The sequence below is a fragment of the Papaver somniferum genome, chromosome 7, assembly GCF_003573695.1.
Source record: "Papaver somniferum cultivar HN1 chromosome 7, ASM357369v1, whole genome shotgun sequence".
Classification (NCBI taxonomy): Eukaryota; Viridiplantae; Streptophyta; class Magnoliopsida; order Ranunculales; family Papaveraceae; genus Papaver; species Papaver somniferum.
The window spans coordinates 255,750,072-255,822,160 of NC_039364.1; the positions used below are offsets into that span (position 1 = coordinate 255,750,072).

The 72,089-nt window shown below is 34.8% G+C and overlaps 2 protein-coding genes and 1 non-coding gene across 3 annotated transcripts; all 3 read left to right on the forward strand.

Moving 5' to 3' along the window:
• The first annotated feature begins 21,795 nt into the window (after positions 1-21,795).
• LOC113296405 lies at positions 21,796-28,953 on the forward strand. Its single transcript, XM_026544717.1, has 12 exons — positions 21,796-21,864; positions 21,968-22,070; positions 22,539-22,721; positions 22,797-23,406; positions 23,700-24,476; positions 24,570-25,058; positions 25,104-25,238; positions 25,322-26,763; positions 26,868-26,916; positions 27,016-27,263; positions 27,691-27,804; positions 28,705-28,953. Exons 1-12 carry the CDS (start codon positions 21,855-21,857, stop codon positions 28,910-28,912), a joined length of 4,368 nt encoding a protein of 1,455 aa, XP_026400502.1. The 5' UTR covers positions 21,796-21,854; the 3' UTR covers positions 28,913-28,953.
• Positions 28,954-29,404: 451 nt separating this feature from the next.
• Positions 29,405-29,478, forward strand: TRNAK-CUU. Its single transcript has one exon. It is a non-coding gene; the product is annotated as a tRNA-Lys (tRNA).
• A 1,601-nt stretch (positions 29,479-31,079) lies between these two features.
• Positions 31,080-34,519, forward strand: LOC113296406 (disease resistance protein RGA2-like). The gene is made up of 3 exons (XM_026544718.1): positions 31,080-31,571; positions 31,633-33,697; positions 34,395-34,519. Exons 1-3 carry the CDS (start codon positions 31,080-31,082, stop codon positions 34,517-34,519), a joined length of 2,682 nt encoding a protein of 893 aa, XP_026400503.1.
• Positions 34,520-72,089: the final 37,570 nt, after the last annotated feature.

Sequence of the window (72,089 nt, forward strand, 5' to 3'; positions counted from 1 at the left end):
CTATAGAAACCTTATCAATCATAGAAAAATTTATAATGTGAAAATCAACAAATTATTTCAGGTCATTTTTACAAAAACAAAGCGTGAACCGTTGCTTATGTTTTTCGTCAAAAAATAGTTTTTTGCTCTTTAAACCTTAAATTCCAATAGGAACTAGACAAATAACGGCTCAATAGAAACCTTACAGATCTTAGAACAATTTCATGTGTGAAAATAACCAAAATATTTCATGCCATTTTGACCAAAACAAAGCGTGAACCGCTGCCTACGCTTTTCGTCAAAAATTCGTTTTGCTCTTTAAACCTTCAATTCAAATCTAAATAGACAACTAACGGCTCTATAGAAACCTTACCGATCATAGAAAAATTTTATATGTGAAAATCAACAAATATTTCAGGCCATTTTTACCAAAACAAAGCGTGAACCGCTGCCTACGCTTTTCGTCAAAAAATCGTTTTTTCCTTTAAACCTTCAATCTAATCAGAAATAGACAAGTAACGGCTCAATAGAAACCTTACAGATCATATAACAATATCATTGTGAAAATCAATAAAATATTTCAGAACATTTTTACAAAAACAAAGTGCGTACTGCTGCCTACGCTTTTAGTCAAAATTCTTTTTTGCTCTTTAAACCTTCAATTCCAATAACTAGAAAAATCACAGCACAATAGAAACCTTATATCTCATAAAACATATCATGTGTGAAAATGAATAAAATATTTCAGGCCATTTTTACAAAAACAAAGCGTGTACCGCTGCCTACGCTTTACGTTTAAATTCGTTTTTCCTCTTTAAACCTTCAATTTCAATCATAACTAGAAAAATAACGGCTCTATAGAAACCTTATCAATCATAGAAAAAATTTATATGTGAAAAAACAAATTATTTCAGGTCATTTTTACAAAAACAAAGCGTGAACCGTTGCTTATGTTTTTCGTCAAAAAATAGTTTTTGCTCTTTAAACCTTAAATTCCAATAGGAACTAGACAAATAACGGCTCAATAGAAACCTTAAAGATCTTAGAACAATTTCATGTGTGAAAATAACCAAAATATTTCATGCCATTTTGACAAAACAAAGCGTGAACCGTGCCTACGCTTTTCGTCAAAAATTCGTTTTTGCTCTTTAAACCTTCAATTCCAATCATAACTAGACAAATAACGGCTCTATTGAAACCTTACCGATCATAAAAAATTTTATATGTGAAAATCAACAAATATTTCAGGCCATTTTTACCAAAACAAAGCGTGAACCGCTGCCTACGCTTTTCGTCAAAAATCGTTTTTCCCTTTAAACCTTCAATTCTAATCAGAAATAGACAAGTAACGGCTCAATAGAAACCTTACAGATCATATAACAATATCATGTGTGAAAATCATAAAATATTTCAGAACATTTTTACAAAAACAAAGTGCTTACTGCTGCCTACGCTTTTAGCCAAAAATTCTTTTTTGCTCTTTAAACCTTCAATTCCAATAACTAGAAAATCACAGCACAATAGAAACCTTATATCTCATAAAACAATATCATGTGTGAAAATGAATAAAATATTTCAGGCCATTTTTACAAAAACAAAGCGTGTACCGCTGCCTACGCTTTACGTTTAAATTCGTTTTTCCTCTTTAAACCTTCAATTCCAATCAGAACAGAACTAGAAAAAGAACGGCTCAATAGAAACCTTACTTATCATAAAACAATATCATGTTTGAAATAAATAAAATATTTCAGGCCATTTTTACGAAAACAAAGCGTGTACTGACTACGCTTTTCGTCAAAAATTCATTTCTCTTTAGACCGTCAGTTTCAATCATAACTAGAAAAATAACGGCTCTATAGAAACCTTACCGATCATAGAACAATATCTTGTTTGAAATCAATAAAATATTTCAGGTCATTTTTACAAAAACAAAGCGTGAACCGATGCCTATGCTTTTCGTCAAAAATTCGTTTTTGCTCTTTAAACCTTTAATTCCAATCAGAAATAGACAAATAACGGCTCAATACAAACCTTACTCATCCTAGAACAATATCATGTGTGAGAATAACAAAATATCTCAGGCCATTTTGACAAAAACAAAGTGTGAACCGCTGCCTACGCTTTTCGTCAAAAATTCGTTTTTGCTCTTTAAACCGTCAATTCAATTCAGAACTAGAAAATAACGGCTCAATTGAAACCTTACAGATCCTAGAACAATATCATGTATGAAAATCAACAAAATTTTCAGGCCATTTTGACAAAAACAAAGCGTGAACCGCTGCCTACACTTTTCGTCAAAAATTCCTTTTTGCACTTTAAACCGTCAATTCCAATCAGAACTAGAAAAATAACGGCTCAATAGAAACCTTACAGATCCTAGAACAATATCATGTGTGAAAATAATAAAATATTTCAGGCCATTTTGACAAAAACAAAGCGTGTCCCGCTGCCTACGCTTTTCGTTAAAAAATTGTTTTTGCTCTTTAAACCTTCAATTCTAATCAGAAATAGACAAATAACGGCTCAATAGAAACCTTACAGATCCTATAACAATATCATATGTGAAAATCAATAAAATATTTCAGGCCATTTTTACAAAAACAAAGTGTGTACTGCTGCGTACGCTTTTCGTTTAAAATTCGTTTTTTCCTCTTTAAACCTTCAATTCCAATCAGAAATAGAAAATAACGGCTCAATAGAAACCTTAAAGATCTTAGAACAATTTCATGTGTGAAAATAACCAAAATATTTCATGCCATTTTGACCAAAACAAAGCGTGAACCGCTGCCTACGCTTTTCGTCAAAAATTCGTTTTTGCTCTTTAAACCTTCAATTCCAATCATAACTAGACAACTAACGGCTCTATAGAAACCTTACCGATCATAGAAAAATTTTATATGTGAAAATCAACAAAATATTCAGGCCATTTTTACCAAAACAAAGCGTGAACCGCTGCCTACGCTTTTCGTCAAAAAATCGTTTTTTCCCTTTAAACCTTCAATTCTAATCAGAAATAGACAAGTAACGGCTCAATAGAAACCTTACAAATCATATAACAATATCATGTGTGAAAATCAATAAAATATTTCAGAACATTTTTACAAAAACAAAGTGCGTACTGCTGCCTACGCTTTTAGTCAAAAATTCTTTTTTGCTCTTTAAACCTTCAATTCCAATAACTAGAAAAATCACAGCACAATAGAAACCTTATATCTCATAAAACAATATCATGTGTGAAAATGAATAAAATATTTCAGGCCATTTTTACAAAAACAAAGCGTGTACCGCTGCCTACGCTTTACGTTTAAATTCGTTTTTCCTCTTTAAACCTTCAATTCCAATCAGAACTAGAAAAAGAACGGCTCAATAGAAACCTTACTTATCATAAAACAATATCATGTTTGAAATAAATAAAATATTTCAGGCCATTTTTACGAAAACAAAGCGTGTACTGACTACGCTTTTCGTCAAAAATTCATTTCTCTTTAGACCGTCAGTTTCAATCATAACTAGAAAAATAACGGCTCTATAGAAACCTTACCGATCATAGAACAATATCTTGTTTGAAAATCAATAAAATATTTCAGGTCATTTTTACAAAAACAAAGCGTGAACCGATGCCTATGCTTTTCGTCAAAAATTCGTTTTTGCTCTTTAAACCTTTAATTCCAATCAGAAATAGACAAATAACGGCTCAATACAAACCTTACTCATCCTAGAACAATATCATGTGTGAGAATCAACAAAATATCTCAGGCCATTTTGACAAAAACAAAGTGTGAACCGCTGCCTACGCTTTTCGTCAAAAATTCGTTTTTGCTCTTTAAACCGTCAATTCAATTCAGAACTAGAAAAATAACGGCTCAATTGAAACCTTACAGATCCTAGAACAATATCATGTATGAAAATCAACAAAATATTTCAGGCCATTTTGACAAAAACAAAGCGTGAACCGCTGCCTACACTTTTCGTCAAAAATTCCTTTTTGCACTTTAAACCGTCAATTCCAATCAGAACTAGAAAAATAACGGCTCAATAGAAACCTTACAGATCCTAGAACAATATCATGTGTGAAAATAATAAAATATTTCAGGCCATTTTGACAAAAACAAAGCGTGTCCCGCTGCCTACGCTTTTCGTTAAAAAATTGTTTTTGCTCTTTAAACCTTCAATTCTAATCAGAAATAGACAAATAACGGCTCAATAGAAACCTTACAGATCCTATAACAATATCATATGTGAAAATCAATAAAATATTTCAGGCCATTTTTACAAAAACAAAGTGTGTACTGCTGCGTACGCTTTTCGTTTAAAATTCGTTTTTCCTCTTTAAACCTTCAATTCCAATCAGAAATAGAAAAATAACGGCTCAATAGAAACCTTAAAGATCTTAGAACAATTTCATGTGTGAAAATAACCAAAATATTTCATGCCATTTTGACCAAAACAAAGCGTGAACCGCTGCCTACGCTTTTCGTCAAAAATTCGTTTTTGCTCTTTAAACCTTCAATTCCAATCATAACTAGACAACTATCGGCTCTATAGAAACCTTACCGATCATAGAAAAATTTTATATGTGAAAATCAACAAAATATTTCAGGCCATTTTTACCAAAACAAAGCGTGAACCGCTGCCTACGCTTTTCGTCAAAAAATCGTTTTTTCCCTTTAAACCTTCAATTCTAATCAGAAATAGACAAGTAACGGCTCAATAGAAACCTTACAAATCATATAACAATATCATGTGTGAAAATCAATAAAATATTTCAGAACATTTTTACAAAAACAAAGTGCGTACTGCTGCCTACGCTTTTAGTCAAAAATTCTTTTTTGCTCTTTAAACCTTCAATTCCAATAACTAGAAAAATCACAGCACAATAGAAACCTTATATCTCATAAAACAATATCATGTGTGAAAATGAATAAAATATTTCAGGCCATTTTTACAAAAACAAAGCGTGTACCGCTGCCTACGCTTTACGTTTAAATTCGTTTTTCCTCTTTAAACCTTCAATTCCAATCAGAACTAGAAAAAGAACGGCTCAATAGAAACCTTACTTATCATAGAACAATATCATGTTTGAAATAAATAAAATATTTCAGGCCATTTTTACGAAAACAAAGCGTGTACTGACTACGCTTTTCGTCAAAAATTCATTTCTCTTTAGACCGTCAGTTTCAATCATAACTAGAAAAATAACGGCTCTATAGAAACCTTACCGATCATAGAACAATATCTTGTTTGAAAATCAATAAAATATTTCAGGTCATTTTTACAAAAACAAAGCGTGAACCGATGCCTATGCTTTTCGTCAAAAATTCGTTTTTGCTCTTTAAACCTTTAATTCCAATCAGAAATAGACAAATAACGGCTCAATACAAACCTTACTCATCCTAGAACAATATCATGTGTGAGAATCAACAAAATATCTCAGGCCATTTTGACAAAAACAAAGCGTGAACCGCTGCCTACGCTTTTCGTCAAAAATTCGTTTTTGCTCTTTAAACCGTCAATTCAATTCAGAACTAGAAAAATAACGGCTCAATTGAAACCTTACAGATCCTAGAACAATATCATGTATGAAAATCAACAAAATATTTCAGGCAATTTTGACAAAAACAAAGCGTGAACCGCTGCCTACACTTTTCGTCAAAAATTCCTTTTTGCACTTTAAACCGTCAAATCCAATCAGAACTAGAAAAATAACGGCTCAATAGAAACCTTACAGATCCTAGAACAATATCATGTGTGAAAATAATAAAATATTTCAGGCCATTTTGACAAAAACAAAGCGTGTCCCGCTGCCTACGCTATTCGTCAAAAAATTGTTTTTGCTCTTTAAACCTTCAATTCTAATCAGAAATAGACAAATAACGGCTCAATAGAAACCTTACAGATCCTATAACAATATCATATGTGAAAATCAATAAAATATTTCAGGCCATTTTTACAAAAACAAAGTGTGTACTGCTGCGTATGCTTTTCGTTTAAAATTCGTTTTTCCTCTTTAAACCTTCAATTCCAATCAGAAATAGAAAAATAACGGCTCAATAGAAACCTTACATATCATAGAACAATATCATGTTTGAAAATCAATAAAATATTTCAGGCCATTATTACGAAAACAAAGCGTGTACCGCTGCCTACGCTTTTCGTTAAAAATTCGTTTTTTCTCTTTAGACCGTCAATTCCAATCAGAACTAGATAAATAACGGCTCAATAGAAACCTTACAGATCATAGAACAATATCATGTGTGAAAATCAACAAAATATTTCAGGCCAAATTTACGAAAACAAAACGTGTACCGCTGCCTACGCTTTTCGTTATAAATTCGCTTTGCTCTTTAAACCGTCAATTCCAATCAGAACTAGACAAATAACGGCTCAATAGAAAACCATAAAGATCATAGAATAATGTCATGTGTGAAAATCAATAAAATATTTCATGCCATTTTTACGAAAACAAAGCGTGTATTGCCTAGGCTTTTCGTCAAAAATTCGTTTTTGCTCTTTAAACCTTCAATTCCAATCAGAACTAGACAAATAACGGCTCAATAGTAACCTTACAGATCCTAGAACAATATCATGTTTGAAAATCAAAAAAAATATTTCATGCCATTTTTACAAAAAAAAAGCGTGTGCGGTCCTACGCTTTTCGTCAAAAATTCGTTTTTGCTCTTTAAACCTTCAAATCCAATCTGAACTAGACAAATATCGGCTCAATAAAAACCTTACAGATCCTAGAACAATATCATGTGTGAAAATCAACAAAATATTTCATGCCATTTTTAGAAAAACAAAGCGTGAACCGTTGCTTATGTTTTTCGTCAAAAAATAGTTTTTGCTCTTTAAACCTTAAATTCCAATAGGAACTAGACAAATAAAGGCTCAATAGAAACCTTAAAGATCTTAGAACAATTTCATGTGTGAAAATAACCAAAATATTTCATGCCATTTTGACCAAAACAAAGCGTGAACCGCTGCCTACGCTTTTCGTCAAAAATTCGTTTTTGCTCTTTAAACCTTCAATTCCAATCATAACTAGACAACTAACGGCTCTATAGAAACCTTACCGATCATAGAAAAATTTTATATGTGAAAATCAACAAAATATTTCAGGCCATTTTTACCAAAACAAAGCGTGAACCGCTGCCTACGCTTTTCGTCAAAAAATCGTTTTTTCCCTTTAAACCTTCAATTCTAATCAGAAATAGACAAGTAACGGCTCAATAGAAACCTTACAGATCATATAACAATATCATTTGTGAAAATCAATAAAATATTTTAGAACATTTTTACAAAAACAAAGTGCGTACTGCTGCCTACGCTTTTAGTCAAAAATTCTTTTTTGCTCTTTAAACCTTCAATTCCAATAACTAGAAAAATCACAGCACAATAGAAACCTTATATCTCATAAAACAATATCATGTGTGAAAATGAATAAAATATTTCAGGCCATTTTTACAAAAACAAAGAGTGTACCGCTGCCTACGCTTTACTCTTTAAACCTTCAATTTCAATCATAACTAGAAAAATAACGGCTCTATAGAAACCTTATCAATCATAGAAAAAATTTATATGTGAAAATCAACAAATTATTTCAGGTCATTTTTACAAAAACAAAGCGTGAACCGTTGCTTATGTTTTTCGTCAAAAAATAGTTTTTGCTCTTTAAACCTTAAATTCCAATAGGAACTAGACAAATAAAGGCTCAATAGAAACCTTAAAGATCTTAGAACAATTTCATGTGTGAAAATAACCAAAATATTTCATGCCATTTTGACCAAAACAAAGCGTGAACCGCTGCCTACGCTTTTCGTCAAAAATTCGTTTTTGCTCTTTAAACCTTCAATTCCAATCATAACTAGACAACTAACGGCTCTATAGAAACCTTACCGATCATAGAAAAATTTTATATGTGAAAATCAACAAAATATTTCAGGCCATTTTTACCAAAACAAAGCGTGAACCGCTGCCTACGCTTTTCGTCAAAAAATCGTTTTTTCCCTTTAAACCTTCAATTCTAATCAGAAATAGACAAGTAACGGCTCAATAGAAACCTTACAGATCATATAACAATATCATGTGTGAAAATCAATAAAATATTTCAGAACATTTTTACAAAAACAAAGTGCGTACTGCCTGCCTACGCTTTTAGTCAAAAATTCTTTTTTGCTCTTTAAACCTTCAATTCCAATAACTAGAAAAATCACAGCACAATAGAAACCTTATATCTCATAAAACAATATCATGTGTGAAAATGAATAAAATATTTCAGGCCATTTTTACAAAAACAAAGCGTGTACCGCTGCCTACGCTTTACGTTTAAATTCGTTTTTCCTCTTTAAACCTTCAATTCCAATCAGAACTAGAAAAATAACGGCTCAATAGAAACCTTACTTATCATAGAACAATATCATGTTTGAAATAAATAAAATATTTCAGGCCATTTTTACGAAAACAAAGCGTGTACTGACTACGCTTTTCGTCAAAAATTCATTTCTCTTTAGACCGTCAGTTTCAATCATAACTAGAAAAATAACGGCTCTATAGAAACCTTACCGATCATAGAACAATATCTTGTTTGAAAATCAATAAAGTATTTCAGGTCATTTTTACAAAAACAAAGCGTGAACCGATGTTTATGCTTTTCGTCAAAAATTCGTTTTTGCTCTTTAAACCTTTAATTCCAATCAGAAATAGACAAATAACGGCTCAATACAAACCTTACTCATCCTAAAACAATATCATGTGTGAGAATCAACAAAATATCTCAGGCCATTTTGACAAAAACAAAGCGTGAACCGCTGCCTACGCTTTTCGTCAAAAATTCGTTTTTGCTCTTTAAACCGTCAATTCAATTCAGAACTAGAAAAATAACGGCTCAATTGAAACCTTACAGATCCTAGAAAAATATCATGTATGAAAATCAACAAAATATTTCAGGCCATTTTGACAAAAACAAAGCGTGAACCGCTGCCTACACTTTTCGTCAAAAATTCCTTTTTGCACTTTAAACCGTCAATTCCAATCAGAACTAGAAAAATGACGGCTCAATAGAAACCTTACAGATCCTAGAACAATATCATGTGTGAAAATAATAAAATATTTCAGGCCATTTTGACAAAAACAAAGCGTGTCCCGCTGCCTACGCTTTTCGTCAAAAAATTGTTTTTGCTCTTTAAACCTTCAATTCTAATCAGAAATAGACAAATAACGGCTCAATAGAAACCTTACAGATCCTATAACAATATCATATGTGAAAATCAATAAAATATTTCAGGCCATTTTTACAAAAACAAAGTGTGTACTGCTGCGTATGCTTTTCGTTTAAAATTCGTTTTTCCTCTTTAAACCTTCAATTCCAATCAGAAATAGAAAAATAACGGCTCAATAGAAACCTTACATATCATAGAACAATATCATGTTTGAAAATCAATAAAATATTTCAGGCCATTATTACGAAAACAAAGCGTGTACCGCTGCCTACGCTTTTCGTTAAAAATTCGTTTTTTCTCTTTAGACCGTCAATTCCAATCAGAACTAGATAAATAACGTCTCAATAGAAACCTTACAGATCATAGAACAATATCATGTGTGAAAATCAACAAAATATTTCAGGCCAAATTTACGAAAACAAAACGTGTACCGCTGCCTACGCTTTTCGTTATAAATTCGCTTTGCTCTTTAAACCGTCAATTCCAATCAGAACTAGACAAATAACGGCTCAATAGAAAACCTTAAAGATCATAGAATAATGTCATGTGTGAAAATCAATAAAATATTTCATGCCATTTTTACGAAAACAAAGCGTGTATTGCCTAGGCTTTTCGTCAAAAATTCGTTTTTGCTCTTTAAACCTTCAATTCCAATCAGAACTAGACAAATAACGGCTCAATAGTAACCTTACAGATCCTAGAACAATATCATGTTTGAAAATCAAAAAAAATATTTCATGCCATTTTTACAAAAAAAAAGCGTGTGCGGTCCTACGCTTTTCGTCAAAAATTCGTTTTTGCTCTTTAAACCTTCAATTCCAATCTGAACTAGACAAATATCGGCTCAATAAAAACCTTACAGATCCTAGAACAATATCATGTGTGAAAATCAACAAAATATTTCATGCCATTTTTAGAAAAACAAAGCGTGAACCGCTGGTTACGCTTTTCGTCAAAATTTCGTTTATGCTCTTTAAACCTTCAATTCCAATCAGAACTTGACAAATAACGGCTCAATAGAAACCTTACAGATCATATAACAATATCATGTGGGAAAATCAATAAAATATTTCAGGACATTTTTAACCGGAGGCCTATAAAATGGTTGTTGTTAACCAACGTAATCACCACTCTCCTATGTCTAAGTTTCTCAACACATATGGTTGTTTTGGGAGTGTATGTGAAACTACCACCTTTTGAAAAATAATGCACTACACAATTGAAAGCCTCGGCGATTAAGTGCCCACATATCGACATTGACATCCAATGATCCCTTGTGATTGGATCGGCCCTGTGGAGACGAATGTGAAACCTAACAAGTTGCACAACTAAACTAGCATCGCCATCGGACAACATTGTCATGTAAAATTCCGGTTTTTCCTTTAGTGTCATCATCAACCTTTGACGAATATAAGTGATTTGATTATGATTATATAGCTTGGCACCTTGAGTGAAAGGCCCTATTTGTTGTACGACTACATGGAAACCGCAATTACCATCCGGATGGACGTCATGGGTGGATATTACGTAATCTCTAATGTAAGGAGGAAGGTCTTCCAAGTACCTTTTATCATCAAGAGGTGGTGTACCTTCCAAGTACCTCTTATCATCAAGACTTGGTTGCCTCAGTTCCGACGGAGTAGGTTGAGAGCGTAACATCGCTCCTTTTTCTTCATATCTCGTTCACTTGACTCCCCCTTTTCAATAATTTTCCTTCCCCTTTTCTTCGAATGTTCTTGGTATTTCGCCGTTGTATACTCATGCCCACAAGGATCTCTAGTAAAAGGAGTCATTTCACTTGCCTTCTTAGACAACACCTTTGCATATTCTCTAACTTGTTTTTTTGTTTCTTTGGTTTTTGTCCTACCTCTTCCTCCCCTGCCTTTACTCAGTTCTTGCACATTCTCCGAAGTGTGCGGGTAAACGATAGGCCGCATGTCATCCCAAAAAATTTTCCTTTCGAGTTTGTTCATGTTTCGGTATTTTTCAATAACCACTCTTCTCATTCATTGTCACCAAACTCTTCACCGACATCGCCCTTTGGAGGAGGGACAAAACTTAAGTGTTGCCAATGTGGATCAATATCGCATAAAGGAATTATGCCATGTTCATACTTATCTATCATGTGGCGACAAGGGAGTCCCATAGACTTCATCATGTTGCAAACACACACCTCGTCCGGCTTGGTTCCCCATATATCAATCAAATTCACCTCAATTATTAACCTCTTGATGCAAGCATGTGAAACATTATAGTGGAGTCCCTTGAATAACCGAAGGTCCGTCATATTCTTGATGTTACCACCCTTGTCTACAATCCTTTTGTACTTAAATATGCGGCTTTTTTGGAACTTTTCTTTAATTCTCTCAATATCGCGGTTAAAGTAACTCTCCATTGCGTTGAACACAACCACAAAATTATCGACACACCCAAAGAGATTTTTCTTCAACCGGTGGTGAGCAGATTCTACCAAACTTGTTGCTTGATTCCCAAAATGTTTATAGTTATTGGTAAAAGCATAAACAAAGCGCTCTTTGTGCGGTTCCAACCATTGCTGCACCACATACGTTATTATATCCCCCGGATATTCGGGGCTAGACCAATGTTGTCTAAATTCGGCAAGATTAAGATAATACTCTTCTTCGGTGAGAGACCAAGTCAATGCCTCCCATTCTCCGGAGAAGGCAACCCATTTAGCGTGATTTATGGTGTATTCTTTATCGAATTTCTTTTTTTCTTCCTCTTGTTTATCAACCGGTAGCTTACTAATATATTCCAATCCTTTCCTCTTAGGTGGAAAAATTTGAGGCTTGCACCTATTCATCACATTGCACCATATATGAAGTGTACAAAGCATATTATGTGCTAATGGGAAGACTTTCTCTATTGCTTTTATCAATGCTACGTCATTGTCCGTCACGATAACCCCGGGGATCTCATCATCTCGGTAGATCGCCTTCATTTGTTGTAACGCCCAAGTGAAACTTGGTTCTTGCTCGTCCTTTAGAAAAAAAAAGCAACGGTAAACTGTGACATCGTCGACGTACGACCAACAATGTTCAAAAAATGGCATCTCGTATTTGTTTGTCTTGTAACTGCAATCCATTATAAGAACTTCATGGAAGGATTGAGCCAATTGAACACTCTTTGGATGGGCAATGAAGAGATGAGTTATTTCTTCTTCCGGACCTACCTTCTTTTGAACCGCGTAGCCTTTCTCTTGAGCCGAAAAAAAACAATTGTTGCATAACTTTTCTATTCTTCCATTCATTCCTTTTAATCGTCTCAATTGCATCGTAAATGGTGGACAAAGATGATACGTTTCCCGGGTTATCTTGCTTTAATAAGCGAAGCATTGTGGAAGGTGGAACACACAAATTCCTATACTCGGCTATTTTTTTCATTTCTCGAGGAGAGAGCCTTGCGGCCATTGCATGCCCTTCAAGATCATCCGGACGAAGGTGGTTATGACTACCTACCAACTTATCATAGCTAGAAACCATTTCTTCGTTGATTTCCTCTTGCTAAATACAAGCTTGAACGGACATTTGATTTTCTTTGAGAACGTTGTGTTCTTCCTCTTCGTCTTTCCTTTATACTCGTAACCCTTCCTCTTGTGACTAGCTTCCGGATCTCCACTTCTCTCACAAACCATTTCTAAACGAGTGTTGCTTTCTTTCCCATTACAAACCAAGACACAATTGACTCTCTTGGCATGTTCTCTATCCAATTCTTCACATCAATAGGTGAGTCAAATTCTAACTCATTAGCATAGTGATGAGATGTATCTTCGAACAACATACCAATCATATAAGGTTGATTATGCATTGCTATTATCTTCAAGAAATCACAAATAAGTTTGGTTAAATGAAAATGTCATCGTGGAAACCGAACTATACGTTCGGTTTATTAACTAATTTGGCAAGTAACCGAACAAACAAAAGGAAGAGAGTTAGGTTGTTTCGCAAAAACATTGTAAAATTTCCATGTAACCGAACTCTAGGATTAAAAACATAGAAAGAATTTTTTATGTAACCGAACCTTACTGTTATTCCCATTGGTTTTATTAGTCTTAAAACCGAACTCTGACCTATGAGTTCGGTTCGATCGCAAACATTTTAAAACCTCCATGTAACCGAACTATAGGGTTAAAAACATTTCTAAACTGACTAATCTGAGTTCAGTTGGATCGCAGAAGCATGCAGTTTGCTATCCAACCGAACCGTATACACTTATATCAAATTAATTTGTATGTACAATTCGGTTAGTTGCGAAACAACCGAACATAACGCTGCATGCCAGAACTTCCATTGATATGGAGTTCGGTAACCTGCGTGTTTCGATCAAGTAACCGAACTACACCTTCAGATGAGTTCGGTTACTTGTTCATCCTCATAAAGAAACCGAACTACACCTTCAGGAAAGTTCGATTACATGTTCTTCACAAAATGTAACCAAACAGTCCCAAATCCAGTTGAAAAAATCCATCATTTTCATCATACCTGTCCACCCATATACTCATCCTCCGGTTGTGGCTGATAAAATCCATCATTTTCATCTTGAGTTTCTTCTTGAATAATACAATCACCATCTAAGAAATAAGCCAAATCCGGATCATTTTGAAGATTAACAAATATAGTATGAGAGGATTGAGATGAAGAATCAGATTCATCACTTGAATACTCAAATGGGGTGAATTGGAATTTTTTTTTATTTTCCATGTTTTTCTCCTTCATCTTCTCTAACTCTAATCTCACAAAAATTCTACTCATAAAAATTCACTCAACTAATAATAAACCCATCTTTTAATTTAATCTCACTAATTGTTTTTAACCAATTTATTTTACTAATCATAACCTAAATTAATTAGGAGGGTAGATTAGGTATTAAATAAATATCTAGATAAGGGGTGACCTAGAATTACTTCCAATGTCTTGACCCAAAATAAAACCATGGTCCCGAAAAAATGCTTCAAATTAATAATCATAAACCATGTATCCAAAAGATAGGGAAGTATGCCCAGTGGCTTTGGATCTGTGAGAGTGCAGGTCCGGGCCTATGCCATGTATCAGGAAAGGTTCGGGATCCAAACCAAAATTGGTTGGCTCGATTGTTTCTTTGTTTCTCATCGTCAGGCCAGCAGCTCCTGGAATTTTTCCCACTACTATTTCTCTTCTCTCGGAAACGTCGCTTCTCTTTTTTTTTTTTTTTTCTTTTTCTTTTAGAGATCTTTACTATTTGGTCCAGAAAACCCGAACCAGATTACTGGCTGGTCCAGCGGGATATAACAATTAATGGCTAGTCCAATAAAGTTTAAAAACATGTTATTTTACCTATATGCCCTGGACCACGTGATGTGTACAGTTTCCGTCCGTTTTCTTTTCATTTTTTTTCCAGTTGCATTCTCTATCTCTTCTGCAACCTAACTCTCAATTGAAAAACGCAAACTGCTTCGTCTTTCTTCACATTCAGAAAACTGCTCCCGTCTCTCTTCTGCAACCTAACTCAATTAATCACCATTATCAGAAAAAGATCGAAAAATCACCATTATCAGAAACAGAAACTGCTTCTTCTTTCAGTATCTGACCTAATTTTCATTAAATTCAATTGAATAAGAAATGGGTACAAGTAGAAAAATTAAGAGGACGATTACAGAAGAAATTACTGAAGTATCTCCATCACCAGTGAAAAGAAGAAAGAAATATGACGATGATTCACCAATAGAAGCGTCCCCTGCTTCTAAATCTCCTACATTATTGAAAATAAGAAGCAAATCTGTCGATGATTCAGCAACAGAAACCTCCCCTACTGCTAAATCTCGTACACCAGTGAAAAGAAGAAGGAAGTCTACCGATGATTCACCAACAGGAACCTCCGCTACTGCTAAATCTCCTACACTAGTGAAAAGAAGAAGCAAATCTGTCGATGATTCAGCAACAGAAACCTCCCCTACTGCTAAATCTCGTACACCAGTGAAAACAAGAAGGAAGTCTACCGATAATTCACCAACAGGAACCTCCCCTACTGCTAAATCTCCAACAACAAGAAGTATGAGTAAGGTTCCTCAGGAAAAAAGTTAAATCAAATCAAAAACAAAGCCAAATATGTACTTCATATTGACATGCAATATTCCCAAAACCTAAAATATGTACTGTTACATATTGAAATGTAGTGTTGTCTAACTAATACATACTAAAATTTAGTATGTCAATTTCTATGTGTACTACATATCAATATGTTGTCTGCAATTTGTACTTCATTTTGACAAGTTATATGTTGTACCATACTGATATGTAATGTGTACAAAACTTTTTGATATGTAGTCTGCAATTTGTACTTCATTTTGACAAGTTATATGAGTAAGGTTCCTCAGGAAAAAAGTAAATCAAATCAAAAACAAAGCCTAATACGTACTTCATATTGACATGCAATATTCCCAAAACCTAAAATATGTACTGTTACATATTGAAATGTATTGTTGTTTAACTAATACATACTAAAATTTAGTATGTCAATTATATGTGTACTACATATCAATATGTTGTCTGCAATTTGTACTTCATTTTTACAAGTTATATGTTGTACCATACTGATATGTAATGTGTACAAAACTTTTGGTTTACAAAAACAGCAAAAACCAAGGGAAAGAAAGCAGATGATGCTCCTGAAGCAAAAAGAAAAAGAAAAACAGCAGCGGCAACTACTAAAGCAAAAGGAAAAAAAGTGACAAAGGCTGCTACTCCTTCACCACCAGCAAAGGGGAACAAAATAAAACAAAATAATGCATAATGTCTTATGCAGCTAAAACAAAATAATGCATAATGGCTTATGCATCTAAAAAAACTGATGCATAACCAGAAAAGTGAGAAAAGTAATGCATAAGACATTAAGCAGCTAAAACAAAATAATGCATAATGTCTTATGCATCTAAAAAAAACTGATGCATAACCAGAAAAGTGAAAAAAAGTAATGCATAAGACATTATGCAGCTAAAACAAAAATAATGCATAATGTATTATGCATCTAAAAAAAACTGATGCATAACCAGAAAAGTGAAAAAAAAAAGTAATGCATAAGACATTATGCAGCTAAAACAAAATAATGCATAATGTCTTATGCACTAAACAAAATGATGCAGAAGACATTATGCACGTGCATAAAAATCCATAAATCAGAAAAGTGAAAAAAGTAATGCATAAGACAATATGCAGCTAAAACAAAATAATGCATAATGTCTTATGCATCTAAAAAAACTGATGCATAACCAGAAAAGTGAAAAAAAAGTAATGCATAAGACATTATGCAGCTAAAACAAAATAATGCATAATGTCTTATGCACTAAACAAAATGATGCAGAAGACATTATGCACGTGCATAAAAATCCATAAATCAGAAAAGTGAAAAAAGTAATGCATAAGACAATATGCAGCTAAAACAAAATAATGCATAATGTCTTATGCATCTAAAAAAACTGATGCATAACCAGAAAAAGTGAGAAAAGTAATGTATAAGACATTATGCAGCTAAAACAAAATAATGCATAATGTCTTATGCATCTAAAAAAAACTGATGCATAACCAGAAAAGTGAAAAAAAGTAATGCATAAGACATTATGCAGCTAAAACGAAATAATGCATAATGTCTTATGCATCTAAACAAAACTGATGCATAACCAGAAAAATGAAAAAAGTAATGCATAAGACATTATACAGCTAAAACAAAAATAATGCATAATGTTTTATGCATCTAAAAAAAACTGATGCATAACCAGAAAATACTTCAGTATGTAAATACTTCACTACTGGTGATAGATACTGACATTTGATAGACTTAACACATATTTCATATTCGAAAATAACTACAATAACTACATTTTGATAGACTTATAATGTTTCAAAAACCAAAAGATGTTCTAAGAAACAACAAAAACAGTATTTTCAGTACACTTGTAATGTATGTACTGTAAATGAAATGCTTATTAACCAAATTCAGTTGTAACTGACAAAATCAAAAAGAAAAACGGTAGAATAGAACAAGGGCTAGAGGAAAGAATTGTGGAAAAGGAATCTGGCAACATCATCGATATAACATTCTGCTGCACGTTAAAGCCTGTGATAAAAGAAAAAGAGAAATCAAAACACTACTTTCTTAAAAGTACATTGTATTGTATCAAACTTACTTAATTAAGACATTAATATGTATCTGACTGAAATACATACCTGACACAAAATCATTCTTCAGAAAGTTCATACTGTCGGATAAGATTGCATGCAAAGTTCATACTGTCGGTGAGTCAACCAGCTCCACATATTACAGATGCAAAATTTCAAATCCTCTAAAGTTGAAAACGATGTAACCTCATCTGCAAAATGATATTGCTTATGGTATACATGAGAATAGCTGGAAAGTCTGGTGGAGCAACGTCAGACATGTTAACCCTGTACTGATCAAAAAAATTAAATAAGTATCTAAATGGATATAAGTTATACATATTGATATGTATTGGCATCTACTGTATTGCACGATACATACTAAGAGCGCAGGCTATATGTAGTACGTATTGGTATGTAACATGTAGAATAACTAAGTCTCTGAATTCCTATACGTTATACATATTGATAGTATTGGCATCTACTGTATTTTAGTAAGATATATTGCAGGCTATATGCAGTACGTATTGGTATGTAACATGTAGAATATATTTTACAACATATCAATATGTTTTGAGTTTCATCTTCTATAAATAGAAGAACTGCAACTATATCAAAAAGAGAATACAAAATTACTACACGATCTATCTAACAAAATAAACCTATATCAAAAAATACAGTAAAACAAACCTATATCAGATTACAAAGAAACTAAAACAGAACAGCAGCAGAGAAAAGGTGATTATAGTAACATACCTTGTTCGAATCTGAGATTAACCTAATTCGATTTTAAGATACCTAATTGAAACACACAAAAATCACAATGTAAATCGAACGGAAACTGAATTCAACAATGTAAATCATCACAAAACTGAAATCATAAAAGAAAGATAACAATGTACATCATAGACAACTATTCTGATAGAAATCGGATCAGAATAAACCTAATTATTCATCAACATTCCAAGAACAACAGCAGAGGAAGATGATTTACGAGATAAATACCTTGTTCGAATTTGATTTCGAAGGACAGATGATTTACGAGATAATAGCTGTGATGAGCCTAATTGAAAGACGCTACCAGATACTGTGATGAACCAAAACGCAGGAGCAGAGAAAACCAAAGAGAAACAAATCTGAGATGAAAAAAAAGAGAAAGAAACTGAATTTGACTTGTTCGTGGAGTTGCAGAAAGGGTATTTTTGGTACTTTTGAAAAACTTGTCTTGTATGACCCGCACGTTTTGGATTAGGGAATAAATATTCTGGTCCAAAAACATGTTTTTGGACCAGCGGATAATTTTATTCTAGGGGTGGATTAGAGAGTAACCGGTAATGGGTTTCCTGGACTACCTAGTAATTCCCAGTTTCTTTTAAGTACAAATTCCGGTCGACATTTAGGATCGAAATTCAGTGGTAGAACCAAAGAATTGGAGGAGGAGGAAGATGATGATGTTTTTGGATTGGGATATTTAGACTTTGGGTCCTAACTTTGTGACCAGGTTTGAGTTTGGGTCTTGAGGAAATTTTAATTAGAGTTTGGGTCCTGGACCGTAGTTGACCGTCTTTACCGTTATCTAATTTTAACAAATTTATATTTATTTGTATATAAGTAATTTCTACATTTTCTTCTTCATTTATTTATTATTCATAAAAATCTTATTTTCATTACACGCTGATCTTCTTGTATTTGCTCAAAGCAATCACTTTGAACCTTCCTACTGATCATCCTCCGACCCACCACTAAAAATATCAGTTACCACCGCCCAAATCAACTAGCAATACCATCATCACCATTCGATTAGACCCATCAACTCCAACAGTTGGACTGTCGTCATTAAGGAGATTTCTTTTTAGAATTTCTTCATACACTTGTTGGGTGTAAATTGATGTTGGCAAAGATGCGATTACTTTGTTCTTATGACCTTTGTTATATTTCCTTCCCTGAAGAGAATCCAAAATTCGGCAACTACCCAACAACAATAATAACACATAAACTCTAAATCACTCATCAATCACCATCATTAATCACCTAAAATGACAACAGATCAATCTTTTCTCTGCCAAAATTGAAACCAAGCTAGGGAAACCAAAGTATTTTAAGATATCTTGGATTTAAGTCAATTATATTGTCTGTAGTTTGTGTTTTCTGAATAAATGGTTGAATTGAAGAGATTTAGACATAGCGATCTTTTTTCTGACACAACATCATCTTGCATAATTTGTTTATGGAATCATGGAAAAAAAAAAGAGCGATAGATTTTTACGAGAAGTACCACGGTATGTCAATTTCAAAAGTAATGAGATAGCGGCGGTGTTGTGGTAAGTTGAAGAAGATGAATAAAATGAGGGGCAATGGTGGTCGCTGACTCGCTGCCATGGATAGAAGATGAAGATAAAGAAAATGGCAAAGTTGGTAAATAAATAGAAATCGAAATTTCGGTTGGTCTTTTCCATATTTAACCAGCTAAGGTAACTTGTCAAGATAGTCAACCATGGTCCTGGACCCAAACTCTAATTAAAATTTTCTCAAGACCCAAACTCAAGTCTGGTCACAAAGTTGGGACCCAAAATCTAATATCCCTTTTTGGATTCAAATTTAAACCAAGTGAGTAAGTCTGCCGTCTATCTCCATTTTCAACCCTAATTATATCTTTTTTCAATTTGGATTGGATTTATTTCTGTAATTTTTGTTTGTGGCGAATTCTTTATTGGAATGTGTATCAATCTGATCTCCTTTTAATTGCTTGTTTGTTTGATTGAATTGAATTTTTAGTATTGTGATTTCAATTTTGAGTGTGATGATCACATGAATTGGGAAATACTGTATAATGATGGTGAGATCCTCCAATAGGACCAATACGTATTCTAATGAGCTGATTCATTATCAATCACTTTATTGATTTAAATCTTATCATCCTGCCTGGGCAAATATTGATTTGTGGTTCAGTCTTATTTCTGCCTTAATTCTATTCATTCATTCCTTCACTGATTCCATTCTAACACAATTTTAAATCTGTATGTCGCATCTCTTCTCTAAAAGCACTTGATAGTTGTAGCTTAGAATTTACTCTACGATCAGCTGTAACTATTTCCATGCATGCTGCCGAAGCTCCACAACCATTTCTGCATTTTTAAGAGCTTATTTCCGTCGGTTTTGCTTTGTGTTCCTTGTACTGAACTTAATCACCCTGGTTGATAGGCAAAATTCATTACAGGTTTGAGCTTGCAACTTTGCTTTTGTCATTGTGAAACGGAGGAAATGTGTGCATAGATGGTTAACATTATAAAGTTGCTGGCTTCTCTCCTCTTAACTGAGGAATATGTGTTACTCAGTTGATTTCAGTTATTGGTGTTTCATCCGGCTTAATTTCTCTTCTTTACTTATGGACAGGGACCAGCATTCCACATACTGGAGGATTTATTCTGTTAACTTTTCATCATACAACCTCATGAAGAAGAAGCTTATCCCCAAACCCCCCAGGGGTGAGATCTACTTCTATCACGTGTCAGTCTGAGTTGGTAATCATCTTACATTTTATACAAGTAAGTATGTTCTAGACTAAATGATTGTATATTAACCCTTTGATGCTTGCATGCGGGTGTTGTTGTTTCCATAATGTTTTTAGCTCATTGGTCATATCATGAGGTGGTATCCGTTGGAGCTAAACTAAACATAATTCAATGAAGAACAAAACATTCAACTTCTGATTATAAAGGAATCTAGTGGCATAACCTAGGTAGGTACAATCCTTACATTTATGTATCGGTTTATGGAGGGTATAAACCTTGATCCATACTCCATAGATAGTTGTTTAGCTTCTAATAATACATAGTGTCAAATTAGATATATGGTTTATATATGTCTATATACAGTTTGTGTATAATATATGTTGTTCACTAATAAAAAGGATACAATACGTTTTCCATGTTCGCACTAGCACACATTCCCAGCTCATAATTAGCACATTACAACGTTAATATTTGTATAAATTGTGTGTACTCCACATGCTTATGATCACGTTAGATCAGATCATAATATTATATTTTTTGTGTTTATTATGTAAAATCATTGATGTAAAAGTAGAATATCGAAGCGCTAAACACTATCTTCTATTCAGCAAGAGGCCTTGATCACGTGTTCTCTTTTTCCAACTCACTTATCCCCATCTGTCAACACTCTAGCAGTTTCTACCTTAATTCTTATCAATGTAATTGGCCTTTGTCACGTTTTGGCTTTACTTGAAATCACGTACCCCCACCTCGTAGCAGGGTCTGGCACCTTGTGTCGATGTGGTGAGATCAGGATACTCATATCATTCTTACACAGGTATTTGTTATCATAACTATATTTATGCTTCCTCACGAATCACGATTTTATGCAGCTTGACGCTTTGGAGAATCGGATTGTTGAATTTGGAGACACTTTTATTTACAGAAACAGAATTTGCAGCAACATATGCTTGGAGAAAACTAGTGATACCAGTTTTGGTTTGAGCTTCAGTTTCATGTTCTCTGGTACAGTTTTTGCGTGCTGTATTTTGAATCATAGTAACAACAAAGAAGTTTTGAATGTTGAACTTTTTGTATCTTCAATATCTCTTATCTAAGAAAGGATCAGCTGCTGCAAATTTGCAGGTTGAGTTATCTGTGCTTGGTAATGAAGTGGACGACAAGGTCCACAATTTCTTCGAGCAGGACAACTTGTCCAAGGGGCAGCATTAGCCACAAGTTGCTCGTGGAAACTGGCCTTTTTTTGACACCAATACATGGGCTCGAAACCAAAGACAGATTGAGATCCCTTCCATTTCCGATTTTAAGTATTACAATCCAGTGATATCAGGTTAGATCTTTAATCTGTAGATGTATTTAATATTCAATTATGTACTTGCTTTTGAAGGATTATGCTTTGGATTGTAGTATGAAGCACATATATAGGCAGATGGTTCTAACTTGAAATAAATGAAAGAGATATTCTGAAAGTTAGTTCTGATTAAAGTGTAATATTAAGAAGTGCTGAGTGATACTTGTAAGTTAATGTGAGGCAATTATTGAAGCAGAGATGGTAAGGAAGGATGGGAAAATGTCAGAAGATATGGCAAAAGATAGTGTTGAATATAATCACTATTTATCTGATTTCATTCCGTTCTCCTCGGTAAATAATTTCCTGCATTAAATTTTGGTCTCTGCAGCTTCTGTGGTAAGCAATGGGTGGCACTTTTCAGAAATGCGACCTGGCTTAGGTATTGCATGATTGTCACTACGCCTGAGTTACGTGTTAGGCAATCTGGAAATCAGCATCTGAGTTTGAATGGGTCGTTTTTGCATGAGCAACAAGGTCATGCAGGACAGTATCGGGGTGAGCTTCGCGGAGGGTGTGCAAAATCGGGTACATAATCTTGCATCGAGGGGCTTATCATTTTGTGAACCTTGGCTAAGGAATGCTCCAGAACTCAGTCCTTCCTTGCCAAGAACTTAAAACAGTCAGAAATTGATCATATGAGTTTTAATTTTTTCGGTGGTCAACAACAGATCACGAGGGCCCCACAACCAGGGATGCCGCTACATGGGCCAAGGCTGCAAATGGGGGTTACTGACATGCACGCATGGCAACAGAAAATTATGTATAACCAGTTGCAAGACATTCAGAGGCAGCGACAACTAGACCAAGAATCAAGAGAACTGAACCGGATGAACCAGCTGTCCGCTACCTCAAATCAGTCAACTGGTGATCTGTTACCAAGACTTGGTAATGAGTTACATATTCACAATGCATCTAGTAATTTCCGGCTAGCCGAGCACATGAGAGGTGATTCTAAAGTACCGACTACTTCAGAAATGCCTATGGTTAGTAACACAAACTGGTACCAGAATGGTGGTTCCTCTGCAGCGCAAAGATACCCTGCTGGGCTTATTTCATCGTTTGAGCAGGGTCAGGCACCACATTCAACGGGGTTCGTTCCTGATCAGCTTGATCAGTCTCTATATGGTACTCCAATTGCTAGCGTATGGGGTGGTCTCAGTCAATATTCTAATATTCCTGCTGACATGTTAACCAAGGTTAATGACCAAGTCGCCAACCTTCAATAGCCCGTTCGTGGGTGGTAAATCTTCTGCAAGATGGCACTTCAGTTCTAAACCTTAGTTTTTAAGGAAAAGCCTTGTTTAGGCATAGGGTTATAAAATGGTGGCCAGGTTGCCAGGCCCATTTATTTTGTCAGGCCAGGCACGCCAAACCTGATCATCGCGGACCCACAAAATTAGCTACATAGGACAGGCTGGATATTATTTGATAAATATCCAGTTGTGCCAAGCCAATTCAGCCACAGGCTTTAATTTTTTTTTCTTTTCAGGTGAATGCATCAGCTGATGGTTATCATTGGAAGCAGCAGCAAGCAGATTGGCCTGAAAATACACAGGAGAACAATGGTTTGGATGCTTCTTCTGGTGGTAGTAGCACCGTTACAGGAGGCTACGAACCCTTCGATGGGTTTTCAACTATGCAGAGTGGAACCTGGAGTGCACTGATGCAGTCCGCTGTGGCAGAAACTTCTAGTAATGACACCGGGATACAGGATGAGTGGAGTGGTTTAAGTTCTCATACGACACAAATGCCAACTGGGGCTCTGGATGCAACTATGTGTGGCAGTTCAAAACAGCGAAAAGATTGGGGTGATCAAAATATGAACCATGTCTCTTCTGTGACTTCAAGACCCCTTCAGTTGTTTGATGATTCAACTATGGATCGAAGCGGTGACAGTGCCTCTCGTGAATATGCTGGCCAGCCTCCTGGAGGATCTATCAAATGGTTAAATCATAGCTCTGAACATATGCCACACACACTTGCTGAAGATAGTTATCCGGTGCAGCCGCACATGCATCCAGAAAAATCTGCTGGAGCAGCTTGGCCTGGTCCAATTTATGAGGAGTCAAAAAATGCTGCTCATTTTGGGGACATAGGGTTAAATGCTCAAAACATGGATGGCTTTTGGATCCAAGGGCATACATTTCCATCTGATAACACTGAAAACCAAATTCGGAATAGACAGAATGGTTTGAGTATGAGAGAGATACCGTCGGCTAATGGATTTGTGTCACTGACAGTGCTTGAGAACAATAGCACCATGCAACACAATTAAACAAATGATCTTAACATAGGAATGCATCTGGTGAGGGATCATGATGGTGGGATGTTGAATGGTTGTGATAATCATGATGCCAAGAGAGAATCTTCTTACATGAGGAAGTCTACAGCTGGGCCGAATTCAGACCTGGGAAACGTCAATCAGCCAGCAAACCTGCAGGTCCAAAATAATAATCATATTAAGTTCGGAAACCATGTTGATTCCTTGGTTAAATACAGAGGAGATGATACTACGACAAATTGTCAAAATCAGGGGAACAATAAAGAAATCTCTAATGAGAGCTACAACTCTAACCGATCACATCAAATTATTCCAGATGGTCCAAGAGAGACTTTGTTGTCAAGTCCTAGTGATTCTCGTTCTTTGGGGAAGGGTAACAAAAAATTCATGAGTCAAGTTGGTCGGAAGGTTTATGGGGTTCGCAAATTTCAGTATCATCCAATGGGAGTTTTGGCTGCAAACGTGGAACCTGTTGACAAAAGGGTTCAGAACCTGTCACAGCATGTCAGTGGTGGATCTAGAGGTATTGGGCAAGGTTATTCTGGTTACGGCAATTCTGCTCAAATAGTTACTCAGGGGTAGACATGGTTAAATCCCACTTCTTCTGTGCAGCCTTCTAGCAGAGGCCATTGGGACAGTAAATCTGGTATATCTGGTGAAGCAAATGAAACCTTGCAGCAAAAGATGCCTGCTGGAACATATACAGGCACTTTGCCATATCAAAGACATCAGTTGCAGCATCAACAGGTCGGATCTGGTGCAAGTGCAAACATAAACACAGATCATACTCCTGGCACGACTATTAAGATTCCGCCTTTGATCTTTCTCAGGTGCATCATTCTCAGCTGACGGGCAGCCAGTTGAGGATTCCCGCGCCACCTCTCTCAGTGCTGGAGTCTACACCTGTCTCTAGACCTTCTGCCTCGTTGGGAGTTTCACTGGGTTCGTTTCCAATGACTTCAAAAAATTCGTCCAGTCTCCAGTGTGGGGGAAGTTCAGCACTTTCCATTAATACGTCAAATAGGAATATGGGAAGAACCTCATGGGTCCAGAAACAAGATTATCAGGGTACCAAGAAAATGGGAGATTTAAAGCACTATGCCAACGGGGAAGAGCAAACTGGGAAGAAAAGCTCCTTGCAAGAGGTTCACCTTGGTCGAGACACGTCGAGTGCGTCCCGAGGGCAAGAATCTTCTGAAAAGCATCTGCTTGATGCAAACTCCATTGCTTCAGATTCTTTGGCGGTCCCCCCTCATCATCAGTCACTTGATATAAGATGTGGGAAAGATCCAATCTTAGTCCCACTAACAGAATATGTTTCCCTTCAGAACCAAAGCAGTTCAAACAGTGGGTTTGAAGCCTGTGGCCAATCTCTAAAACAGGCACGTGTACCACAGCAAAATTTGTCCCTGCCGCTGCAACTGCAAAATATTGAGCATACAGAGACAGATCCTGATGTGAGTTCTGCAAAGAGATTCAAAAGATCAGATGCTGGTCCTGTTACTCAGCAGATAGCCACCCTTAGGCCTGATCAGCAACCTTTTGATGGGGGTAAAATATCAGTTAAATATTATGGGAGCAATGAGGTAATTGTAACTGCCATGCAGAAGTCAGTTTTATCTGAAAATGACAGAGTTCATAATTGTTCATCAGAGGTAAGAGAGGATACAAATTCAGCTCAACACTTTCCTGAAGACTTACCATCTCAAGATGTGTCTGCATTCAGTGGTCGTAAAAAATTGCAAGACTGCTCTGATCATCATAATTTTACGTCCACTAAACCTGGAAATACCCAGATTAGTCCCCAGATGGCACCTTCTTGGTTTGAGCAGTATGGTGCCTACAAAAATGGAAAGATGCTACTAGTCAATAATATAAGGAAGCTAGAAGAAAGTAAAGGGAGTTTGCTTCCAGCGAATTCTTCTGAGAGTTTGAACACTCCTATTATGATAGAGCCTGCAAATGTTTTTCATACCAGTCAGGGCATAGCCCCCACCTCGGTAGCCAGTGAACGTGTTTCTCCTTCTCACTCTCTTCGCACATGCTACACTCCTATTGCGATAGAGCCTGCAAATGTTTCTCATACCAGTCAAAGCATAGCCACCACCTCGGCAGCCAATGAGCATGTTTCTCCTCCTCGCTCTCTTCCCTCACAGGTGACTGATCAGAGTTTGTCTGTAATGAAGCCAAAGAAGCGCAAAAGTGAAGGTTTGGATCTTTTGCCATGGCATAAAGAAGTAATGCGTGGTTCTCAAAGGCTTCTAAACATCAGGTGTTTGTCACAAGTGGCACATGTAGTATCTATTTGTTTCAATGCAAGTCATATCATATAAATGAACACTAACAGTAACCATTAAATTGTTTTACTATGTACAGGATGGCAGAAAAAGACTGGGCACATACTACACATCGGTTGTTAGAGAAGGTGCATTGAGTGACTAGCACTATACTCATTTCAATAACTCCTACCTTTTCTTTAAACTATACAGGATATAAGATGTTAATACCTGGCTTCTCTCTGTAGGTTGAAGATGAAGTTGAAATGGTCGAGGATGGACAGCAAATACTTTTACCGCGAAGAAGGCTTATTTTGACGACAAAGTTAATGCAGCAACTCCTTCGACCCCCACCTCCTGCAATTCTTTCTGCAGATGCCACTTCTTCCTATGAGTCGGTGGTGTATATTATTGCTAAAGTAGCATTAGAGGACGCGTGCAGCATGGTTCCTAGCACAGGAAGTGATTTGAGCTCAACAGTGGACAACAGAAATCAGTAAGAATATACCACAGAAATATCGCAATCTGCCCTCAAAAGAACTTTACTAGATAATACCTCAAATGGTGTTGTAATTTTGAACATTGTGAGGGAAAATTGGGTAGGTGACAGTTCTGATTTATTATGTCGCTCCCACATGGTTGGTTGCAACAGAAGTTACAGAACATAATTTGATAAAGGAGACATCCACTTCAAAAGGCTAGCAGAATAATTCATAAGCTTTCTATACGGGCTTAGCATGTCATTCATATTTCTAATATATTGGTTAGAGGAAAAATTGGCTTTCTCAAATAAGGTGTCAATGGTCTTTTATATTAAGATTGTTACTGGAGTTGGTGTTCTTGTTAGACTATTGAAGGGTTTTTATGTCGCTCTTTCCCGAAACTATGTTTGAACACTAACCTTTTTGTTTATGATTCACCAGGATACCTGGAGAGCTTAAACTTTCTGAGAGACTGGGTGATAAATATTCATCGAAGTCAAAAATTATTAAAGACTTCACTGGTAGAGCGAAGAAGCTGGAATTGGATTTGTTGAGGTAAGCACCATATTCAGAAGTTAGGCTTCATCTGTTATTCTTATTTTAGTGTGGATTTAATTTTCATTCTATCCATGTTATTACCAATACCCTTCCTGATGATTTCATGACTATTTCTGCTCTTCTCATATCTCTTTTTTTTTGTAACCCAAGTTTCTACTACTTTGTCATCAATGCACTCTTGCTTTTTATGCATGGCTGATGTGTATAGCTATTGGGTCTTTATCTTTTTTATTTGGGCTTCTTGCAAAACATTGGCAAACATAGTATCATTAGTATGGCTGTATGAGTCGGCTAGCAGATTGTAATATCTTGTAACTGAAAATAATAAAGTTAGTTTAATGATCTATCTTCCTGAATCTTCGAGTCTCTGAAAGGCCCGACGCTTCTTCACAATTAGCAGCCACTATTTATAGTTATGAATCATAACTCCGTTGTGGAGAGATAAATTTTTGTTTAGCATATCCAATTGTATCACCAATTTAGGCATTGGGAGTTCAATAAAGTGCTTTGTTGCTGATCTCTTTCAAAATGAATGCTATGTTAGTGTTATGAATTATACTATTTTGTACTTAGACAAGTAAGCGAATCCTTAGGGCGTCAGATATTTAAGACAGACAGCGCTTTATTTTCTTACCCATGAGCCTGAACTCGTTCATGTTAATGGGTTGTGGTGGTGTTGGAAAGCCAGTCAAGCCACATTTTTTGTTTTGTGCTATGGTTTTGCTTAGTTGCCTTTCCCAGTTGAGTATAAATTTATGCACCCCCTAAAAACCGGGGTGCACATTCCCCACCTTCTTCACTGTCCTTTTTTGGTCCTTTAGCCTATTTCTCAGATATTGCATTTTCCTTTTGTAACTTCTGTTTGAATTTTTCTCTGTGATTGTTGTTCAAACGCAGATGGGAGAAGACTTGTTCAGTGTTGGACATAAGAGTGGAATGCCAGGAACTCGAAAAAATCTCTGTCATCAACGGTTTTGCTAAGTTCCACACCAGGGCCCAACCAGATAGTGCTGAGAACTCAATTTCCACCACCTCCCAAAGATATGTTATTTCGCTTTTAATGCCTAGGAACTTACCCCATGGGGTACCATGTCTTTCACTCTAGTCGATCAATAATTAACCGGTTCATCCCACATCTCTTTTGTCTCTCTCGTATCGTTTGTTATATCCGCAATGCTGTTATGTTTGATCTTGATGAAGAGTTTTATGTAAAGAAGAACTAGTGAACAAGGTAGTGAAGGGACTCGGAGTACTCTCTTTCTTTTGGGAGAGTCCAACTCCCCTTGTTCTGATAGTTGAGGCCATCCATATAATTTTGATCAGCATGTACATAACTTCATAGCAGAGTCTCCATGTTCTTTGCTTTTTCTTTTTTTCTTAAACACTGGGATGGCCTTCTGGTTTTCTACAAAGGAAAAATTGTAACGAGTTCCTATATGAAGATTGTAGAGAGACAGAATGATAAGAATGAATTAATCTAGTGATTAAAGGTATATATGTGGTTCAGTGATTTGTTGTCCATCTGGTGAGCTTTGGGCTGATTGCGATCTAGTAAGCTGGATATTTCATTCGGTATCTGCAGTCTGTTAACAGCAAAGCTGGAATAGCTCAGCTGGTTAGAACGTGTGGCCCTTAACCACAAGGTCACAGGTTCAATCCCTGTTTTTAGCGAACATCATTTTTTTTTATCCTGCATTTCAGAAGAGTAGAATATGTCGATCCCAATAAATAATAATGAATCGTATATATCATGGTACACCAGAAAACTTGGTCACAGTAAAGAAAACAAAGTGCAACAGATTAAAGAGAGGGTTCATTTGTATGCACTGACTTGTCATGACGCAATCAAGGGTATGAGACCTCTCTCTGATGATATTGACGACTAGCTGCACTAAGTTCACATGGTGGGATAAGAAATGTGATTTGTACTGCTGGAATTTGTATTTTGCCATATATACTATTCCGGTACAAGCTTTCTTAATTCAGATAATGCTATTTTATCTTTCTATGGAATTCCCAATGTAGGCAGTTTTTGAAATCGAGATAACGAAATTCTACCGGGGATAATGAAGTAGTCGATATTACAGATTTCAGCATGACTGACATATACTGACTGTTTCCAAACATAATTCACGTAAGCTTAAAAGTTTCACGAATGAGTAATCGAATTTCATAATAGGGGAAATGAGTATAGGGGTTGACGGAAAGAACCAAGCCAAGTATATGCTTCAAAAAAAGAACCAAGTATTACTTTTTCAAATCATGGATTGTTGGAACCAGATCCTTTCTGTTCATAGATATGATGATATCCAGCTTTACTTTTATTTTTCTTTTTCCCTTTAGGCTATAGGTGCCCGACAAACAGAATCGTAGTTAACTTTTTTTTCGAAATAAGTTGGTGTGGATTATGTTTTCTATCTACTACAAATACGGCCGGTGACTCTAATAGCACATTCACATCAAACACTTTTCTTAAGCTTCTGCATTTTCTTCTCTCTTTGCTATTTCATTAATCATATCCCCAATTCAATCTCAATCTCTTAATCTCTCAGTCTCTTTATTAATCAATTCAACATACATTTATTGTTAGAATACGGGCATCCAACTCAAAACCAATTGGCAATAAGTGGAGAGGCCCATAGGATTATAAATCACAGGATCTTAGATTGCCCAAACAATGTGGGACTAATAATCTCAACACGCCCCCTCACGTGTAGCCTCGTTGGGTCTTACACGTGGACAATAAATCGGGTGACGCGGAGTAAAGGCGCGGTCTAAAGACTCGTCGCAAATTGCCTGCTCTGATATCATGTTAGAATACGGGCATCCAACTCAAAACCAATTGGCAATAAGTGGAGAGGCCCATAGGATTATAAACCGCAGGATCTTAGATTGACCAAACAATGTGGGACTAATAATCTCAACATTTATAATGGCGTTAGAGGGTATTGTTACTAATGGTGCATCTGAAATAATGAAGAAGTCGATCACTGTACTTGGCAATGACATTAGTCTTGCTTGGGGTGTCAAAGATGAGCTGAAAAGGCTTAAACAAACATTGGAGGTTGTTGCAGCAAAAACATCCGATGCAGAGAGGAAGCAGCTGAATGATGCTGAAGTTGTACTTTGGTTAAAAAGGCTCAAGCAAGTTTCTTATGATGCTGATGACGTTCTGGATGAATTTTCTTACGAAGCTTTTGCATCAAGCAGTTAAGAACAGTAAGGTAAAAGTTTTCTTCTCAGCCTCCAATCAAGTTGCCTTTTGTTTTAAAATGGCTCGTAAAATCAAAAATATCAATATACAGTTAAATCAAATAGCAATTGATATGAGAAGATTTCAGTTTCAAACTACTAGTATTGCTAGCAGTGGTGGGTACGAGCAAGAGCAACGTAACCGGCTAACTACTTCATTCTTTGGAGATGTTTCAAAATTTGTAGGAAGAAAAGAAGATAAGTCAAAGATTGTAAGGATGTTAACAACGATGAGCATATCATCGTCAACATCATTACAATCATCTTCTGTAAATTCTGATATACATGAAAAAGTGTCTGTCATATCCATTGTGGGTATGGGTGGAGTAGGAAAGACTAGTCTAGCTCAATCAATCTACAATGATAAATACGTAGAAAATCAGTTTGCAGTAAAAATGTGGGTCTGTATTTCTGACGACTTCGATGTGCTTAAAATCTTAAAAAACATTATGGAGTCTGCAATTAATTCTAAATGCGAAGACTTCTCAAACCCTGAAGTATTGGTGAAAAAGGTTAGAGAAAAATTAGAAGGAAAAAAATATATGCTAGTTCTAGACGACTTGTGGAATGAAGATTCCATGGAATGGGAAAAACTTAAAGAGTGTCCTAGACTGCGGCTCTGCTGGCAGCAAAGTTATAGTCACTACACGCAGTCAAAAAGTTGCATCGGTGGTGGAAGGTTCAATTCCTCCATACAATCTAAATGTATTATCCGAAGCAGAGTGTTGGTCCATCATCGAGAAAAAAGCTTTTTATCCTGGTGGAGCATCTGCGACTCCAAATATGAAAACTATAGGAAAGGAGATAGCAAAAAAATGCGGAGGTTTGCCGCTTGCTGCAAAAAATTTTGGTGGTCTTATGCATTCACAAAGGTATGAGAGGGATTGGTTGTCAATAAGAGCCAACAAAAGCTTAAAAACACAAGAAAATCCTTGTGGCGGAATTATTCCAATATTGAAATTGAGCTACGATTCTTTACCATCCCATTTGAAACAATATTTCTCATACTGTTGTTTATTTCCCAAAGATTGGGATTTCGGTAGAGAAAGATTGATTCAGTTGTGGATCGCTGAAGGATTTTTCATCCACCATCTAGTGGAGGAAATAGAAACTCGCTCGAAGATATTGGCAATGATTACTTCCTTAGTTTGTTATGTAGCTCTTTCTTTCAAGAATCAAGATGTAGAAAGGGATGTCTTCATAGGCGATATTGAAACGGTTAAAATGCATGATTTGGTGCATGATCTCGCGTTAGGCGTTGTTGGCAGTCATGAAGTCATGATTCTGAATACAAGTGAAATGGAAAATGATTTGTGTCGAATTCGTCGGCTACGGTTTATCATGGAAGGAATACCAGAAACACATTTTGATGCATTACGCAATGCAACAAAATTGCGCACGATAATTTTCCAAGAAGATGGTTTTGTTTTTCCAAGTCCACCGAGTAATAAGCGTTTGCGTGTAATACGTTGGCTATATGGTGCTCATAACAATCTGAAATTTCTAACTTCTAGTTTCAAGTTTAGACACATGAGGTTCCTTGACCTACGTTATTCTAATCTTGAATATGTTCATGCCGAGTCCATCCATCAACTCTACAATATCCAAACTCTCAACCTTTCTTTCTCCAAAAATGCTCAAAACATTCTGAAAGAAGGAATTGGTTGTTTGATTAATTTGCGACATCTGGATCTCTTTAATTCAGACATCAACCTTCTACCTGATTCTATTTTGATGCTCACCAATTTGCAGACTTTGAATATCCGACGTTGTAAAGGTATTAGTGTCTTACCCAAGAATATTGGTCACCTCCAAAATCTAACGATGTTGAACTTCATGAGTTGCGATCAATTAAAATCACTACCTCGTAATTTTGGAGCTTTGACACGACTAAGGTCACTTAATTTGTATGATACTTCAATAACGGAATTGCTAGAGTCTTTGACTAGCAACATCTGTAAATTAGAGTACGTGAACTTTGGAGAAAAGTGTAAGTTTCCCAAAGACATTAAGAATTGGGTGGAATTGAGAATCCTGGAGTGCGAAGAGACAGATAATATAGTAATGCCTAGCGGTATTAAAACCCTCACTCGACTCGAAAAATTATATTCATTCATGGTGAGCAAAAAAGATAATTTCTCCATGGATACCTTCAGATATAATTCAACTTCTTCTTCTATCCACCAATTAGGAGATCTAAACTCCCTTCGGAAGTTATATATTGTAAATCTAGAGAATGTGAGAGGTGGTAAACTAGAGGCGGAGACGGCAAAATTAAAGTACAAGCGAAACATTCATGAATTGTTGCTACGATGGAGTTTCAAAGAAGAAGGAGTGGTTGTTAATGATTCTGATACGGTGCTGGAAGGTGTCCAACCTCACCCTAATTTGGAGGGATTGGATATCTTGGATTACCCTGGTTTAAAGCTTCCAAAGTGGATGGGATCATCTTTTTGTCTTCCTAATTTAGTGAGATTAAAGTTTTACTACTGCAAGAATTGTGAAATATTAGTAGGCCTGGGTCAACTCCCGTGTCTTCAGATTCTTCAGATAGAAGGAATGAATTCCGTTAAGTGTTTAGGTGTGGAGTTTTATTACCAGCAGGAAGAAGAAGAAGAAGAAGAAGTTAAGTGTTTAGGTGTGGAGTTTTATTACCAGAAGAAGAAGAAGAAGAAGAAGAAGAAGAAGAAGAAGAAGAAGAAGAAGAAGAAGAAGAAGAAGAAGAAGAAGAAGAAGAAGAAGAAGAAGAAGAAGAAGAAGAAGAAGAAGAAGAAGAAGAAGAAGAAGAAGAAGAAGAAGAAGAAGAAGAAGAAGAAGAAGAAGAAGAAGAAGAAGAAGAAGAAGAAGAAGAAGAAGAAGAAGAAGAAGAAGAAGAGGAAGAAGAAGAAGAAGAAGAAGAAGAAGAAGAAGAAGAAGAAGAAGAAGAAGAAGAAGAAGAAGAAGAAGAAGAAGAAGAAGAAGAAGAAGAAGAAGAAGAAGAAGAAGAAGAAGAAGAAGAAGAAGAAGAAGAAGAAGAAGAAGAAGAAGAAGAAGAAGAAGAAGAAGAAGAAGAAGAAGAAGAAGAAGAAGAAGAAGAAGAAGAAGAAGAAGAAGAAGAAGAAGAAGAAGAAGAAGAAGAAGAAGAAGAAGAAGAAGAAGAAGAAGAAGAAGAAGAAGAAGAAGAAGAAGAAGAAGAAGAAGAGTCACTAGTACCACAACAAAATTATTCCCTTGGTTAACTGAGTTGTACATCTGGAAATCTGAAAACTTAGAAGAATGGTTTGCACCTAATAATTCCTTCCCTTTCCTTGAGGAAGTACGACTCTGTGATTGTGGTAATTTGACATGTATACCAGATTTACGATTATGGACTTCTGCTCTCAAGATATTAGCTATAGAGAGTTGCCAAAAATTGAAAAGTGAGCATGTGGCATTTTATCTCGACAAATTCCTTCCATCTATTGAATACTACTTGAAGTGAAATGATGATAACTCCGATAATTCGGTAGAGGATGAGAAATAAATCAGCTTGGTCTGCTACAATTTATATATATTTATCAACCAACAACACCAATAGGTGCACCTTCTCATTCTATCTCAGTGTTTCGTTTTTATTTTTATTTTTTTAATTTCGAATTTTTGCAATGATTTACTTTTTCATGGAGATAGTTATTAAAAATATGCAACAGTAGAGCGAAGTTCCAGTTTCTGGAGAGTACTAAATCAGAAATGTGTCCACAATTGAAAAAGCTACCACTTGGTGTCAACAGCCGGATTCCAAAGACGCTGATAAGTATTGCAGGAGAAACGGGAGGGTGGAGAAAGCAAGAGTGGGAAGATGATGCTGCAAACTCAACTTTTGCTCCTATTATGTGACGGTTATATTTGAAGTAATTTTCCTTTTCCTTCAGTGTAGTCTGTAGTGCGTGATGACCCTTTATGGTGTAATCGAAAACACATTCTGATGAATTTAATCTAATAATCTCCCAAATATGTTAATACATTCATTCCCCATAGTCTGTTTAGGAAACAAAAATTTGTTGTAGATATATTTACACAAAATTGGTTAAAAATACCAAAACCAACAATTCTTGGGTGAAAAAGACATGTAAGATTTGATACTTTTTAAATGGACAAAAAAAATTTGGTGTCCATTTCACCCATATTAATTTTTACTCGTCCATTTGAACCATGTTTTAAGAATATTTGGACATTTGACCCAAATTCCGATACATCTACGCCAAGGATAATGTGTTGCCGAGAACCGAACTTAATGGAGGTGCCTCTTCATTTACACACTGTATTGAGATTCTGATTCTGATGATGCTTAGAGGAAAAATTTGCTGCACCAATCAAGTCTAGCCTATATAGGGGATTCATGCCTATTAATTGGAGGTGTCTTTTCATTTCCAATTGACATTTATAGTGTCTAATGGGAATGAATGTGTCTTTTGTGAACCATCACACCCTTTGGAAATGCCTCTTCATTTTCAACAAACATGCGTCATGTCTATTTGATAGAAAACGCTTGCTCGTAGTAGCGGCAAATCAAGAACGAAAACCATTTTTTTTTCCTATGATATTAAAAATATCCAACAATCTCCTCATATTTCCAGTAATCAAATTTTTTTTTTACAAAACTGGAGTGGCTACATTACTAAAATACCCGCCTACATACCCCAATAGGATCAAAACAACGTAGTTCACACTCAATTTTGGAAATAAGCATTATCGTAAAAATAAATACATAAATAATAGATATTTTTTGGATTTGAGCCTTCATTTAATGTAAGAAGTTCAAAGCCTCTTCGAGATTCAACGGTGAAACTCATCTAACCAAATACCCATATGATAAACCATGGGAGATTTCAGAGATTGTGTGTCACATAGGATCTTCCGAAGGATCAACCATCAGTGATATTCAAGGGTTAGAGAGTTGGAATGGGCCTAGTCAAGGAGGGCACAGCCAAAACCTGGTTTATCAATTTGAGAGGGTTGATTCGATGAACGGCACGAACAAGAAGAATCATGCTGGAAAAATTGATGATTTAAGGTCAATTGAGAATTTTAATATTCCAAATTAATCATCCAATTTAAAATCATTTTCGATTCCAAATAACTGTAATATTCCTTTGATTTGTATGGAGAGAAACTGCTAGACCCAGGGCATAATAGCCACGCTATAGAGGCTAGACTTGATTGGTGCAGTTCCGGATGCACATTGCTGGTGGCAGGATCTACCATCGAAACATGTCTATTCGCACATATTAATCTCTTTTGGATTGAAGGTTATTCTCGTACATGTCATATTTACGTTCAAGTTGGAAATCTGATCTGCAAAACAAAGATATTATGTAGAATTAGTTTCTAACCACATAGTAGTAGTCCTGCTAATAAAATGTTTTGTAATTTTCTCCAAACGCGTTCACTCAAAATATCATTTTTAAATAGGAGTTCTTAATAAAGGGTCACACTTCCAATTTCCGGTTTAAGAGAATGTCACTTTTTTTCCCAGAATTAATAAAATGCCACAACCGTTATATATTCCGTCGGGACTCACCAAACCGGTCTATGATAGTTGAAGAAGCCTTATCGAGGTTCTCCAGTTTGTTAGAAGAACGTGTAACATGTCTGCCGGTTGTTTAGCTTGAACAGGTTGGGTCTTATAAGGAGGTATTTTGCTAGCATGCTTGTCCTACTTTGGCTGAATCAGGACTATGTTGTGCTGAGTTCGAGTACCTCTGGTTGGAATATGCATCCTACGTTACTGATACACATTTTGATATCTGACATGCATGATGGGGCAAGCATGCTAGCAAAATGCATCCCACCTCTGGTTGGAATGTACATCCTACGTTCTATAATACTCCCTCAGTCCTAAAATTTATGTCCTCTATTCTATTTTTGTTTGTCCTAAAATACTAACCAGCTTCTATTTATAGTCATATATTTTAGTCAAACTCTCAAATATATCCTTTACTGTTTTATAATTATAAAAGTATTTTTAAATATAGCCAATCTAAAATCTTAAATGATATCTTCTTCGATAGGAAACAAATATACTAAATCAATCCATAAAGATTTTTATGTTTATCTTCTATTTAAACATTTCTATAAATAATAAAATTACCAATTATGTATTTTTCTTACATACTCCATAATCCATGTATTCCTTTTAATTTTGGTAATAACATAGCATTTAATAGGGGTAATTTTGTATATTCTTTCGGTCTCGTTAATATCTTGACTTAGTCAAAACGGACTAATAATTTAGGACGGAGGTAGTAATATGTATGATCCTAAGATTACTGAGAAGTGGATTCTCTTTTCTTTGCCAAAAATGGGAAAAGAACCCATTTTTTTCTACACTGCACTTTAAGAGCACCTGCAATGAGGAATGCTAAATTTAAATGAATTTACTGTCTGCATCTAGCAATAGACCTATGAGACCATTATTTGCGGATTACAGGGAAAAGAGGAAAATAATATAAGAGACAGAGGCAATACTAAAAGCGAAAGTATTAAGAACAAAGGGAAGGCCTATCATTCTCAATAGGCCCATGAGAAAGGTCTTCTGGATCTTCCTCGTTCTCCCGATCCCTCTCTTCTTCTTCTTCATATTCTTCCTCGCTATTAGAAATGTACTCCCTCCGTTTCTTTTTAATAGGCCTGTTTCTATAAATAAATATTTTAAAAAAATAGGCCAGTTTCCTAATTGGGAAAATCAAATGTTATTTTAATTTTTTGGGACCACTTTCTCTTAACTTCTTTTGATGACAAGTATCATGTGGACCACTTCCCTTTAGTTCTTTTGCTAAGAAGTGTCATGGGACCATTTCACTTTGCTTCTTTTATTGACAAGTGTCATGAAGACCATTTTCAATGATTAGTTCTCTTAATTTCCTTAAATTTTGCTAAAAACAAAACAGACGTATTAAAAAGAAACGGAGGGAGTATATCTCTTCGACGTTGGGAGGAACAACATGGAAGTTGAACTTCAAAAGCGGAAAATTGTATCTATTGCAGATCGCATCAGCATTCGCCTGGAGGCGCTCGTTCAGTTGGCGAAATGCCTTCTTCCAAGTATTGGAGACGGAAACCATCAGCTCAAGATCCCGCTGTAACATATCTATAAAATTAAATCTTATAAGATGATGATGAGAATTTTCCATAATTTGATAGTTGCGACCGAATAATTCAAGGATTCAATAGTTTCTTTTGATTTTTGTGGATCTATAATTTATATGCTAAATGAAAGTGTCTTATCAGGTAAAAGTACGACATATCAATGGACAAGAAGAATCATTCCTATAATAAAATGAGAATTACTTTCCAAGTTTTTAGCAATATAATCTACCAAACAGAATAATTATTTCTATAATTAAAAAATATGTAGGAAAATATGAGATCTCCATAAGCACTTGATTATCTTACGGAGAAAGAAGCACTTGTTTTTAGCTTCGTAAAAGTTCTATAATCTTTTTAATGCTCTTTGCATTGATAATTTCAAGAGATCTCCGAATATATAAAGTTTACAAAAATCCGATATATATTTCCAAAGATGTGGCATTTCTAATTTTTCATTTTGACTCTTAAAAAATCTTATATTTTCTAAATACGAAAAAGATAACCCAACAGCTGATTATAAGAAAGTCCAACTAATATGCCAATAGTTCACATAAAAATATGAAATCGGTTAATGTTTTTATTTGTGGTGTTTTGTTACACCAATCGAGTTTGAAACTCACTGGAATTGGAATGGGGATATTAAAAAACGTGAAAATATATGAGGAACCCAAATTTGATCTCTATTTCTTCCAAAAATTCATCATTAAGATGATATATATATGTATAGCCCAAATCATAAGACAGCGGTTTCAGATTGGATTTATATATTCAAATTTCCAGGAAGACTAAATTAACCTTAATTAGTTAAATATCATTAACAAAAATATATTTTTTAAAAAATTCTATAATAACCGTCAATTAATCATGGGGATTATTTGTGGTCAAAAATATCTATCATGAACTTGTTTCCCTTAATTCCGGAAATTATGGTTATTATTTTCATTATTCTATATATCCAATCGAGTAACATTATTGATCCTTTCCTAGAGCAGCATTTTCAAAAAGGAAATAAGATAATTAGGTATATTGGAATGCGAAGGTAATCAATGATTTATAAAAAAAAATCGGTTTACGGTAACAACATTTATTCACTCGTTTTGCATTCGTTAACAATATTTTTCTCAAACCTATGCACGTTTTCTCTTCTACGTCCTTCTATTAGAACTCTTCTTTTGCATCTTTTGCATCATATCAATTGTGAGAAAATCAATGAAGCAACCCTAATCCTATAAACAAGGCGACCCATTACCAAGATTTGAGAGAGAAACATAAACCGTCGGTCCCATACAAAGGAGGATTAAATTCAGAACTAATTGTGTTTTCTATTTGCTTATCAAAATTTGTGAAAGAAGTAGGGATTAGAGAATTGCAACGCAGCCATTTTTTTCTCACAAAGAATGTGTCCGACAACATTCCCTTACATGTCCAACATTTGGGATAATAGTGATATTGAAAGACATCATCGTTATCATACATGAAATTTAGGGTTACTTGAATATGCTCAGGGGATAATTATGATTTTCACGAATCAGGTTGGTGATAAGTGAAGTTTTCCCATTGGAATTTTTACCAATCTTTGAAAATTAGAATATCATCGACCTCTCAGGTGACAACTTGAATTTCATCACTGGATTTTTCATTTATATTGGTGATAACTAGAGTTATTATTTCTATCATTTTGTGAAAACCGTAATTCTCACCATTTTTCATTCGGTGATAATTAGAGTTTTCATTTTTCTACCATTTTGTAAAAACTGTAATTCTCACTATTTTCCTTGTGTGATAACTAAAGTTATTTTAGGGGTGATAATAGGAGTTTTTAATTGGATTTATTTTTAGAGGATTTGAGTCTTTTCTCATACACGGGTGATATTGAGTGTTTTTTGAAAGAATAATTTAGAAGAGATTTTTAAGGGAGCGTTTTTAGGGGTTAGATTTAATTGAGTAAAGACTAAAATTAGGTAAGTAATTTTCTACGGAGATTTTTTTAGGAATTATAGGTTATCACATTAATTATTGCCTTCTTTTTGGGAAAAAGTATTATTTCTAACTTATATTAGGTAAAACGTTATATGTGTCATTAGTTCTGGTTATAATTAATTTTGAGTTCTTAATATATAGTATAATTTTATTGATGGGTTTCTGATAAACAAAAAAAAAAATTGGTCTAGAAATATTTTTATTTTGGTACTACATTGGAGGGTTTTAAGACTAAGTATATAATTACGCTATAATTTCCTTCTCACCTGACGAGGAAGTGACATGGTCAACGGGAAATTGGCTAATCATGTGGGTTTAAATAAAAGTGATAACGGCAAGAGCATTTGAAAGTTGAAAAAACATAATGCTAGGATAATTTATTAAAATTCCCTGATCATAACGACATACTCCATAGCCCAAGGGATGTCTCGCTTCTCTTAATTAGTTATCAGGTGCTGGTTTCTCTTTGCTTTTGTTTCGGGTCTGTAGAAAAACTATGTTCAAACCCGTTCCTCAAATATTGCATTCGGTTTCAAGTTAACACATAATTTATTGTAACGATATCATCCTATATGAATGAACTGAGTACACTTTTCAATACAAGCACACACCGCTGGAAGACAAAGTTGATACAAGAATTAATACAAAGAAACAAAAGAACATAAATATCAAACTAATGACAAGCCAAAGTTGTTTCATGAAACTTATTGAGATAAAACGAGAAAGTAAAGATAAGGTAACAATAACAGTGGAAAGTTGATCTGGCGGATTATCCGTTGATGCAACATATGCAGCTGGGAGCACCAGTATCTTGATCATACCCACAGGTCGCGAAATCAAACGTGGTTATTTCACCAATTTCAATTTTCTCGTAACATGCATTATAACAGGTTAGGGAACTCCTTACACAGTTGGCCACATTTTGAACGCTCGTAACTGGATAACATGATTGGCCATGGACGTATCTGCATGAAATATAGGTGTTTACAGTTAAATTTATATGTATACACAATAAATTTATATGCTGAAAATAAATCTCTCTTTGGTAAAATGATTTCATTATAATCTAAAATGTTAAGGATAATAATCCCATATAGACTAAATCCCTAACCTATACACACCATATAATATGAAGGGAGAGGATTAATCGATTCATTACCAATTGATTTTGAGTTGAAAGCCTACATTCTATTACGAAAAAGGTATAGGGTTTGTAACTACTTACCCAGTGTCGGAGATAATCAAAATCAAGAAAAGCCCGACTAAAATAATTGAGAGATTTGGATGAACTTTTGCCATAATTTGCTAAGTAAAGCGGAATGCAATTAGATTGGGTTGTATTTGATTTGGATTGTGTTTTTCTTCTTATACATTTTTGTGGATTCAAACTCTTAATTTATAGGCACTCTAGCTAGCTAGCTCAATGGAAATTTCCTAACACCAACATTTTTTTGATTTATTTCTTTCTTTCTATTTTAACTAAAATAATTAAACTAACTCTATTAATAAATAATAACTTAAGAATCACCGGCCCAATTGTTGATTAACTAGTCATGTATTCACTAATCAATATTTCCTTCAATAACACAACCATGGTATATTATGTCAGCATACATATCTATTAGTTATTGCAGAGCAGACTTAGATAAGTAGGAATCATATGTCAATGCTTTCTAGTTGGTATTGTATATAAAGGGAAAAATGCCCCAAAATCGACCACATAGGTTTGAAATGTCCCGGACGTTAGGTAAGAGATCAAAATGCTTCAAAATGAAATCAAAATGCCCCATTCTGTTACGTATTCCGTTTCAGCAGGTTAACTAGTCAAATGCGTAAGCATGTGCCCGCGCGTGGAAAAAAAGGATATTTATACCCTTGTATGCAAAATAGATGACATTCACGTGTGTGTTTTGACTCAAGTAGTGAGATTGCGACACGTGGAAATTCCAAAAATGGACGGCATGAGATGAGGAGTTTACATTTACCGAAAATTGGGTTTGTTTTTGAAAAATGACCACTGTATCCTATTAGCTAGGATCGGGAGACGTAAGTTACGACTTAGCAAGGGACTAGAGTAATGTGCGAAAGGGACAAGAAGTATTGTATATACTAGAGTTACGACTTAGCAAGGGACTTTCTAGTTGGTATTGTATATACTAGAGTTACGACTTAGCAAGGGACTTTCTAGCACTACACCAAATCCAGGATTTTGTCACAGGATATATCTGTTACTGATTTCGTTTGTAACACTTATAGACCGTTGGTAAAACGCTGTTATAAATAATTGTTGCAATATGTTGCAACGCTTTTTTCTGTGACAATTATTAATTAAAGTCACATCTTATAGACGTTACAAATTAAACAGTAACGACTGAACTAATTTTACGGTTGCGACACGTGACTTAATGCAACAACTAATACAACGGTTTTAATTGTTACTTAATAATTACAACAATTATGCTGGAGACACGTGTCCCTTACTGTCACATATACAACAACAGATATAAGTGTGAATAATTAGTTTGCAACGATTGGACGTAGGACACGTGTCACATTTGGTCACGGTTATAGTAACACATATACGAGTTACTAAGTTTACCCACAATTACTTAAAGGACACGTGTCTTTGTTGTCACGATTACTGTAACGTTAAAACTGTTACTTTAAGTTGTAACTTAACAGTGATGCTGACAGGTGTTTCTTTTTGCAACAATTTCAAAAATAACTGTGACAATTTTTAAAATAACAAATAAAAAAATATGGATAGCCCGGGTCACTATGGTGGACCTGGGCTTCCAATTTAAAGGCCTGCAATACAATTAAATGGGCTTCCAGTAATACAATTAAAACTGACACACAGACCTGCACTTTCTTCTTTTTCATATACACTCCGATTCTCAATCTACAAATCATCCACATTATACTGTGATCCATGTATTCATTACAGAAACCCAAGTACAAAAATTTAACCGTAAATAATCTAAAGCCATCAACACTGTGAGCTGCGAACAAATAAAACCAAGCTTAACTTCTCAATAATACCATATGATGAGCTTAGACAAAGTTACCAGTTCATGTAATTCCGGCGTTTGGCATTCAATATGCAAGACCTGTCCAACAATAAAAATGAACACGTCAATGACAGAAGTTCCAAGTTTCATTGATCAAGAGAGGAGTAAAGATAAAAACATGTTAAAAAAAAACTAAAATTGTTTATTGATTTCTCTTCATAAACTCCAAACTACAACTTAGCTATTTAAATCAAAACATAGACTGTAGTGGGCATTCCACTTCACATAACTACTACTTCCTCTAGTGTAAGTAAACAGACTCAACATGAATACCTACAGTTCAGCACGTCCTATACAGGTTACTTAACGAGGACAATGATGATATATGACCAGCTGCGGCCTTCCATGAAGCTGCAGTCGGTAAAGGTTTATCAGGTGTACCATGTAACACTTGAGGAACTGTCGCACTGGGTGACAGGAACATGGACAAGAAGAAAAATAAGCAGCTGGGTACTTGCAGTAACAGGGGTCAAAAGGAAATTCAGATTGACAGGAGACATGAGTTGACCGAATTATGACCCCAAAAGAAGCATACCGGGTTTTAAGTCATAATTTCCACAGGATACACCGAGGGAAAAGGAAGCAAGAAAAACACAATAAACAGTATAAATAAGAAATGAAGTTAAAGAAGCTCAGGTTCGGCTGAAAACACCATATATTGTACTCAGGGGGAATGTTAAACCAGGGCAGACAAGTGATCCTGTAATTGGCTTTGCTACTGCCACAGGCCTTCGTGATGCTGGCTTAACACCACCTATACTAGGAAAAAACATGGCTGCTCAAATGCGCAAGTGATTCTACTAGCATGGCCCCTCAGAAAAATCCTAAGGTTTGATTCTAATTTTTGTTATAATTTAGTGAGATAACTCAAAAGAATGTATACGGACCCTGCTGATATCAGTAAATTATTTAAATATATATTTGTTGCCCATGCATCATCATGTTCATATCCAAATTCAGTCACTAGAAGAGATCTATCCACCTGGACAGAATAACCAAATTCACATTGCAATTATTATGACAAACCCAAACTTTCTTTGCATATACTATAATATGCAACAAACTTAGATTAAATAAAGAACAAGAAAAAATTGATGCGTAAGTTACTGATAAAATTATCTAAGCAACCAGTACTCACCCGATCAGTTTCGCTAACATGGCTTGTCTGTCCATTACAGAAGGCCTCGCCACCTGAAAAACCAATTTCCCACATAAATAGTTAACAAAGACATAATAAACAAAACAAGACTGCAATAAGTAATCAGTAACATCCATACCGGCTGATGCAGAAAATGTACGGGTATTCCAACACATAGGACCTCCAACAAAATTCAACCTGGACATGAAGTTGAGATGCGCATAAAGACAACACAACCAGCAGCTAACCTCCAGGTACAAGAGTACCACCGCCAACATAGACACACACAAGAACCAGCCATCCAACCACTCCAACATTAACACATTCCCCTCCACCACTTCTTTCTCACCATAATCATACCCCTACAATAAAATCAGAAAACGGAAATTACACATCCAGCAGTTCATTCATAGGACTAAAGAAAACACCACAACAAAAACCTGACTAAAAAAATTCCCAAACCTGTTTTGAATCCAAATCACATTCATCAGTTAAATTTTGAAGCGCTTCCATATCAGTACTCTGCATAAAACAAACAACATTATCAAAACCAGAAAATCAAAACAAGAAAAATACATAAAACAAGTACTAAATTGAGAACCAAAGGATTTACAAATTTGAACAAATATTAAGGCTTTTCTCAGTAGTAAGAGCTGTGTAATCTAGGGTTTGAGGAGAAATAAGATCAAAGGGAAAGTGAGATCAAGGGTGCAGTACAAAGAGAGAGCGAGAGAGCAATACCAATACAATATGAATGAACTGGCAATTTTCAGCTGCATATCTTCCAGAATCTCGGATGCCAACGATCACTTCAGGTTTGGATTCCTTACCAGTTGATTTTACTGTGGAATAACATTGACTTCGAGGAACGCCCATGAATGAGTATTATGGAGTTTATTAATCCTACTTTTAAAAGCAAAAGTAAAGGATTAGTAGCTAAAATTAGTCTGCTTTAGGTATATATAAATTGAGTACAAATGGAGCTTACCCCGCATTCCAGTTTGAGGATCAGCGACAGGATTCGGTAGAAGCCCAGCTGCGTTGTTGGAGTTTTCACCCATACTCATCTACAACAAATGACAAAAATAAACAAGAAGTTAAACTTACACCAACCAGGTATTATAAGATTATGCAGCTACCCATATCATAAATACTTCTAAAGAAAAAAATTGTCACGACACTCTTTTACCGATAGGACTTGCATCAGTATACTCCATGGCAAACCTGACTGTTTCATTCACGAGGTTCGTCTCCTTGACAGAACCTTCACCTTGCCTTGTATCAGTTTGCACATTGACATTCAATAGAAAACATAAGTGTTACACAAAATAACAAACATCACATAAGCAAAGCCATATTCATGCTAAGAACTACTGCATTTCACTTATAACTGTTATCTGTAATTCATTCTTACATGCTCAGAACCCAAAACATATGCAAAGCTTTTTTCTCTCCTAGTGATATAAGAAACAAACCCAAATTTTTAGACAACAGATCAAACCCCTAATTTGAAATAGCCGAATATCAACATAATAATTCTAAAACCCTAATTTGAAATAGCAGAACAAACCTAATTAAAAAGTTGAAAACGAAAAGTTAGATCAACATCACGTCTTCTTAGATCTTCCATCAGTCTCCTCATTCATCCCCCCTTTTGTCCATATTTGTCCATATTTGGAATACACAGAGCAAAAAATTCATATTTGTCCACACATGAGTGACTCACTGACAAATCTGACATCAATCAAAGACAACCTAATATTCAATTCATTAGTTTGCTATAAACTGATCAATAAAGCTAACCTGGAATGGAAACTGAGGCCATGGTTCAGATACAAAGATTAGAAGTTCAATAAAGAAGAAAGAATTATAGAGAACCCGGAGATAAACCTAGACAGTAGTTCAATTGAAATCTTCAATCCCAACGAAGCCATTTAAAATCGACTGCAATTAGACCTGAAATAGCTACTACCAAGTTAAAAAAGATCATTCAACAATAGGGAATTACGAGTTACTAATAACAAAATTAGGGAACTAGGGTTTCTCCGTAAACAAAAGACCATTCAAAATTAAGGAAGTAAACCATTCAAAATTAGGGAACTAGGGTTCCTGTGCATAAATGAGCTTACCAAATTCATATATGTATTAGGGATAAAAGAATTATACCTTTATCCAAATTGTTAGATTGAAGCAGTTGATTTTGATTTTCTGTTTTGCCTCGATTGAACTTCTGAATCATCACTTCAAACCCTAACTATCAATTTTATTTTCAATCACCATCATCTATTCTTAGAACCCTAAATTTCCTCCTCTGATCTCACTTCTTTCTCCAATTTTAGCTCAACATATCGATTTATAATGCTCAAATCACCAAACCCAATCTATAATTTCTTCTTGTTTATCACTAAATTGAAACTTCAATAAAATTCAAAACCCTAACTTTTCAAATTAAACTCCCCATCTCTACGTCTTCTCGAAGCCTGTTTCCTCTATCAGCATCACCTACACGAACTAATTCTTAATCTCGATTATAAGGATGAGGAATTGGAAGAAAAAACAAAAGAAAGAGTAAGGATTCGGTGGTGGAAGTCTGGAAGATGAGGAATCGAGGTTGTGTTCAATCGAACGAAGAGATAGTTGAGATGATATGAAATAACTATCCGTCTCTTCAATTTCCTGTGTTCAATCGAACGAAAATGAAGGTGGAGGCGTTATAAGTTAGGGTTTTTTCAGCGCGGAAGGGAAAAGGTGTAGGCGTTTAGAGAGAAAGAGATGAGCGGAAGGGAAGAGAAGTGTGAGAGAAAATTTTCGTTTTTTATATAAATAAATGTGTACGTTGATTAGATAGTCATACGGATTCTTGAAAATCTTTGGACGGTAATGATTTGATTTAAGACATTCATACAGATCAAACAAATGTGTTTTCATTGTGCTTTGTCTTTGTGTTTTTGTGCTTTCTCTTTGTGATTTCAGATTGAATTTCAACTAGTCACATACGTCATGAAATAATTTTGACTAGTTATACAGATCATGAAGTACCTTTAGTTCATAATGGTAGACTCAGTTTAGTAGGATACCCCATCGAAATCGATAAATATGAAGCTCATTGTCGATTTGAACTTCAAATATGGTATAACGACATACAAATTATGAACCAAGAAGCTCCGGGTGGGTTCTGACTTCACAATTATCAGGATACATCCTCAAAATCGACAAATATGAAGTTCAGTGTTGATTCAAACTTTAAATGTGGTATAATGACATACAAACTATGAACCAAGAAGTTCCGGGATGGTTCTAACTACAAACTTGGCAGGATACATCATTGAAATCAATAAATATGAAGCACAATGTCGATTCGAACATCAAATTGGATATAATGACTTACAAACTATGAACCAAAAAGCTCTGAGAGGGTTCTGACTTCAAACTTAGCATGATACATCATCAAAATCGATAAATATGAAGCTCGATGTCGATTCGAACTTCAAATTCAGTATAATGGCAAACAATCTATGAATCATGAAGCTCCGAGAGGGTTTTGACTTCAAACTTAGCATGATACGTCATCAAAATCGCTAAATATGAAGCTCGATATCGATTGAACTTAAAATGCAGTATAATGTGATACAATCTATGAACCAAGAAGCTCTAAGAGGGTTTTAACTTCAAACTTAGCATGATACATCATCAAAATCGATGAATATGAAGCTCAGTGTCGATTCGAACTTCAAATTCGGTCTAACGACTTACAAACTGAGTTCGACTTACAAACTGAATATGAATATGGACAGATTGAGTTCGATTTCAAGAGATTTCAATGATTTCAAAGAGAATAAAATGGGAAGGAGAAGAAAAAGGTATCAGGAAAAATAAAAAGTGAGAGGGTGAGACTTGAGAGGCGAAGGAAAAATAGAAAGAGATTAGGTTTGAGTAATTTTCTCTCTCTTCTAAGCTTATGTATGAAAACCTACCACTTGGTCAATAACAACCCCATACCACTTGGTCAATATATTTTTGGGATTTTTATCGCCTTTCTTGCTCCTAAATGTGGTGTTTGCTGTCATGCAAACACCACTTTCTTGACTAACAACTATTTCTTCATGATACTTGGGAGAGAAAACAAACCCTTTCACACGGTACATAACAAACTCTTTCGCATCAACATGACCTCTTACATATCGCCACAACAATGTATCAGTTTTATTTTCTTTTATCAGCTACGCAATAAAATAAAACACCACTACCATTAATAGCAAACCAACATACATTTTGCAAACACTGTCAGTATAAAGTAGACATTTTGCAAACAACTGGCATGAGAGCGCAGGAGTCGACACAAGTACTAAATGTTTCAAACCCGCTACACAGCTGGTCATATGAATATTACATTGTCCTCAATGTAATTGAGTCGTAGAAATCAAGGTGGGAAATTATAAATTGCAAAAAAAATAAACAAATAAAAATAAAAGATAGAGAAAAGGGAACAAATCTGATGGGTTGACTCCCACGAAGCGAAATGTATTGTTTTCCTGCTTTCAATAACACATAATCTCAAACAAAATGAGGTTGATACCCCAAAGTAAGCTGCCAATCATATATATAGAGTCTTAAAAGTTGGGGATCAACCCAACCAATCTGGTTGCCAGTTCAACCCTATGAAATGAAGTTGTAAAAAATCAGATTTTTCAAACTCAGTTTGCCAGATTACTAGAGATAGACCCGAGGTTCTCATTCTGGTGAACTGAAGTTGTGAAATATCAGAATTTACAAACTCAATTTGCCAGATTACTAGAGATTGACCCGAGGTTCTCATTCTGGTGAACTGAAGTTGTAAAATATCATAATTTACAAACTCAATTTGCCAGATTACTAAAGACTGGCCCGAGATTCTCATTCCGGTGAACTGAAGTCGTGAAATATCAGAATTTACGAACTCAGTTTTCCAGATTACTTGATATTGACCCGAGGTTCTCATTCCGGTGAACTGAAGTTGTGAAATATCAGAATTTACAAAATCAGTTTGCCAGATTACTAGAGATTGACCCGAGGTTCTCATTCCGGTGAACTGAAGTTGTGAAATACCAGAATTTACAAACTCAGTTTGCCAGATTACTCGAGATAGAGTCGTGGTTTTCATTCCGGTATACTGAAGTTGTGAAATATCAGAATTTACAAACTCAGTTTGCCAGATTACTCGAGATAGAGTCGTGGTTCTTATTCCGGTGAACTGAAGTTGTGAAATATCAGAATTTACAAACTCAGTTTGCCAGATTACTAGAGATTGACTTGAGGGTCTCATTCCGGTGAACTGAAGTTGTGAAATATCAGAATTTACAAACTCAGTTTGCCAGATTCCTAGAAATTGACATGAGGTTCTCATTCCGGTGAACTGAAGTTGTGAAATATCAGAATTTACAAACTCAGTTTGCCAAATTACTCGAGATAGAGCATTGGTTCTCATTCCGGTTAACTGAAGTTGTGAAATGTCAGAATTTACAAACTCAGTTTGCAGATTACTATATGAAACGATAAAATTACCCTTGCCGAAATAAATGTAGCAAGTATTGTGGAGACTGTGAAAATAACCGGACCACCGTTACTTGAACAAGTGCAGCGAATTCAAGAGATTGTGAAAATGACAAAACTACCCTTATAAGAATAAATATACTATCTAAGGAATGTAAAAATGACCAAACTACCCTTATCCCAGAATCTAAGAAATGTAAAAATGACCATATTACCCCTACTAGGAATTAGTGCAATAAATATCATGGAGACAGTTTAAATGACCATACTACCCTTATCGGAAATAAGTAAAGTAAATATTACAGATTGTGAAAATGACCATACTACCCTTACTAGAAATAAGTCAATAAATATCATAAAGACAGTGAAAATGACCAAACTACCCTTATCAAAAATAAGTAAAGTAAATATTATAGACTGTAAAAATGACTATTCTACCCTTACTGGAAGTAAGTGCTATAAATATTATGGAGATTGTCAAAATGACCAAACTACCCTTATTGGAAACAGGTGCAATAAATATCACACACACGGTGAAAATGACTATACTACCCTTATTAGAAATTAATGAAATAAATATTATGGATACTGTAAAAATGACCAGACTACCCTTATCAAAAATAAGTAAAGAAAATATTACAGACTGTGAAAATGATTATTTTACCCTTACTGGAAATAAGTGCAACTAATATTATGGAGACTGTCAAAATGACCAGACTATCCTTATCAGAAATAAGCAAAGTGAATATTACAGACAATGAAAATGACCATACTCCCCTTATTGGAAATAAGTGCAATAAATATTATGAAGACTGTGAAAATGACCAGACTACCCTTATCGGATATGAGTAAGTAAATATTACAGTCTGCTAAAATGACCATTTTACCCTTAGGGGAAATATGTGCAATAAATGTTATGGAGACTGTCAAAATGACCAAACTACGCTTATTGGAAATAAATGCAATAAATATCACACAGACGGCGAAAATGACCCTACTACCCACACTGGAAATTAGTGAAATAAATCTTATGGAAACCGTGAAAATGACCAGACTACCCTTATTGGAAATAAGTAAAGTGAATATTATAGCCAGTAAAAATGACCATATTACCCTTACTGGAAATAAGTGCAATAAATATTAAATATTATTGAAACTGTGAAAATGACCAGATCACCCTTTTCGGTTATGAATAAAGTAAATATTACATTCTGTGACTGTGAAAATGACCATTTTACCCTTAGGCGAAATAAGTACAATAAATGTTATGGAGACTGTGAAAATGACCAGACTACACTTATCAGAAATAAGTATAGTAAATATCACTGACAGTGAAAATGACCAAATTACCCTTATTAGAAATAAGTGCAATAAATATCATGGTGACAAAGAAAATGACCAGACTACCCATATCGGAAATAATCTAAGTAAATATTATAGACTATGAAAGTGACCATTTTTCCCTTACCGGAAAATGACCATTTTACCCTTACGACCGTAAGGGTAAAATGGTCATTTTCACATCTCTGTAATATTTACCGCACTTATTTCCAATAAGCGTAATATGGTCATTTTCACAATCTGTAATATTTACTTTACTTATTTACGATAAGGATAGTCTAGTTAATTTCACGGTCTCCATAATATTTATTGCACTAATTTCTATCAAGGGCAATATGTTCATTTTCACAGTTTGTAATATTTAGTTTATTTATTTTCGATAAGGGTAGTCTGGTCATTTTCACAGTCTCCATAACATTTATTGCACTTATTTTCACTAAGGTAAAATGGTCATTTTCACATACTACAATATTTACTTTACTTATTTTTCATAAGGGAAGTTCAGTCATTTTTATAGTCTCCATGATATTTGTTGCGATAATTTCTAGTAAGGGTAATATGGTCATTTCCAAAGTCTCAAATATTAACTTTACTTATTTTTAATCACCGTAGTCTGGTCATTTTCACAGTATTGCACTAATTTCCATTAAGGGTAATATGGTCATTTTCACAGTTTGTAATATTTACTCAACTTATTTCCGATAACGATAGTCTGGTCATTTTCACAGTCTCCATAATATTTATTGCACTAATTTCCATTAAGGGTAATATGGTTATTTTCATAGTTTGTAATATTTACTTTACTTATTTCCGATAAGGGTAGTTTGGTCATTTTCACAGTCTCCATAACATTTATTAACCTTATTTCCAGTAAGGGTAAAATGGTCATTTCCAAAGACTATAATATTTACTTGACTTATTTTTGATAAGGGCAGTTTGGTCATTTTATAGTCTCTATGACGTTTATTGATTTCTAATAAGGGTAATATGGTCATTTTTACAGTCTGTAATATTTACTTTACTTATTTCTAATAAGGGTAGTCTGGTCATTTTCACAGTCTCCATAATATTTATTGCATATGTTTCCAATAAGCGTAAAGTGGTTATTTTCATAGTCTGTAATATTTACTTTACTAATTTTTGATAAGGGTAGTTTGGTAATTTTCTTTGTCTCCATGATATTTATTGCACTTATTTCCAGTAAGGGTACTATGGTCATTTTTAGTCTGTAATATTTACTTTACTTTTTTTTGATAAGTGTAGTTTGGTCATTTTCATAGTCTGCATGATATTTATTGCATTTATTTCCAATAAGGGTAATATGGTCATTTTTAAAATCTGTAATATGTACTTTACTTATTCTTGATAAGTGTAGTCAGGTCATTTTCATAATCTCCGGAATATTTATTACACTTATTTCCAGTAAGGGTAAAATAGTCATTTTCATAGTATGTAATGTTTACTTTACTTATTTCTGATAAGGGTAGTTTGGTCATTTTCATAGTCTCCATGATATTTACTGTGCTTATTTCTAGGAAGGGTAATATGGTCATTTTATAGTGTCCATGATATTTATTGCACTTATTTCTAGTAAGGGTAATATGGTAGTTTTCAAAATGTGTAATATTTCCTTTACTTATTTCCAATAAGGGTAGTCTGGTCATTTTCACAGTCTCCATAATATTTATTGCACTTATTTTCAGTAAGGGTAAAATGGTCATTTTCACAGTCTGTAATATTTTTTTTACTTATTTCTTATAAGGGTTGTATGGTTGTTTTCACAGTCTGTAATAATTACTTTACTTATTTCCGATAAGGTTAGTCTGGTCATTTTCACAGTTTCCTTAATATTTATTGCACTAATTTCCGTTAAGGGTAATACGGTCATTTTCACAGTCTGTAATATTTACTTCACTTATTGCTGATAAGGGTAGTCTGGTCATTTTCACAGTATGCATAATATTTTGTTGCACTTTTTTCCATTAAGGGTAGTATGGTCATTTTAACAGTCTGTAATATTTACTTTACTTATTTCCGATAAGGGTAGTCTGCTCATTTTCACAATCTTCGGAATTTTTATTGCACTTATTACGATAAGGGTAGTCTGGTAATTTTCACCGTCTTCGGAAGAAGCAAATATGTCAAAGTCAAATTTGTATAAAGTCATGACTTGTTGACTTGGTCTTGATCCTGTTTTCTAATAAGAAAATTAAAGAAAAAAAGAAAAATGTATTTTGATTTATAGAAATGAAATATAATTGTTAGTTTGTACAAATGTGGGAAAATTAGTGACAAGTAAAATTCAAAGTGTTATAATTTTGGGGTTGTTTTAGATGTGTTGAAATATTTGGGTGGAATCATCACTTTGAATTATAATTGTGATTGTCTATAAAATTGTCAACAAATATTATTGTGACTAATAAAATAATTTAATATTACTAATTATTATCACGAATACAAAATTTAATAACAGTTATAACTGTTGCAGGACTTATCACAGGTGTATCTGTGACTGAAAAATAAACTGTGACAGGTTGCACTGTTACAAAATCCTGATTTTGGTGTAGTGCAGTTGGTATTGTATATACTAGAGTTACGACTTAGCAAGGGACAAGAAGTATCATTCCATTAATAAAATGAGAACCATTGGCCCAAGTTATTAGTAATACAATTTTCCAAACAGACTGATTATTTCCTCAAACAATACGACTGGGGATTATTGGCTTTACTGTGAATCAAATGCCTCACCGCGTTTTTAAAAAATTATTGGCTTATCGATATATTATTGGATTATTGGCTTATTAAGAAATATTGGATTATTAGATTATTGTTTTTTTTTTAATATTAGATTATTGGCTTTCATGCAATTATGTGTCATTTATTTATTGATAGAAATATATTTTTTTATTTATTTTTCAAATAATTTTATTAATAAAATATTAATTATGATGGAACAACATTCTATAAGTGAACGATTTTTATTTCACAAAATTGGTTTAAAAGACCAAAAACAACAATTCCTGGTTGAAAAAGACATTTAAGATTTGATACTGTTTAAATGGACAAAATTTTAAAAATAGACGGGATGTAAACAGTATCATCCTGCCAAAATTTTAAAAATAGACAGGATTTAAACAGTATCATCCTGTCCAAAAAAATTTTGGTATCCATTTCACCATATTAATTTTTACTCGTCCATTTGAACCATGTTTTAAGAATATTTGGACATTTGATCAAATTTCCATTTTTTGTTCTTACCATATATATCATCTTCACATCAATGAGTTGAAAATAATTTTATATAAATATGATTGTGTATCCTAATTGAATTGTAACTTTTTCGTTCCCTCACAACTCATTTGAGTAGTATTTGTTTACCGTATCAATTTTCCTATATGGATTGTCATTCATTTAATGGATAGGCAGGGTTGTTATTAATGGATATATCAAATAGATGGAAAATGTCAAAAAGTTATCACTGCTCTTCTCTTTTTTTTTTATCAAGTATCAAATTAGTAGACCATCTAAAAGAAGGATTATAAGTTAGAAAAAAACAATTAAAAAATGATTGTATTAATCGGTTTTCTTAATTTTTATGCTAAACCCAAAAAATAGTTACACCAATCAGCTAGTTCTTTCGGGGTTTAAGTTCATTAATAAAAGTGCCGTTAGTGAATGATCCCATCAGACGTATGGAGCTAGAGGAGGAAGGAAGTATACGGACAACAATACTTGGGTAGATTTTTTCTCAGGATTCTTATAAACAAAAATTATTAACTGATATCAGATGTAATCTCTACCATCAAAAACTCTATTATTTCTATAACTCATAGGTCTATGAAATTAGAGGCAATTATAATAATTTTGTTTTAACAAATGAGATTTATTGTTATAATTAACCTAATATTAATGTGCATGATAAATATATTAAAATAACATAAATATCTTCTTCGAGTTTTGTGATGATATTTTAAGATTTTGTAATACTTATAAATTTCACTAAATTTTTGCCCGTGCTGCGCACAGGGTATTCCTTTTAACTTGATGTGCCGCGGCGCTTTTTCCCCGTGGTGATGTATTTTTGATTTGGTGTGACGGGGCGTTTACAGTAGATAGGTGGAGAAAAGATAGGAAATATGTGCGTATTTTATTAAATTTTCCCTTTTTATTTCCCCATACATTTATTTTTTCCTTTAATTTTCGCATAAAATATGTGTGAAATGTGTTGGGTTTTTTTTCTTGTATGTATTAATTTGGAAAAACAAAATCCTAATATGGTAGGTATTCGACTTCCAAATCGAATTTGAACTTCCATAAAATTCCAAATATATTAAGTTAAGAAAATTTTAAATCAATTATACATTGCCAAGTTTCCTCACCAAAATGCCCGTTTAAAAAAACTCAAAAAAAATATGTTTCGGATAATAAAAAGCGAGTGTTTCCTCACCGTTCAACATGGGAGCTGTCTTTAGATACATCTATTACCATATTACAAAAGTTGGTTCCATGCATGTTTCTTCAACGATGTTTTATCTCATTTATATTATCTTCTCTTGACTATTCTATCTAAATTTTTCAAGTTAATCACATGTAGTTACTGAGTTTTCTTGATGCTACAATCATAATTCTACCTAAGTTTCTTCATAATATGGTTAATCCTAATAATAGTTACATAATGTACGAGAGATTTACAAGCACTAATAATCCCTTGAATATAATTCTATTTTTTTAAGTGCTTATATAAACCGATTTAAACCTTTCATAGTTAACATTTACGTTGATTAAGATGATCCATAAAGCATGGCTTCATGTAGAACGTTGTCCTTTCTTTTGTTAGTCACTCTGACTTTGCCCTTCACTGATGTTTCTGATGGCTCTTTAATTTATTCCCTTTCTCAATGTCTTCCAACGTACGAGCCACTTCAATTAAAAAAGTTCGAATTTATGAAAAGTTAAGCCTTGCACAACTGCTAGGAGTATCTTCTTCCACGTACGAACCACGTCAATTAAAAAACTCAACTATAACGGCCCAAGTTGAGGAATAAAATCATATGAGCAAAAGATATTTTATACTAATTTTACGTAAAATAAAAGTAAAAATTTCATTTTGAAGCAAAATAATCTTATAAAATGTTTAGAAAAATTTCTTCGTCTTAACAGAACTAGTCATAAAAATCCAAGATGACCAAATTTCTGGTACAAAAATTCCATTCAAAATCCATCTTAAATAAAATTGGTACAAAAACCCCAAATTTTTAAAATCGATACAAAAATCCCAAATTTCAAAATTGGTTTCATCATATTTTATTGGAGTTTTTGTGTTACTTTTGTTTTGATGGGGTTTTTGTATTCCTTTTATTTTGATGGGTTTTTTATGGATGGATATTGACACTTTTTGGGTCATAACTCGCGGATCGTCGTCTTAAATCTAAACACCCTAATAATTTCCGGTTGAACCTCTTGATAAAAACTTGGGCTTCACTTAGATTTAAGATGAATAATATATAAGGTTTTTGCTGCGTCTGTCACACGCAAGCGTTTGTAGTCCAACGGTTAGGATAATTATCTTCCAAGCAATAGACCCGGGTTCGACTCCTGGCAGACACATTTCAAAATGTTTTTTTTTCCTAGCATTCAATGAACCCATGATCCTGTGCATTCAGTCCAAAACCAAAATAGAGAGCACTCTTGTTTCTAGCATGACATGATATGTTAAGTTTTGTACCAACACACAGTTTTACCCTGTTGAGTTCTGCATGATCACTTCATTTTTACCCACATTGATTTATGCAACATCTGCTACTAATTACACCGGAGCTCTTCATTCTGATGTGCGAACTTGGAGCTCTTCATACACTTTTAGTGTTGGAGATACACTAGGTTTTAAATTCTCTTAATTACTTTAACTGCACTAATTTGTTAATTAGATCGTATAACCGAATTATAAAAAATTAACGTTTATGACCTATCAGTTTGCTCAGGTTCTTTAATTGTGTTTACATGCAGCAGTGTTTGTGTATAAGCCAATTCACTATGCTTTTGAGTTCTGTTTCGAGATGATTATGCAGTCAGTTAGTCTTGTTTACTACCCATCTATTTATATGGATAATAAATAATGTGTGGTTTAATTATCCTGGTTCTTCCCATGTATAAAGTTTGTTTTGTAAAAGGCGCAAAACTCAGCTCATTTCACTAAATGTTCTCGCTTTAACAGAAAGCCTTGAAATGGAATTCACCAAGGCGAGGTGAGGCGATTAGCCCAGGTGAATAATTTGCTGGGCTGGGTTTTTAATTTCCCATATTAACTAGGGAAATTAGGCGCACGACCAAAAAAAAAAAAATACTCCCTCTGTTTCAGGAAAAGTGTTACTTTCACTTTTCCTGAAACGGATGTAGTATTCTCATTGTCAAGTCTAAGATTATTTTTAGTTTCTGCTACACTCATAATTATATGAAATTTTGAACAATGACTGCATAACGGGTTATGGATCCTAATTTTTTAGGGGTATAATGCAACTTGGATATATCATATCTAAAAAACCGCGCATTGGATTTTTACAAATTTTATATCGTTGAAAATATTTTAAAGAGAGCTACACAACGAGTACAAACAACGATATCAAATTTTTGTTTTTCACGAAAAAATCGGAGGTGATGATCATTTCAGGAAAAAATTTCGAAAACTAACTACATATTCGTTATGCAGTCTCCAAAAAAGATGTATGACACAATATGCATACCACAGAAGATGCATAACACGTTATGCAACCATATTTTTGTTCATGTATCTATTATTTTGGTTTATGCAGCCACAAAAAAGTTGTATAAGCCTGAATCCAACAGAAAAAACAGACCCATAACGAATTATGCAACCATTTTCTCAATTGCATAACAAGTTATGCATCTATAACAGGTTATGTAGCCATCGTTTTGGTTGATTTTAGTGCGTACAGATAAAATCGATGTATTATGCAGCCATATTTCGGATGCATAACATGACAGTTATCACGATTGAATCAATTCAATTGAGCAACCACCCCATACAAACCCAATTTGGGTCCATGTTCATAAATCCACACATTTGTCGATGTTGCTTGAATTCATGGTTTCCATTGTCGATGTAGAGACTTAGAGCGACCACTACCAATTTGAGAGGACAAAATCCATGCCAAACCCCATATTCGATTGATATTATAAGACGCAAATTCAACACCACCAGCTTCTTGATTTCACCTCCAATTTCATCGATGTATTTTTGTATCTATTTCATCGATGTATTGTTGTCTCTGCTGAAAGCACAGATCGAAAAGCATAAGAGCGAAATTGAAATCGATCTAAGCCTCAAAAGAAAAATCGAAGGTGAAATCAATCGGCTCTACATTACATAGGTTTTTGATTTTGAAACTCCTCTGTCTGTCTCGTCTTCTTTGATAAAATAGAAAAATAAAACATAGTTTTAGAAAATATGGGTGTGGACTAATTTTTTTCTTAAAAAATGGGTGTGAGCGTGAATTTTTTTTGACGGTGGGTTTCTCAGTGAAGAAAATCTTATAAATCGGTGTGGTAGTAGTTTCACTATTAACTAAGGAAACATGGGTTTTGAAATGTACATCATATATTCACTCTAAACTAATCCAAAAACGCATCCATCAAAAAAACAACAACTGGCGAAAGATTGCAAAATATGGATGAATTAAGGGTAACTCCTATGGAGTACAAAATTATCCGCATCTCTGTGATATTACGGATCTTATGAACCAAAAAAAAACTACCATGGGTAAATTTAACATCTGTGTCTTTGTGAATCCAAGAGGGAACTACGTACATATGAAGAGGTTGTTATGGAGAGTCCATCCAGTCATAGAGTAACCGGATATGTCATCCGAGCATTCAGATATTGAATATCCGGATATTTATATCGTTTCCGGTCATTCAGTGAACGGATGGGAGTTTTTATTCTTTTTGGTATATGTATTTAGGAAAGGTTAAATGCTCCCCTGAATAATAGAAAAGGTTTCTGTTCAATAAGTAACATCTCTGTTCGAGTAAGGCACGTCGTGAACTAAGCGATGTTGTGAACTAAGTTATGCACCACAATGACGCATTCCGACAGAAAGAACAGTAATGCACATTCTTCTGCACCATTTTCCTAGGACCCTTTGGCCTGTCCAGGATAGGTCATTGCTTGACCACGACCTTACAACAAAAGTTGCATTTGGTAGCTTGTCCCGACTATTGGCGAACTACGGTTCATACTTGATCCCTACAAGGTACGAGAAGGGTATGTAGTCAACTACAATGCGCCTAACACTTGTGATGCAACACCTTGTGACTCATATCATCTAATTACGAGATGATTGCGACATATTGTCGTTACATCATTTTGATATGTGATGTGATGCAACAGATGATTGTTTCCACACTTAATAAGGTAAGTTTCATGTTATTCGATGGATGCTCATACTGTATATCAAGATACACATAGTTGGAATATGCACCAATAGCGAATTGGTCTTGGTCAAGAAAGTAAGCTAACTGGTGAACAAGTTAGGGGAGCTTACATATGTCACTTGCATCATGTATGACAAGGTCAGAATGGCGTGAGCCTGATTTGATGCACCCTTAACACGAACAAGACCAATGTCTGCTTACAGCTCGTGGAAAAATAGAAGTAAGGAAGTTGTATAGGTTTGCAATGGCCTATGCACAATTCTAAGGCATGCCCTTTTACTGGACAAGAACTCGAAACCTGTGATGTATGTAAACATGCATCGGCATTAGCCTTATCGCCTTGAACTCTTCGAAAAACAAGGGTAATTTGGAATATTGAGAAGCTTCATCATGCTTGCAAAGGAAAATCAACGATAATTCTTCTGTTAGAAGTAAATTTTGAAGACTCGGTCAGTACTATAAGAGTGGCGCATCGGAGGGTCATGGCATGCGCGTCTTGGCGCTTTAGGCGTTATTTTTACGGTCTATCACAAAGAAGACTACTTATCTAATTAACATGACAACAAGTATCCATTATATATTTAGATGCCATAAGTGGTTTGGAATGGAAAAAAGGTAACTTTTTCATATTTGAAAGTTTTTAGTTGTGTTGGTTATGTTATCATCTTAGTCTTGAAGGTAGATCTATCAAAGAAGTGTGTGGTCATTTGTTATGAATGTGATGCTTTTGGATATAAACTTTGAGACTATGATGGTCAAAAAGTTATCATAAGCATTGATGTCATTTTCAATAAAAATTAGTTATACAAGGACAGAAATACAACAAATGTTGAAGATATCATGTCAAGCAATGTCGATAAAAACTTATTGTTAGAGCAATATTATGTTGAAACCACAAGTTTTGATATCTAAAGCTTGTTATCAATGTTAGTTGATCAAAACTATATCTTGATTTCTAGTCTACTAAGTCAGGTCTCTGACTAGGCTAGAAATTGGTATTTGAGTATCAGACATCACCCTCGAATACTAAAGATCGACGAAGACATTTGGAGAAATTATGTATCAGGTGTGTAAGGACCATTCCATTTTACTCACTATCTTACCATTCTATCTGTTGAGACTATATCGTATGACTTTAGTAGATTTACAAAAAAGAAATTTCGATTCAAGCTTGTCTTGCTAAAAATCTCGAAATATGATTTTAGCAAATATTTTCAACGGTCCTTGAAAATATTAATTCAAAAAAATTTATTATTTGAGAATTAATTTGTGGATCAATTAAAAATCGCCCATATAATAATTTTATCATTTGGGAATGCTTCAAACATCATATGAGAGAAATTCATGAACTTATGATATTTATTCTCAGGATAGGTTGGCGAACCACTTCACAGACTATGGATATATGAGTTTCAGAGATACAGGGAAGGTTGGCGAACCAGTTCGCAAACCGTAAGTTCAGTTGGGGATAGTTCACGAACCATGGCGAACTGAATTTTTGTGTTGGAATGAAAAGACTAGCGGTTGGCGAAACCGGTTCACAAACCGTAGCCATCTGAGTTTGAAAGTCTTATAAGTTTGGCGAACCCGGTTCATGAACCATAGCATCCTGACTTCTGAACAAGCCTTACGGTTTTTATCAGCGGTCCCAGTAGAATTTAGAAGATTCTCAAAGATTTATTTTTTAAATATATTTAGCATTGCTATGACTTTCTTAAACACTTCTAAGACTTTATTGATCACTGAAACACTTGTATATGTGCATCATGATTAAACTCTTAGGTGTTTAAACGAACATCAATTTACTTATAGTTCGAAAGGCATATTTGCCAAAATAGAACTGTCACAGTTCCGTAACCGAACGATAGTGTATATTCTTCTTTTGTATTTTAAAGACTAATTATCATATGATTACTTGAAATACTAATTAGATTTTCATCTAAACAAAAATAGTGTTTCTTTGATTCTCAAATTATCTTAGCTTGAATTTCAAGAAACCCGCTCGGTCTTGAAAAACTATAAATAGAGATGCTCTTTCAACTGGGAAATTCAATCCCTGACAATTAGTATCCTAGTTGATTGCTAGAGTCATCCCCTATGACCTAGGCTTCTGAGAAACATAATTAGGTCTACAACTAAAAGACTTCTCTTTGGGTATTCGTGAATCCATGTCCGACTATCTTTACCTTGATAGTCCATGTATCTTGATCTTTCTTTTTTGTTATCGAGGTTCTTGCAATATCTTTCAGGCAAGATAGATAGGAATCACAAAGTTCTCTTCTTCTCAGGCTTTGTGGTATCTCAATCTGAAAATCGATCTTAAGTGATTTTTTGAATATTGTTCTTGAGAGGTGGTAAAATATCTAGGATTCTCATCTAAGTGAGTGTAAGTATTCTGAATTGTGAGGTTTGCTAGATTTGTCCATTGAAAATAGATTTCACAGCCTTGATCTTTGATCTAAAGGGAAATCAAATAGGCTTATATGTTAGAGGCAAATTGGTATCAAAAATTTTCATTTAGGCTGAAGCAATATTTACGATGTAAAGGACGTCATCACTTAGGGAATCAATTATGTAGATTCTTACAAGGTTCAACAGACATAAGGAGCGAAACTATAATTGAATCAATTAGAGGGTGTATTCGGTCTTAACTATATTATAGTCCGAAGTCTGATAGTAGGATAGTGTCTATAACGTCTTAATACAGTATGGTGTACAAATCTGGAAGAGGTCTTGGGTTTTTTTCCTTGTAGTTGTAGTTTCCTTGTTAACAAAACTTCTGGTGTCTTGTGTCAAATTGGTTAATATGGAACCCATTTCCATACTTTGTGTATGGATCCCCTCCCATGCAATGACACCTCATCACTTTTTTACCTCCCATGCATAGAATTGCTTTTAATTTGAATCATTAAAGAAAAAACTTCTTTTGTAACTGCGTTTTAGATAACGTTTCATGCATACAAGAGGGGATTCATATATAAAGTATGGAGCCCGTAATCATACTAGCCGAACCGGTATTGTGTTTTTCCTTTTCCACATTATATTGTTTATCTTTATAATTGGATTTATGCAAGTTGTACATAGTCAATCTTAGTAGATACGTCCATCTAATTATGTTTGATTACGAGACTCGTTTCTTGTATTGTTCGTATCTGCAAATATATATAGCAAGTTATATTACTTGATAGAATTTTGATTGGATTATTTGGATACAACTAGATTAATCTTAGATATTAATTTTTGATATCATCCAAGTACTCTTCTTAACAACTAGGTTAAGGACCCCTTGTATATATACATATTGATTGATGCGAGATAGAGATATAAACTTTATATACATATTTTCAAGGATCAATAAGTTGGTCTACTAGCAATTGTATTAGGTTTCTTACATACAGGTTTCCGAACGAAAAAGTTGGTGGTGTATTTGGAACCATTGCGTTTTCACTTATATATCGACATGGATGATATTTTTGGAAGAAGTGTGGTGCAAGAATAAAATCGTGTTGTTGACGACATAGTAGAACCTTTGGTGAAAGAAGAAACTTTTGATGTAGTGACAGATACTCCTATAGTTCCACAAAAAGTACAAAGATCGTCAAGACCTCCCAAACCAAACCTTAAGAAGGATTTGAATCATATACTACTTACAGATGGGTGTTGAACCTGAAAATATTAACGAAGTACTAGCGGTTGATGGTTCAAGCAAGTGGAAACTTGAAATAGGAAACAAGATGGATTCATTTAAGGAGAACAACACGTGGGTGTTAGCAGAATTACCAAGTGGTAAGAAGGCGTTGCACAACAAGTGGATTTATCGTATGAAAACTAAAGAAACTGGAGAAATTCTCTATAAGTTGAGATTGGTTATAGATATTTTCTTCCTGAACTATGAGCATCATGGAAATTCGTTTTTTCAAGTTTTTTATTTTCCTAATTTTGTTCTCATTGATGTTTGGAGTATACAAAATTAAGAGGACCGTTCTTTTAATAATTTGAATGATCAGGTAATTAAAATATCTTTCGTTTTACTATTGGTTTTTTGTTTTAGTTTCTTGTCTTTTTGTGATTAGTGCTTCGAGATTTACATTCTTTCTTTCATTTATATCTGACGGATTATTGTTTCAGGTTATTTCCTAACCATAAGAAACTTATCGGAGATGAAAAACAAATGTCGGAACTCACAAGATGTGGAAAATATATCAGGCAGTGCTTAATATGTTGGAAAAGCATTAAAAGCTTTGGAACCATGTTTCTACAATAAGCTGGATTGGCATGTTAATTGAGGTTTATTTCCATTTGAAACAAAGTAGTGGAGTTTCAAATTGAATGTTTTCTTTTATTTAAGTAAATTCTGGAAAAAGGTCCATTTAAGTGAGATTGGTATGCCATTTTAATTCTTGCCTTTGTATGCCATTTAACTAGATTGGTATGTTAAGTGATATTTATTTCCATTAGATATAGGAGTTTCCTTTTGCTTTAAGATTTTACATATTTCTTAATTTAGAAGTCATCCTTATCCTTAATGTACATGTCAAACGAATACAATGACAGAAACTAACTTCCATATACTCTACTGGAGCTGCACATGTTATATTTGTGCCGAGGTTTTTTGAATTTGAATCCTAGAATTATCTTTTGAAATATATGTAGTTGAAGTAATATTGTGAGGTTAATGCATAGATCAAATATAGAATCTTTATTTATCTGGTAATCATTACAAAATTAACATCTATTCATACACAAGATTATACACAATGTTTTCTTTTTTATTGGTCAGCATGCCAAATATAACAATCACTTTCAAGGGAGGCAAAGGATATACTATCGCTGAAAAAATAAATATCGTTTTAACTCAAGGCGTTTTTTTCAAATTTGTTTTCAGAAAAAGAAAAAATATTTTATTAATTATGTTTTAATAAATGAGATATTTTTTGGTCAAATGTAGTTGGTATACTATTTATTCTTACCAGAATCAAATACAAAAAATTATATGTGGTTGTTTCTTTTTTGTTGTCAACATACCAAATATAATATTCATGTTCAAGGGAGACAAAGCTAATTTTATTGTTGGAAAAAGAGACAAAGTTTTCACATTACGGACGTATTCTAACACATTTTTTCTCCAAACAAAAAATATTAATTTTATATTAATTACCTTTTTAGAAATGAGATAAATTTTCATAATTAACCTAATATTAATTTACATAACAAATACATTATGATAACATGGATACCATCCTAGACTTTTGTGCTGATATTTTAAGATTTTGTAATACTTGTAAATTACATATATTTATTACTATATTATTAAAGTTGGCGGCATACCTTTCCCTTCAAAGATGTTTTACTCTATTTATATTCTTTCTCTTTTTTTTTTTGATAATTTCATCTGAGCTTTTCCCGTTAAATCCACGTGTTTACCGAGTTTTCTGGATGCTTGAATCATTATTCCACCTACATTTTTTGATGATGTTGGTTCAATCATTATTTCACATATTTAACCAGAGTTCTGGATTGAAATCATAATTTCCACATCTTGTTTTTCAGCTTATCTACAACGCAAAGCTTAAAAATGATGGAAATAATAGTTTCCATACATTTTGTATATATTCATGGTTAAGATATTTGAATATTATATAATTTATTTCCACATTCACTGTTTTGTCATCATTCTTGATTTGTGGTGTTTTAATTTCCACTTTTTTCTTTGTTGGTGTTTTAAAACTAACAAGTTGATTTTTGGTGTTTTAATTTACGCTTGTTTCTTTGTTGGTGTTCTAAAACTAACAAGCGTATTCAAGTTTTTCGAATCAATACCATTTTTTCAGTATCCACGGCCTGTACATTATTGTCTCTCACATAGTTATCCCTGATGTCTAAAAATAAATAATATATCCTATCACATTCTCTACTTTGAGTATATATGTATTTATTTTGGGTGAATTTAATTAGATTTTTATTAGATCTATAATTATATTAAAATTTTGAATCGGTAAATTGTATTTGTTGCATATTTTAGTTTTTAATTTGTGATGTGGTGTCGACTCTGTATACAATCTTGGCGTTCTTGGGAGCTAAAATGTTTGGCCACGAGGTTAGCTCGCACGTTACGGTGAGCATGGCCAAATATTTAGTTTTAATGCAGATTACATCATGGGAATATTTAGTTTTTATGCATATTACACTATGAGAAGCAAACATTACACGAAAGACTAAGTATGGCTTTTATTTTTTTATCATTCTGATGATATCTAAAGTGAAATGTCATCTGCCAGCCAAAATGCCTCTATGGAAGACAACATTTATAAGATGTGCAACCGGTTTTGTGTTTCCACTTATTGTTATTGTTTTAGCAATTACCATCTCCTTCTTTGAAACTGTTCTTGCCCTAACTGGTTTCTAGGTTAATATTTTTGCATCGTTATTCTTCCCATTACTTTTTACCTTAGGATTTTTTGAAAAATAATTTCGTTAGATAGTTTAGTAGTGCATGTGATCTTCATAGTAATATGTTTGGTTATTAGAACTATAGGTACAAACTATTTCGCAGTGACACGTTTTTTTTTGAACTGTGTCCGTACGTATGGATATTCGTACGCATACTTATACAACTAAGCTCAGCGGTGTTACCAAAAAGAGATATACAGTACATTCTTATACTTAAATATTATGATTTTTAAGTAAGAAACTTTGACTAATAAGAGTTACCAACCACCTGTCCCATAACTTTCAGGAAAGAAAATACTTTATAAGTAAATTTTAAATAGATCTCAAAATATTTCTACCTCAAAAAATTTCCCCTAACCGCCCCTATCTCAAAAATAAGTTATTTGTACGACGAGAAGAGTAGATAGTTCCATCAATGAAATATATGAAATGCCTTTTTGTACTAACCATACATATATACATATGCATTTTGCTAAATGTGTTGTCTTATATATGTATAAATAATGTATATACATGTATGTATTTTGTTAAGTTTACTATCTAATATATCTATGTTAAACTATCTATCGTATGGGTCCTTGTGTTTTAGTTTTTCAAGTTGGCATGTCATTGTAGAGTATTGGACACAAAACACTGATATTGTGTCTGTGTCGTTCCAACACAGGTACATTATCAAATGTCAGGTCCATGATTAATCATATAACGCAATTTTTATTAATCTTTTAGGTCAAAGAAACTACATACTCTAACGTCATCAACAAGCTAATGAAAACTATTTCCACCATGCCCATTCTTGAACATATTTTTGCAAGTTTATCTATAGAGAAATTTACTTATTGCCTTATACAAGTAAATTGATATGTATTTCACTTAGGTGTATAAACAACTCCTTGAGTTCTTACATGTAATTCATATGTTGCCAAAGACTAGCGAGGCGCAATTTTATTCACTAAAGGCGCCATATTTGGAGGGTGGCCTTGTATCACTAGAATTCCTCTTATATGTGTTTGTGGATTGTTAGAGTGAATCTGGAGCCTCAAGTTCAGGTTGTCAAAAAAAATTCCAATTTATTTTCTCCTCCATTTCTTTTTATTCTTTCTTAGAGCAGTATAACTCCCGTCATGAATATAGTATATGCATGCATATATCTAAATTGGTGATATAAGAATCTTAATATTCCTTAATATTATAAATTAAAAGAGATACATAGAAAGTAGAGACAAAAGAAGAAGATATTCTCATTAGATATGTGTATTACAAAGAGATTTTCTCTTTATTTATATGCTACTCTATAGCTAGGTATTGAATATTGGCGCAGCGTATCAACGGTAACTCAGCTCAATCTAGAAATTTAGGTTGAAATTTCCAGAGACCTGACTTCTTGAATCGAAGAATTGAATCAGATTCGATGCAAGGCTCTCGAATTGATGACAGAATCAAATCAATGCAAGGCTTTAGAGAAAAACTCTAGTTTACTATCTCTTAAAACTGAATGACAAAAGCTATCTTACAATCCCTTATTTATAATAACCTAACTTTCCTAAAAATCGAGCATCTAAAAAAAAAAGAATTCATAAAATAAAAGGAAATCTAAAAAAAAAGGCCAAAATTAGGAAAGCTATCAGGATGCTGCATCAGGTCTCGCCGGGTTAGAAGGATTCGACCACGAATCTGGAACTGGGTCTGGTGGAACAAAACGTGATAAATAACGAACATTGAAGACATCCGAAGTGTTGATGTTCGCTGGAAGTTGTAGGCGATAAGCATTGTCATTAATTCGTTCCACGACCGTGAGAGGACTTATTTTCTTTGCTTTGAGTTTATTATAAGCATGAGCCGGCATTCTATCTTTAGTGAGAAAACCCAAACTTGATCACCTACTTCGAAGAGAATACGACGACGACGAGAATCAGACGCAGCTTTGTACTTTGAGGATGATGATTCGAGATTGGAAATAACCTGCGTATGAACCTTATGAATGTTGTCTACAAAATCATCAGGTACACCATGAAGACGTGTACGGTATGGAAGAGTAGATAAATCCAAAGGACCACGAGGGAGAAGACCATAAACGACCTGAAATGGACTGAACCCCGAACTTCTATTTAGTGAATGATTATGAGCAAACTCTGCTTGAGGAAGTTTTGAATCCCAAGTTTTAATAGAATCACCCACAAGACAGCGAAGCAAATTCCCCAAAGATCTATTGGTCACTTCTGTTTGACCGTCCGTTTGAGGATGATAAGCGGAGCTCATGTCAAGGCTGGTTCCTAGTAATTTCCATAAATACCTCCAAAAATGACCTAAGAACCGAGAATCCCGATCAGAAACGATGGAAGTTGGTAAACCATGGAGTCTGTAAACCTCACGAAAGAAAAGTATTGCGACTTGGACTGCATCTGTTGTCTTTTTACATGGAATGAAGTGTACCATCTTGGAGAAACGATCAACAATGACAAAGATTGAATCGAAACCCTTTTGTGTACGAGGAAGACCCATCACAAAGTCCATACTGATGTCTGTCCATGGTTGTGTTGGAATAGGAAGAGGAAGGTAGAGACCGGCATTCGTGGCATGACCTTTTGATGTCTGACACACTGTACAACGTTCGACAAAACGCTCAACATCACGTCTCAATGCAGGCCAAAAATAAGATTAAGAAAGTAAATGCAACGTCCGGTCGCGACCAATGTGACCTTCATTATGTGTTTCAGCAACAAGTTTAAGACGGAGGCTGCAGTCTGGAATGCAAAGACGACTGTCTCGAAAAAGAAAGCCATCATGCATAGTGAAATCTCGAGAAAGACCATTCTGAACGTCAAGAAGAACTCGACCAAAGAAATCATCAGACTCATACAAATCAGCAAAGGTGGAAAATCCCGGAACTGAGACATGAAGAACACTCAGCAAAGAATGGCGACGACTAAGTGCATCAGCAACTCGATTGGAAACACCTGACGTGTGTTTGATAACGAACATAAATTGTTGCAAGTAAGATATCCATGATGCATGACGAGCTGAAACTTTATCTTGACTATTCAGGTGTTTTAAAGCATCATGATCTGTGTAGAGAACAAATTCTTTATGGAAAAGATAATGTCTCCAGTGTTTGATTGCTTGAACCACTGCATAAAATTCCACATCGCAAGTACTATAACGTAGATGAGCTCCAGCCAGCTTTTCACTGAAGAAGGCGATAGGCCTGTTGCATTGGCTCAAGACAGCACCAATGCGCAACTTAGAAGCATCACTATGTATCTCAAAAACTTGAGTAAAATATGGAAGATCTAGTATAGGTGCTGATAACAATTTTGTTTTAATGATCTCAAAAGCTGTAGTTTCTTCGGTAGTCCAAGTGAAGACACTATCATGACGAATATAATCAGTGATAGGTGCCATCAAACTGCTAAATTGCGGCACAAATCTTCGATAAAAAGATGCTAGACCATGAAAACTTCGAGTTTCAGATAAAGTAGTAGGAAGTAGGACAAGATTTGATTGCTTCTACTTTGCCTGGGTCGACGGCTAGCCCTTCTGCTGAGACGATGTATCCAAGGAAGTGAACCTCAGGAGAGCCGAACTCACACTTCTTTAGTGTGGAAAATAGTTTATCTCGACGGAGAAAAAGAAGTACTTCTCTCAAGTGTGCAAGATGTTCTATTAAGGACTTACTAAATATGAGAATATCATCAAAATAAACGACTACAAACTTACCTATGAAGGGCCGAAGAGATTGATTCATAACGCGCATGAAGGTGCTTGGTGCATTGGACAAGCCAAAGGGCATGACAAGCCATTCAATAAGTCCTTCTAGAGTTTTAAAAGCCGTCTTCCATTCATCTCCTGGACGGATTCGTATCTGATGATAACCACTTGGAAGATCCAGTTTAGAGAAAATCGTTGCAGCTCCAATTTGATCTAATAGATCGTCGAGACGGGGAATGGGAAATCTATAACGTACTGTAATTTTATTTATAGCACGACTATCGACACACATCCTCCAAGATCCATCCTTCTTTGGTATAAGCAAAGCTGGGACTGCACACGAACTCAGACTTTCACGTAAATATCCCTTCAACACAAGATCCTCAACTTGACGTCTAAGTTCTTCATGCTCACTCGGACTCATACGATAATGATCTCGATTAGGAAGAATAGCATCTGGAATTAGATCAATACGGTGTTGAATGTCTCTAAGGGGAGGAAGGCCTGGTGGTAACTCATTGGGAAAACATCCCGAAACTCTTCCAATAGTCTTTGAAAATGTTCTGGAGGTGATGGTAAAGGCTCTCTGACAACCGAATTAAATAATATTAGAACATATCCCTCTTCTCGAAGTGTTTGTTCAAAAGCCTTTTGTTGCAAGAAAAGGACTGGAGCTGATGGTGTATGCTGTTTCTCGGGCAAAGAAGGCTGTAGAGTGAAATTCTGATTATTGAAACGAAAACTGTAGGTATTACGATAGCTATCGTGTTGTACTCGAAGATCAAATAACCAAGGGCGTCCTAAGAGTAGATGGAAAGCATCCATTGGAGCAACATCACAATGAATCTGATCCTTATATGAATCACCCACCGAAAAAGAAATCAATGCTCGTCGAGTTATGAGTACATCGGTTTTTCGATCCAGCCATGCCAACTTGTAGGGGTTAGGATGTAGATCTGTTGATAATTGAAGCTTGTTTATAACTTCCTCAGTAATGACGTTTTCGCTACTTCCAGAATCAATTATGAATTTGCACACCTTGCCTCCAATAGTACACTTTGAATGAAAAAGACTATGTCGTTGAGGGTTGATATCTGTTCCACGCGGAGCTAAACACATACGTCGTAACATTAATGTTGGTCCACTATCAGCTGTAAGAACCTCCACTTCATATTGTGGCTCCGCAACTTCCTCATCGTAAATTACTTCAACGTCATTACCGGCAGTGTCAAGGAGGAGGCCCCTTCTGTTTTTAGTAGGGCAGTTAGATTGTCAATGACCTATATCTCCACAAGAAAATCAACGAATTGAGTTTGGTCGAGTTTGCCGATTGTCAAGAGCTGGAACAATGGGTGTGTCTGCTTTGACAGAAAAAACGTCATCTGTCGCAGTCGGATTGTAATTTGGTCGAGAAGAACGAACAGTAGACCATTATGAAAAGGATAATTTAGTTTGTGCCTCAATAGTTAAAGCTTGTTGATGTGCTTCTGACAGTGTCAATGGATGGAAGAGATTGATTGTGTGTTGAAATCTGTTGTCGTAATCCTGCCGTAAACCGTGCTACCAGTTGACGCTCAGAGTCTTGTATATCAACTCGATTGAGAAGTAAAAAAAATTCAGTAGAGTAATCAGCCACAGATCGAGTGCCTTGGCGGATGGTATGGAGACGCTGAAACATAAGCTGGTCATAATTGTAAGGCAACAATGTTTTCTTAAGTTTCGATGTAAGTTTATCCCATGACATGATCTTTGGTTTTCCAAGACGTGCACGAGTTGTCTTCAATTGTGTCCACCATGCAGCTGCTCTTCCACGAAAACGCATCGTTAAAACAGGAACACATCGATCCATTGGAGCTCGTTTGAACTCCAGAATTTCTTCCACCGTGACTATCCAATCGAGCAGTTCTTCAGCCGAAGAATTTCCATGAAACTCAGGTATCTCGGTTTTGAATCATGTTACCCAATGATTATCCGCTGCTGCAATTTGGACGTTGTCTTATGTCAGGGGACGGTTGGTGCGAAGATTTGCAAAGGGGTTATCTATTTCTGAAAACGGATTTTCTTCATTGTCACCATCGTTACTGTTATTATTATTTTCATGATCAATATTTTCTCGAACTGGTGGTGGTTGTTGAACAGCAAGGGCTTGGAGAGTGGCAGTGATCGTGGCCATCTGGGCTTGTAGCTCAGCAATAGCATCTCGGGTGATTTCTGCTTCAGTACGCAATGGTGCACGACGAGGCCTTGGCATCGTGTTA

What these genes read in the sequence shown, in the direction of transcription:
- LOC113296405 (XM_026544717.1), top strand. An exon ending in ATCAGTTGCAGCATCAACAG is followed by an intron (nt 25,239 to 25,321) that starts GTCGGATCTGGT and finishes GATCTTTCTCAG; the next exon opens with GTGCATCATTCTCAGCTGAC. An exon ending in CTGGAATTGGATTTGTTGAG is followed by an intron (nt 27,805 to 28,704) that starts GTAAGCACCATA and finishes GTTCAAACGCAG; the next exon opens with ATGGGAGAAGACTTGTTCAG.
- LOC113296406 (XM_026544718.1), top strand. Translation starts at nt 31,080, where the DNA reads ATGGCTCGTAAAATCAAAAATATCAATATACAGTTAAATCAAATAGCA. An exon ending in CTGAAGTATTGGTGAAAAAG is followed by an intron (nt 31,572 to 31,632) that starts GTTAGAGAAAAA and finishes TGTGGAATGAAG; the next exon opens with ATTCCATGGAATGGGAAAAA. An exon ending in AGAAGAAGTTAAGTGTTTAG is followed by an intron (nt 33,698 to 34,394) that starts GTGTGGAGTTTT and finishes CATGTATACCAG; the next exon opens with ATTTACGATTATGGACTTCT.